This window comes from Crassostrea angulata, chromosome 8 (genome assembly GCF_025612915.1).
Source record: "Crassostrea angulata isolate pt1a10 chromosome 8, ASM2561291v2, whole genome shotgun sequence".
NCBI classification, from domain to species: domain Eukaryota; kingdom Metazoa; phylum Mollusca; class Bivalvia; order Ostreida; family Ostreidae; genus Magallana; species Magallana angulata.
Genome location: NC_069118.1, coordinates 22228629 through 22289576, shown reverse-complemented (window position 1 = coordinate 22289576; position 60948 = coordinate 22228629). Strand labels below are relative to the sequence as shown.

The 60948-nt window shown below is 32.8% G+C and overlaps 1 protein-coding gene, 1 long non-coding RNA gene and 1 pseudogene across 2 annotated transcripts; all 3 read left to right on the top strand.

Moving 5' to 3' along the window:
- Positions 1-1178: 1178 nt before the first annotated feature.
- Positions 1179-2354, top strand: LOC128161536 (uncharacterized). The gene is made up of 3 exons (XR_008240384.1): positions 1179-1271; positions 1904-1959; positions 2131-2354. It is a non-coding gene; the product is annotated as an uncharacterized LOC128161536 (long non-coding RNA).
- An 8096-nt stretch (positions 2355-10450) lies between these two features.
- LOC128161535 (uncharacterized) lies at positions 10451-12723 on the top strand (annotated as a pseudogene).
- Positions 12724-25903: 13180 nt separating this feature from the next.
- LOC128160789 (interferon-induced protein 44-like) lies at positions 25904-29458 on the top strand. Its single transcript, XM_052824117.1, has 5 exons — positions 25904-25909; positions 27360-27560; positions 28143-28292; positions 28501-28663; positions 29193-29458. Exons 1-5 carry the CDS (start codon positions 25904-25906, stop codon positions 29456-29458), a joined length of 786 nt encoding a protein of 261 aa, XP_052680077.1.
- The last annotated feature ends 31490 nt before the right edge of the window (positions 29459-60948 follow it).

Genomic DNA, 60948 nt, shown 5'->3' with positions numbered 1-60948 from the left:
ATATTCATGAAGTTAACGATGCTAAAGCGAGTCGGGTTAGGTATTCAACCAGAGCTATATTACATCCTTATAAATATTGCGCGTAGAAAAGTAGTTCAAAGTATATCGTAGTGTTTTTGTTATTTACATGTCTATATTTGTTTTCAGATATCTCAAACAGTTATTGCTATAAATATTGATAATCAGGTGTAAAATATCTTTGCATCTTACATTTCCTAATAAATGAAAATAATGCGTAAGAATATATCCTGACATTCGACATTTTCACAAAGAAGAAGACAGCCCAGAGGTCAGAAAACAACAACATAAACAAAGCCACGTGGAGAAAGAGAAGCGAATCAGAGGTGAATAATTTGTTTCCTTTTGAATATATATATAGGTATGTATTGTTTATTATCCTCGTCTGATAGTCATGTAGAGTAGGATTCAGACTACTGATGTTTTTTTTACTATCAATCAGCCATATTGGATTTTTTTCTCTGAATAGATTTCTTGTCTATTTTGATAAAGCCTAGTATATGTAAAGAGATCGACGTGTGGACAGACCAGCTATTATAAAAGATTCGATTTGTTTATTCATGATTTTATATTTTCGTTGTTGTTGATAGTCATTATAAGGCGTACAAGTTTACCCACGCTATCTGTCGACGATATTGGTATCGGGTTCGTTCGCCATAGTATAATCTGTAATTTGTTTTGGAAACTTCATTAACTTTTCATTTGATATTACGTGTATATCATTAATTTCAAATAAATAAATCATAAAAATTTATTGAAAAAAATTATTGGTGCTAAGATGTTTTGTAATTGATTATTAAAATTAAGACTATCTTGATTCTTGAGAAGAAAATCAGAACTTTTTGAACAATTGTTCAATATATATATATATCTCAGCTATGTTAAGGAAGGTCTAAGAATTCTACCACGTGTGATTTAGAAAACTTTGCATAAGCCCCGCCCCTTATTCATGAGATTTTACGAGATATGGGTATTTCGGTAATTAACAAACATCTACCAAAATGAATATGATTAATGATTGGGTTTGAATGGTTCAAGAAAGGTGTACTGAAATAAAATCATAAACTATTCTTTATATCTCGCGAAATCATGAAATTCCTAAGTCGTCTGATGACGTGTCGAGGTTGACTACTTCACATCGGCGCTTGCAGCTGTGATCGGAATAAACATGTGGACTTCAGTGATATATCTCGGAATTTAACTCGTTTACAACCAGCGTGGACAAAAATCGGCATAGGATTCAACTGAACAAGGTATGATTTATCTGTACTTCCCATAGATATTGTTTTATTTACCTAATATTGTTGGATGGAACGGAAACGAAGTGAAATTCCTCGGCTTCGATTTTGTTTACTTGTTTACATTTGTTTTTCATGTAATATTGTGTTCAAACATCAGTTTGGTGACTCAGTCAGGCAAAGTAATTGTTCTGCATTTCGCTAGTTTTGATCATAAAGAGCATTGAGGCTCATTGTAGCTTTTTACTGGTCTCATATCGCGATAATATTAGATCGCATTTCCTCCATGTTCAAAGTACACAATAAAAAGTCCATGGCCAAACACTGTATGTGCTAGCACTACAAAGATTACTGTGAGGATCTGGAATGATTATAGACAAGATTGTAATGTTGTTTAAGTAAATCGAAATGTGTTATTTTATTCAGTTTTCTTTTATGAAGATCTAATTAATTTTATTTAAGACAAAATTAAAGTGTGTTCAAACTGAATTTCCACACATTTTAGAGAATAAACATTTGATTATGCCTGTTGTAATATCACTGACATTGAAACCGCCATTAATATGCCCTATAATAGAGTATTGTTTCATTTTCATGTTATCTTTAACACAATAGCTAGCTATTTATGACACATTATTCATTTTCAGGGTTACTTAGGCAGTAGATGGTCCACTGAAAACACTTGTTGGGATGTTGATAAAAAGTAGGTACTATATAAATATTTCTTTTACTCACTAACTTCAACTTCATGTGTAGTTTGTTGTTTTTAAATATCATTTTGATAATGATACTAATGTAACCTATTATAATAATTTGCATTGATATCTAATCTATTGAAATGAAATTTGGAATTGATATATATTCATCATTTCAGGTATTGGTTTTCTGATCAACTGGACTACCTCCTAATATCAAAAAGACAGAAGAGAAGAACATGTAGTGTGCAAGAAGAATTGTCAATTTCCATAAATTCCACATTATGACTGAAAAATACTAAAAATCAGAAAACACTAGTCTTCTTGAACAGTTTGTCACAGAAAATCAATCTCTATAGTATTTGTAAAGTTGATTATTAAAATAAATTCTTGGTTATATTGATATATTGTTTCTTCTTGCTTTCTTTAATTAGTACTAAAATATCAATTATAATACAAGTAAACCTGATTATACATTAAAAGAATTTATTCACCAGCATAGTAACATAAATCATTATGAAACATAAATGTGTAAATTACAAACTCATCACTTACACCCCCACCCCCCCCCCCCCCCCCAAATAGAGGCAACTGATGAAATTATTTTCTTCCAATTTCAACAATTTTGTAATGATGATTGGTGTGAACAGAAACAACATTTTAACATTATTTTAGTGAAATTCACAGCGTTTAATTATTTTAAGAATGAAAATTAAAATCATGATCTTAGTCAGTATTGCGTTTGAATTTCACGCAAATGACGCTGAAAGTGAAATGGGTCAGATAAAATGCAGTAGTGCAAGGGCATACACTTGATCAAATATATTGAAAATTTCCATGTCTTACCATTGTATCCCCATTATATCAAAAAGTGCTGGGAGCTGTATGAAATCGCTACGCATTTGATATAAATAAGCGTTAATTGCGGGAAATCCCTGTAAATTGCTGTTCATACACTGTTTACATTGAATTTAATAATTGTTCTTACTTGAATATTTTAAGCTCCCAGCACTTTTCGAAATTTTGAAGGTTCATTTTACAAGTTAGAAACAGAAATAACTAAATTTGTTTATGTTATGCCCTTGCACTTTGCATTTTTTCGTATTATTCCTGGTTCATCTATTTTTAGCAGTATCACGTGACAGGGTATTCCCAAGAGACTCAAAAATTGCTCATGCGATAACAAATTATTTAATTTGTATAATCGATAAAATATCACTTTGTTTAACAATTTTTTGGAGTAGAATACCAAGATTGTTCAAAGGCTAACATTTCATGTGATAAATATCGCTATTTTTTTAAGGACAACATAGCTGAGATGTTGGTAAACTTGAGATTTTGAGAACAATATGAGAACTTATTGAGAAAATTGACATCAACTTATCAATTTGAAAACAAAATGAGAAACTTTCATTGAGACAAACTTGAGAATTTGAGAACAAAATGAGAAACTTCATAGAGAAAAATGAGATCATTTTGAGACTTCCTTTGAGCACAAACTGGCACTAAGTACAGAATGAGAAACTTGCTGACATTATCATAATTTGAGAACAATATGAGCAACTTACTTCAAGCAAAATGTGAATTGGAACGAATATGAATGAAGGTTTATGAGCATATAAAGAACTGAATACATATATTGATTGAAATTAGAACTTCAGAAGGTTATCATTTGAACAAAAACAAGATTTTTGTGTACAGACAGTACATATACAATAGCATTTGGATTTGATAAATTTGTGTGAGAGTTAGATTGAGAATCCAAGTAGAAGAGACACTACTTTATGTATTTCATGCATAACACATCTCTAGTGCGACAATTTGACAATCAAATTTATTAATACATGTATGCACTTTCATTGTATTGAACGTAAAATACTAACCGAAAGAAGCTGCTTTAATTGATACTCGTAGACTTCAAAAGTTTAGTTGATTTAGAATTTCAAAGTAGAAATACATATATTATGAGCTACAATGAGTGTCCAAAAAAATATGTTTAATTAATTATAGTTTCAAGCCAGAGTATTTAGATAACTTGATATTTCAGTTCTTAAAATATGACCGAACAACAAAATTTAAGTGTGGAAAGACAACAACTAACTGTACAAGCAGATCATTCTCAATGTGCGGAAATCTTCCCAATCAGTTCAAGGGGAAAACAATGAGTGACAAACAGTTTTATGTTTCTATTATTTTGTCATTTTTACGAAAACGCATCTTTCACAAAACATGATCTACATTCAGTTTTGGAGACTGGAGATGTTTTGTATCATTTAATCATTAAATCAAACTCATTTTTATTAGCTTCTGAACTACCAAATCACATTGAATTTAGAAATAAATATATTTCATCATTTGTCAGACAGACTTATTTTGGCAACATGGCACAAACTGATGCTTGTATTCTGATTTTTCATTCATCAGCAATAGCTTTGAAACAAAGAGGTGACAGATTTTTTGTGTTTGATGCTCATAATAGAGGAAATGATGGGCTTTGCAACCCTGATGGAAAGTGTACTATGACAATACACAACTGTTTTCAAGCTCTTTGCAATTTTCTACGACATCTGTGTATGTCTTTGTCTTGCATTAGTTTGGATAATGTGCAGTATGAAATCAATGCCTTCTGTTTTAAGACTCTTTCCAACAAACCAAGAAAACCTGTAACACGCATTTGCAGTGAAAGTGACTTGTCATTAGGAGAAAATAGAACACAGTCGAGGAAACGATGTTGGTCAGAACATAATGAGAATAGAAATCCTAAATGTCAAGATCATTCATTAAGAAAAAAAGGGAAAACTGAAAAAATGGATAATGATGTTTGGAATAAGAGAGGAACCCAAAATGTTGTTATTGAAAACTATGTTGATAGTTTAAATTTACCAGAAGTTGGGGAAATAAGTAGCAATTCAGATTGCCAGATTGAAAATGATGTTTCAAGTTGTTCTAATGTGACCCCTTTAAGGGAAGGACTTGAACAAACTGAGGAAATTGCAGTAATGAATTTTAAACAATTCGTAAAGGAAGGTCCATTATTTGTTTGCTCTTTCTGTACACAAACTTGGTTTAGGGATGGTGTTTCTAAGGCTCAGTTTCTGTATACATTAGATATAGCACACAAATGTTTGCAAGGTATCAAAAGTGCAAAAGATACAGAATGGATTTGTCATACTTGTAAGAAGTACTTAAAACTTGGTAAAATACCAGCTTTAGCAGTTGTGAATGGATTAGAATTTCCCCCGAAACCTCCCGAATTAAATATTACTGAAATGGAAGAGCGTCTCATTAGTCCAAGAATTCCATTTATGCAGTTGATGGAAAAACCAAGAGGAGGACAAAAGAGTTTACGTGGGAATGTTGTTAATGTTCCTTCAGATGTCAACACTACTGTCAAATCTTTACCACGGACGTTAGCTGAAACTAAAACAATTCAAGTGAAATTAAAAAGAAAGTTGAGTTATAAGCACCATGTTTTGTATGAGGCTATACGACCAAACAAATGTATGAATGCACTCAAGTGGCTTTTAGAAAACAGTGAATTGTTTCGAAATGAAGGGATATCAATAAGAGAAAACTGGGTCATTTTACAAGAACAGAGAGAGTTTTATGCTACTGAGCAAAAATCAGGTGAAAATGCTACGAGTTGTGAGAACACATCTTATACAAATGAATTGAAAAATGAGACCAGTTCTTTGCAAGATGAAGATGATGTTGATGAATGGACAGAAGATCCAAATTTTGAAAGTAGACTTACTGGAAATACAGACACGTTGCTGCATCCTGCAGATGTAAGATCATTAAATAAGACAATGTCATTTGCACCAGGTGAAAACCAAACACCTCTTGGGTTGTATCAAGATCCAGATGCAGAATATTTAGCATTTCCAACTATATACTGTGGTCAGAGAAGAATGTCTAACAAAAATCGTACGGTGCCAGTTACTTACAGTTCAATTTGCAAATGGGAGTTAAGATCCCAAGATCGCCGAGCAGCATGTTCAATGCCAAACCTTTTTTTCAAGTTAAAAAAATTACAGATAAAGCAAATTCAGGACAAAGTGACACTTGCAATTCGAAAGTGCAAAAGCGAAGGCAAAAAAATAACAGCTGGTCATGTTTTGAATCCTACTTCGTTTGATAACATTGTTAAATTAAATGAAGGGTATAGAGTCTTGAGAACATTAAGAGGATCACCAGCATATTGGGAAAGTGCAAAAAGAGATGTTTTTGCAATGATAAGACAGCTTGGTATTCCAACATGGTTTTGTTCTTTCTCAGCTGCAGAAACAAAATGGAAAAATTTGATTCAGATATTGAGCAAAAGTTTGAACAATGCAGAACTAACTGAGTCAGATGTTGATGAATTGACTTGGATCGAGAAATGTGAACTCATTAAAAGAGATCCAGTAACTTGTTCGAGATATTTTAGCCATAGGTTTCAGATATTTATGTCCAAAATTTTGAAAGGTGACTGCAGTCCTTTAGGAAAAATTGTTGACCATTTCTTTCGTGTTGAGTTTCAGCAAAGGGGATCTCCACACATCCATTTGCTTCTTTGGATAGAAAATGCACCTGTGTATGGAAAGTCAACTAATGAAGAGATTCAAAACTTTATTGATGAGCATTCCACTTGTTTCAAAAATGAAAATATTGCGGAACTTGTCAATTATCAAACACATAGGCATGCTAGAACATGCAAGAAAGCAGGAAAGAATATTTGTCGTTTTAATTTTCCTTTGCCTCCAATGCCAGAAACCATCATTTTAGAACCATTGGAGGAGGACAAATTTGAACAGAATGCAGATGTACAGCAAAATTACAGGAAAGTATGTGAACTGCTCAATGATTCTAAATTGTGCAATGCAATTAGTTTTGATGAATTTTTGGCAATGATAAATTTGACAAAGGAAGATTACATTTTGGCAATACGGTCTTCTTTAATGTCTCCGAAGGTATTTTTGCGTCGCAGCATTGCAGAAATAAGAATAAACCCATACAATCAGATATTGTTGAGGTCATGGGAAGCTAACATAGATGTGCAGTTCATTCTTGATGCATATGCTTGTGCAGCATATATTGTGTCGTATATTTCGAAGTCCCAGAGAGGAATGTCTAATTTACTTCATGATGCTTGTGAAGAGGCAAGGAAGGGAAATTTATCTTTAAAGCAGCAAATAAGACAAATTGGAAACAAATTCCTCACACATGTAGAAATATGTGCTCAAGAGGCAGCATATTTGCTTTTGCAAATGCCATTACGATCAAGTAGTAGAAATGTTGTATTTATAAATACATGTGATCCAGAAAATCGCACATTTTTATTGAAGTCTCTTGAAGTTCTTCAAGATATGCCAGAAAATTCAACAAATATTGAGTCAGACAACTGGATAAAACGTTATAAAAGAAGGCCAGGTGTTCTGCAGAACTATTGCTTAGCTGATTTTGTGTCGAAATTTGATGTTGTGCCACCTCCTAAAGACAAAAAACAGAACAATATTGAAGAGTTGTTACCAGAGGATGAATATGAGGAAATGAATGAAGACAATAGTGATGTGTCAATTAGTGATGAAGACAATTCAAATAGTCAAAAAGAATACCATATGAAAGATGGTTCTATTTTGAAACTAAGGAAAACTCAAAAAGTTATCAGATATGTTCGATACAACAAGGAACAAGATTCAGAAAACTATTTCCGAGAACAACTCATGTTGTTTTATCAATGGAGAAATGAAGAAAATGATCTAATTGGAAATCATACCTCTTTTGAATCACATTTTAATCAGCAACAGGAAAAAATAAAGAAAAACAAATTGCCTTATGAAGCAGACAGGGGTATAGTTGACGTTGTTGAAAACAATATGAATGATTTATTGAGTGATGTTGATCATATTGTTGCTGCAGAAGTACAACATAATGAAGAAATTGACTTTCAAGAAGATGAAAACTTGTGCTTAGATCATGGTTGTTTTAACCCAAAATTTGCACAGATGGAGTATGACTTAGGTTTTGATTTAGGCATAGCCAGAAAACAAGTGGAGACTGATGATATATCAGTAAACATGCTGAGTGATAAGGAATATAAACTCCTTGCAAGAAGTTTAAATCAAAATCAGAAAATATTTTTTTACCACATACTTCATAAGATTAAAACAAATGATCTACCAATTCATTGCTTCTTAACAGGTGGTGCTGGTGTGGGAAAAAGTTTGTTAACAACCTGCCTATTTCAGGCAATTGTTCGTTATTATGCCAAACGTGTAGCAGAGAAATGTGATGAGGTTAAGGCGGTGTTATGTGCACCAACAGGTAAAGCTGCATACAACATAGGAGGGCAAACTATACATTCTCTTTTCTGCATTCCAGCAAACCAAAATTTGAAGTACAAACCTCTTGATGTACAGCAACTTGACAATATGAGAGTTAAGTTTCGCAGCTTGAAAATTGTCTTTATTGATGAAGTTTCGATGGTAGGAAATAAAATGTTCAATTACATTAATTTAAGGCTGCAAGAGATTTTTGCAAAAGGTGTTCCATTTGGAGGTATTAGCATCATAGCTATTGGTGATTTATTCCAGCTTAAACCTGTATTTGATGGCTGGATATTTGAAAATCTCACTGAAGGTTATGGACCATTAGCAACAAATTTATGGACTGATTTGTTTCGAGTCTTTGAATTAACAGAAATTATGAGGCAAAAAGAAGATAAAAACTTTGCTGAATTACTAAATAGACTAAGAGAAGGAAAGCACAATGACAATGATATAAACGTGCTGAGAACGAGAATCTGCACAGAACAAATCCAAAATTTAAATTCAATTCCACACTTGTTTACAACCAATGTCAAGGTAAATTTTCATAATAGTCAAGCATATGAAAAAGCAGATTCAAATGACAAATGTATTGTGACGGCACTTGATGCTGTTACTGGAGATGTGTCCTCTGAAATAAAAAATGCAATACTCCTTCAAGTATCTGATGATCCATCTAAAACCATGGGACTATTTAAAAAATTGCAATTGGTGACCGATTTACCTGCTGAGGTTTGCATCAATATCAATGTCCAAGATGGGTTAACAAATGGAAGTCCATGCATAGTGAAGAAATTAGATTACAGAGTAATAGGTTCAAACAGGTGCAGTATTGTATGGGTATTATTTGATGACCCAGTAATAGGATTTTCTGCACGACAAAAATACTGTAATCTGTATTCTGAAGATATCTCTAAAGATTGGACACCCATTCTTGAAGTGACTAAAAAGTTCACAGTCGGGAGACACAAATCCTGTCATGTCACAAGAAGACAGTTTCCACTGCGACTAGCATGTGCAAAAACAATACACAAAGCACAGGGTTCTACATTAAATAATGTTGTGCTAGATTTAGGAAAAAGGAAATTAGATCACATTCATTATGTCGGTCTAAGTAGAGTCCGAAAACTGCAAGATTTGCAAATTTTGTCTCTAAATGAAGAAAAAATAGGAGTTTCAGGAAATGTTGTTTGTGAAATGGAACGTATGAGAAATCATGCAGCATTGTGGACCTGCCTGCCTATTCTTGAAAACATAACCTCAGATTTGAAAATTATATATCACAACAGCAGGTCGTTGCATTTGCACATAAGTGACTTATTGTCGGAAAAAAACATTCTGTCAAGCGATATTGTAGCTGTTACAGAAAGCAGATTAAAAGCAAGTGACAACAGTGAAAATTATTTGTTACCAGGTTTTCATATTTATCGTTTTGATGAAGAAGAATCCTCTCATACAATGCGGCCATTTTATGGTTCAGTTATTTACTCCAAATATCCACTGATCAATGTGTCAAAAGCAGTTTTAAATGGCATTCAAACAGTAAAGGCAACACTTATGAAAAACAGTGACCTTGTTCAAATTGTTTTCATATATTGTCCCCCAAAGTTTGCCACCATCACCAATATTTGTTGTTTTCTGGTTTCAGTCTTGAACTTATTAGATACTAGTCAACCTTTTCTTATTATGGGTGATACAAACATAGATTATTTTACCCAAAGAGATCTCTCTTCAAATTTGAAACATTTAAATATCAGACAAATAATGCATAGTTCTACAACTGACTATGGAAGTTGTTTAGATCATGTATATACCAACTTAAATAGTTCTGCTGAAATTTCATGTGCTACTCTGGAATCATATTATTCAGACCATAAACCCATTGTTGTGTATTTGCCATTTTAAAAACTTATTATATTACGCGTTACTGCATTTCAGCTAAAAAAAACCACATAATAATTAAACCAATCTCACCTCTTACAAATATGCATAATGAGTTCAAAATATAAAACAATAATAATCAATTGTCTGCAATATTAAGATACTCAACATTGTAAATCTATTACCATCGTACAAGACCATTATATTAAGTATCTATAGACATTCTTCAAGACTCTTAATTTATTTCTGTATTTCAGATGCTGCACAAAACTTTGGCAGAGTTGCAAAAAATGAAGTCAGGAGATTCCCGTCCATATCCCAATGCTTTGGTTAAAGCAACAGCCATCAAACCTGGCCACCTTTACCAATGCAAATGGAGAAAAGGGTTCTATCTTGAACTTTAGTGTTGCTGATGGAACTGAGGCCATGCTTGTCACTCTTAGTGATGAAGCAAAAATGCCAACTATCAAAGACGGAAGGACCCTACAAATAAGAAATTTCATTGTGTAAGGAAGTCGACTTGTACTGTCCAAACAATCAAAAATTATGGCAGGACCAGCTGTACAAGTGCCAGAATCTTTAAAGCAGTTACCATAATCATGCCACCATCACCTACAAAAACCTTGAAGGATGCAATGTCATCGCCTGTTAGAGAAAACCTGACTGTTCAAGGGCAAATTATTCGTGTACGTAACTCAACTTGATATTAAAGTTAAAAATCATCTAAAATTATAATTCATAATCAAATGAAATTAAACACAATTGTACTTGTATTGAATTATACCCCTATAGTTTACTTTTCAATTGATTTTCTTTGCAGGATGAAGCAATCAAAACAGTGAAAGTTGCCCAGAAGGACACTAAGATTAGAGCATTGACCTTAGAAGAGAATGGACAGACAATGGAACTAACTCTTTGGAGAGAGCTGAGTGAAGATAGGGCAATACATTGAAGTTACTCATTGTCTTGTATCTGAATGGCTCAGAAAGAAGAGTCTCAACTCCACAAGAAACACCACCATCAAGGTAACAACAGCTTGATACATTCAACTGCATTTACATGTATTCAAAATCCAAGCATAGTACTAGTTTATTGTAAATTTACACAAGATTGGAAAAAAAATAATGTACTTTAATCATGCCAACAAATATCAGCTATGCATATAATGTATAATAACGAATGAATACTTCATTGTTTCAGGCTGTACAACCTAAAGATATGGTTGTAACCGGAAATGTCGAAGCTCTGTCAATGACGGACACCCACTGTGAAATGTGTGTCAAGGAAGATGACATATATAAAGACTTTATTGTGGATCTGGACATGGTTCGTGCCCAAGTTCAAAGATATGTGGAAGAAGCCGGAACATTCAACTTACAACAGCTAGAAAATATGATTGTTGACAAACTTCTCTTCCCTGTGAAGCTTGTCATCAACGGCACAACAGTCATTTCCTTTGAATTGTTATAAACACTTGCCAACATTCCTACATTCGAACCATATCAAAATAAATACTTTTTGTAAGAACTGTTAAATTACTATAAAAAAAGTCAGTATGATTATTGATTAGCTATCATGACATCTCTTCAAATTGACATTTGCAAACAGGTTTATTAAATTTGTAATATTTCACTTACCTTATTTTTACCTTTTCTGAAATGCCATAACTGTATATAGATCTAGTTTAATTTCTGGTTGTAAATATTTAATGAGCAAATGCAAACAGCAACTGTTTACAGAAATACCGGTACATGCTTTTCTAACTTTGCATGCACACAGTGGTTATACAAGTTAATTAATTTTGTTAACTTTGATAGTTAGTCTACTTTTATTGTTTTTGTTTCAAAAAACCATATGACCCTTTCATCCAATCTTCATTTGGGATATACAGATTGATTTCTGTTAATTATGTTGGTTTTTACTTTACTTTTCCCATTTTAGTAATACTCTTACTTGATGCATATTGTTAGTTTTAGTTGTATTTTTGTTGTTTTCATCTTCATAACCATATAACTCAATTGTTCAGTCTATAAGAGACATTCACATATGGTTATTTCTTTGACATAGATATATAGTGTGTTTATATATAGAACATGTTTGTTTATACTTTACTTTTTTTGTTTCTGATACTACCCTTACTTGATGCATATTCTAGTAGTTTAGTTATAGTTTACATACACAGCACAAAATCTAAGCAATAATTATCTTGCTGAAAGATAAGTGAAATGTATTGCAACTTGATCACGAAATACGCTACAGACTATAATCTCTGCATGCCATTTTACAATTCATCCATTTCTTTCTTTGAAATGTGTACATGTTCTAAATATGAAAAGAACATACTGCCAAATAATTTGTGCCAAATTTTCATTGCCATTGTCAATATACCAGTTGACATTCAGTTCATCTTAGAAAAACTAATTCTCCCAATCCACTCTAATAACATAACCAAAATAAAAAACCTTTGTGTAAATCATTATATTGTTAATTATTCTTTATATATATCTCATAATACATAAACTTCCATTATTTTGTTTATCTCTATTTTCCAAACTGATATACTCTCAAATATACAAGATTCTGTATTGTGATTTAAAAGTTCTTCATCTTTTATCAAACCTAGCTATGTGTTCAATAAACATTTGCCTCTTGATTTCATTTTGTTGTTTTACCATACCTAAAGAAATCAGACAACAGTAGCATCTTGATAAAGCAACCCAACTTTTCACGCCAACGTCTTTCAGTACTTTCAGTACTTTGATTTTTACTGCATTATCTTAAGGAAGGAAGTGACGTTATTTTTTTTTCTTCAAAACCGTAATGCATATCTATAGAACAGTCCCTGTCATATCTTAAGATATGATGTGTCTATCCATTAAATCATAAGAGGAGTTCTAGGATCTGTAATTTTTTTTGAGTGATAAACGTCAATTTTCTGCTACTATTTGACCCCCTGGATGAAATTTAATTGTTTAAAACCTAATGCATGTTACCACCAATACTGCAATTAGTCATATCTATGCTGTGATGTCATCAGTTTTTGAGCTCAATATTTTTGTGTCTAGAGATTTTAAAACTTATATTGTGAGGTGGGCTCATGTCTAAGATCACTTTGTACTGAATGTACTTTTCACTGGAGGAAACTACTTAATGGGTGAGTGTTATAAGGGGTATACTGTTGGAATGTTTTCCAATGCATATGTACAATATACAGTAGAATTTTATTACGGTACATTTGGTAATTTTTATACTTTAAAAGTAGGGATAAATTTACTATTTATGCATATGCATGGATATTTCAAGGTCATTATTAATAATACATTGATAAAGCTGTATGGAGGTACTTATATGTAATTATGAGGCATGTGTGCAACTTTGCTGGCAACTTCGCTGGATTATGTTAGGTTTATAATTGATTTATTACGGGAGGTAACTCCATTTGCTACATGCATAATATCATTGAGTTGTCAAGAGTTATGCCTCTTTGTTTACATTTTTCTGTCGCCAAACTTTGCTAGGACACTTCAGTTTTATATATCTACATGCATATCTTATTATGATTAATTGAATTAGATTGTACTGATATATCTGATAGTCATACATTTCATCATTGTTAACATATATTTGCTAGAATGAATTACTATGTGTGTGTTTTTTAATTAGTTTATTTAAAATACTTTTTCTCTATTTTTTGTAGTAAATCGTCTTACATGTACGTCTATCGTCTTACATGTTTTGTAAATAAAGACGCATTTACAAAAGTATCCAAAAGTTTCCTTATTTCACTGGCCAGTATACCGCACATCTATAAAACATTCCCTATCATATCCCAAGATATGAAATGTCTATCCATTAAATCATACGAGGAGTTCTTGGATCTATTTTTTTTTAGTGATAAACGTCAATTTTCTGCTACTATTTGACTCCCTGGATGAAGTTTTTTTAAAGTCATTTTTCAGCCATTAAATGACCCCCAGAACAAAATTGAAATTTACGAAACCTTATTGCGCATCTATAAGATGCCCTAAAACATATTCCAAGAGATGATTTGTCTACTGTTGAAAATGTAGGAGAAGTTCGAGGAAAATGTTTTTTGAAAAAACGTCATTTTTTTTACCAATTATTTGACCCCCAGGACTAACAGAGAATTTTTGAAACCTTTTTACAAAACAACATGATACCCCAAATCAAACTTCAAGAGTTCAGTTTGCTGGTTTATAAGATGTAAGAGCGGTTTGAGAAAGTAAAACGTGACAGACGGACGGACGGCCAGACGGACAGACGGACGGATGGACGGAACAGGGTAACAACAATATACCCGAACTTTCTTTAGAAAGTGCGGGTATAATAAGCAATGTTGATTTCCATCTTGGTAGTTTACACTAAAGGCAAGATTTCAGAAAGGAAAAAAAATGAAAGTTTTAATTGTTGAATGCTAGTACATTGTGTAACATTAAAACAATTGCACATATAATTTAATATTTGTAAGATTGCGAACCATGCATGTATCAGTGCTATAAAGTTGTATACATGCAATACGTGATCTGTTACATGCAACATTATATATCATTATAGAACTCTGTATAGACAAATAGTCAATGATTGTCCTATGATATTAATCGGTCATTATTTTGACTGAGATTTCGCATAAACAATGATAAATACCCATGTTTATAATTGCAGATAAGCAACATGTATTCATGCTGATTGCATGAGATAGTTAAAGTGGAACTTTATTTTTCCTACAACCTTATACGCCCTGAGCTTACGAAACTAACTCAACAAGTCTTATACATGTATATGTCGAAAACATTCTATATTCTCTTTGTTGTTTTAAGGTTTATTTTTTAAAAAAAATACTGATAAACATTTTAAGAAATATTATGAAGACTTAGTGTAAATTTTTAATTAGAGAAGATATCAAACTATGCATTTTCCCGAAAATCGATATCAAAATATTCAAATATTCAATAAGAGAAATTATTTTCAATTTGCATTTTGATCTTTATAATGACCATTAAAATAGGTGTACACGCGGGTATGCTAAAGATAATGTACTATGAATTATTATGTTAAACGCGTGAAAGAAACAACACCAATATATACCTCTGGCATATAGCCTTTTATTTGTTTGCATTTAAAATTGATTCCATTTAGAAAATTTATTTTTATCTGTGATTGTTAAATGTCTTAAATATTGAAGAAAGTACTCAGTTGTTCCTGAAAATATTAGCTAATATATGTTTAAGTGGTTTTTGGAAGTTGTTTTTAATCAACTCTCTAACGCAGTTACTCTGGCAAACCGAAACTGAAACAGTGTTTGGACCTAAGCACAAAACACAACCGTTGACAAGACTTAGTTCTTGAAAATAATCGATAAATTCGATGTAATGTATTAGAATCAATGTTTTCTAATGAAACGTATTTATAAAAACCTTGAAAATAGATTTTAAATAGTACGTCAATTTAGATGTTTTTGGTAGTCGTATGTATTCCTACGCCAGAGTTCAATATAGTCTTGTTCAACCATCGCTGTCTCCGTAAATCTCCGATAAGCAGAGAGTCATTCTATATTTAGAGGTCGCGTCATCAAGCTATTACGTGACCTGGTATCTCTTGCTTGTCGAATATTAACTGAGACAGTCGAGCATCTGGTTGGACGAGACTAGAGTCCATAATTGCTTTGATCCATACAATTCTTGAAATATTTCGATACTGATACATAATTTGATGGAATCAATTCTATTTTTAAATATTAAACAACACGATTCATAGGGGGTTGTCGGAAAAGTCCGAAAATTCAAATTAAAAAAATGTGCGTAATTCAAATACCGATTATAAACTACTTGCCAAGCAAAATAAAATATAGTTAATTTTAAAATAAATAATAATCGATAAAATCAACTCCCGTCAGTACTTCAGTACTTTGATTATTATTTGGTGATAATCAACAAATGCAAAATACATAGTTACACAAGAACTTATGAAAGAACAGTTCTTCGATTATTTTCAAAAGACCGCAATTGATCTTATTCTTCAATGACTATGCTTCTCATTGCTAAAGAGTTTTAGCTATGAACATCTTGAATGAAATAAATGGACCCACTTTTTCTTTTGTCTTTATTTTTCGTTTGTGTTGCTCTATGTTTTGACACCTTTTGATGTTCAGAAAATATCAATAATTGAACAGATGTTTGTTTAAAACGGTTCTTTCACTGTAATTTATCAAAAGTTCGTTATTATTATATTTTAACAAGTTGTTTAAAACCCACAATTAGGGCTTGTATGATCGAATGCATTTAGTGAGATACATGTACCTAGGTCTGCTTTAAAAGCGGGCATGTGGTTGAATTTAGAGTAGAATGCATTGAAAGCAGGAGAGGGAAAACATTTTTATATATCAAGGAAAATAATTAAACTGATTTTTAGTTCACGATAAACAAACGATAATTATAAATCTGGAAGAAAACATGAAAAAAATACCAGAAACTACACAGTTCTTTGAATATTGTGGAATAATAATTATGATCGTGAAAATTTTTGAGAAAGTTTAGAGAAATAAGAAAAAATCATTTTATTATAATTACAAGTAGAGACCTAGTTTAAGATATTACCAGACAATCATATTTTAAAGCAGTTTTTTGTGACAACGCAATGCAAGAAAAAAATGTAACTTTAATTTGAACACGCTTTTTCACCATACACATTTTGATCGATCTGGGCTTAAGGTACTGAATGTTTAAATGTTCAGTATTAAAAGAAGTAACAGATTTTGAATCAACAATTATGATTAAATTATTATTTTCTCATATCATATTTAATTTTGGCTAATACAAACGTAATGCATACATTTTTACATCAAAGTATAAAAACATCTTTTATTTTTCAAAAGTAAGAGTCTTACCAATTGTTCTTGTGGAAAAATATATAACTATGTTCACAGTCATCTGCAGAACTAATTGAGAGATTGCTATCATTTTTTTTATAGTTTCCATTTTACAAAATAATACGTTGTTTAATAAAACCATGACTGATAAATTGACATTTTAGCAATCTCTGGAAATAAAGAACATGTTTTTAGTAATTTTATAATAATGTTACTTGTTAGTTTTAAACAGAATTTGCTAACGTTTGGTACAGCTCCGCAGTAATCGCTGCATATATTGAAGAAAAAAATAAAATCAGATTGTCGCCAAGAACAATGATTAGCTGAAATATACGTATATCTATTTTTCATCGTTAAATTTTAAGAAGTCTTTGTTATAAAAATTACATCTAACTAGATCTCGTTACGAGTAACCAGTAGGTCTTCCTTCCGATTTGTTTTATATGATACAATGAAATATCAATACTCTCTGCCAAATCTGAGATCCTAGTGAAACTAGGTTTTTTGTCTCGAGGCCGGAAACGGACGAACGAAAGTAATTAATGAAAATAAAAGCTGTTTTTTTTTATACATTTGCCTAGTTTACATCACTGTTTATCATGCCAGATGAAACACCAAAGACAATCGGTTAAAACTTGTTAAAAACATGAATTTTTTTAACTCTTCTGGTGAGTGCCGAAAGTGACGGTTGACAAAATAAAACCCGTTAAACACATCTTCAATCAATTGTCATTCATTCATGAAAATTCGTGTCTCAAACACTTACAGTGACTAAAATCTCGCGGGTATCAAGTTTGTAAAAAAGATAGGTACCTAAGATATTTGATATAACTCACCGGAAGTAGAATATGTTTGCTTATTTAACATATATAAGATCGCGTAATGATATACCGGTATTCATTCCATGTAAAAAAAATAAGGAAAAAAAATTAAGTGCTTCCGGTGACGACCGGAAGTGACGACGATTCAAACAAAATAATGTAAACACGGATACATACTTAGGGCTCTCATCCCACAGAGTTTGGTTGTTCAAGTCATCACCGTTTTTGAGATCTCGTGGAGTCATTGTCTTTGTCTCTTGACAGAAAACGGACAAACATAATGCTCAGTAAAAATAAAAAGTTGATATTTCTTGAACATTAGACACTTGTACTTTATTGTTTATCAATTTTACAAAAATTATCAAAGAAAAACAGTTAAACTTTCAAACAGCTTGATTTATTTGAACCCTTCCGGTGAGGACCGAAAATGACGGTTGACAAAATGAAAGCGATTAAACGCATTTTTTTTTTTATCGAATGTCTATTATCTATATAAGTTTCGTGTATTGATCACTTGACTTTCTGAGATCTCGTGGGTAAGACATTAATTTAAAAAAAGCTTTCTGCGATATTTTAGATATCTCACCGGATGTAAATGTTTTTGTTTTTATTTAACATCGGATACATGACATATATAAGGATTATTACTTATATTTCATTTCTATATGAAACGAATTAAATGCGAAAGAAAAAAAAAGTGCTTCCGGTGACGACCAGATAATGACAGCAAAACAAAATATTTTAAAGACATCTACAAGTAGTGGCAAATTGCGATACCAAAATCAAAAGCAAAAACTTTTTAATAAACGTTAGATAACACTGGTCGCATTACAGATCTGTCTTGCAGGAAATGCCACAGTGACTTATTTTTCATTTTAGCTTTAGTATTCGAACAATATTCCGCCTTTCTGCTCCAATACTACATGCAAAGATTGGCGTAAACACCTCCAATATTTTGACATTACTAGACGTTAAAATACTATACAAGATGATGTGTCTTCTAACCAAAAGCTCGACAGTCTCTTCTATGGAAGGTTAACGGCATATCATTGAAATGAATGAAGTCTAGCTCACCTCAAATCAGTTGTAAATTATGTCGTGTCTATAACATGGACGCCTACACAGATGTCACAACAGTATTTCACCGTAGGTTGACGTCAAAAAGGTTATGCAAAATAATACCCGAATTCTCCTTCACATTTGGAATGTTTTCTCCCAAGCCAGGGGGTTATTTCTATAAGACAAAAACACTTTTTAAATGGCAGACTGCGTGTCGTGTCAAAAGAGGTGGATGTAAAGTCGTGGCTTGTAGTCTTGTGCTTGGTCTTGTGCTTTTTAAGCACATGTGTTACTTCGAAATTAAGAAACTTTCATGCTGTGTTGAATGCACTTGATCGTGTTTATGCGACTAAATTGTAAATAATTTGTTGTTTAAAAAAAGTAAATTTTCCCATGTGTTCGTGTGGAATTTTAATTTGAGTCTAAAAATGCGCATTTTTGGTAGGATTGGTTTGAAAAATTTATACTTAAGTGCCACCTGCAATACATACGCTGGAAAACCCGATAAAACTACAATTGGATGGTAGTAGTGTTTATGCTAGCGATTCAGAAGTCGAACCCAGGAAAACTCATAGCCATATAATAGGGTACGAGTTGTTTTAGAGAACTCTTGTTATTCATCAAGCAATATTATATATATATATATAAATTTCACGAATCTGTGGCTATATTTGATGAATAGCAATGCTATTAAATCTTACTCATCTTTTTCAATATTTACTGTTATTTAGTGTTTTATTACTTTATATTTACATCTACCAAGCATAATTTCCTCTATTTATTACGGAAACTTATAGTTAATTCATAGCTCTATAGAAACAGACTGAAATCTACACGCCCTATATAATTTATCGATTGGTCGAAATCTACAGCGAATGAAATCGACAGGACTGAAATTGACACGCCCTGTTTATCGATTGGTCTGACCTACAGCGACCTTAGTAAAATCCCGGACCGCACGAAATAATCATGACGATTCCAGACTCAAAGTCTCACAGGAGACGATTTGGCTGTTTCTTTTAGCTAACGTACTTTTGGACATTAACAGTAATTTAGTGAGTTTTACTAACTTTTCATAATCAGTTTATTAAATAGTTAAAGAAAGATGTTAATATAAACAATAAAATGCTTTCTTTGATGATTCATGCGGGTTATGTATTTTTCCTGCAATGTCGCTACCTTCATATCCCGAATGAATCATCAAAGAAAGCATTTTATTGTTTAAATAATTTGCTCATACTGCACAAGATTTAAATCAATAATACAATTATGTTTGCACACGATTTAGCGTCGTCCCAGCAAATTCATACGAGGTATCACTTTATATCGATTAATACATATATTTCAACTAACTTGACAGTTAAATATTTTTAAAAATTATATTCAAACCATTGGTTTTGGATCATTATCTATTGTATTAAAAAAGAAAAGAAAAATTAAAAGCCAAACAACACCTTTTGTAAACTGAAACGACATTTTTATGAAAATCTTAGCAATTAGAAACCATTAATCCAAAATTTAATTAAAACCCATATCAATTTTGAAACACTTTTTTTTTAATCAAACTAATGATTTGTTTTTAAGATTTAAACCGAGTGATGTTGTTATATTGCGTAGTATAATATTCAGACATTTTGAATTTGAGTTCCTCCTTAAATTATTGATAACTGTTGGAAACACTTGATATTTGTGAAAATCTATACCGTTGTCAAAGCACTAATCGTAGGAAATACGCAGAAGGCTCGTAGATATAATACACTTATCTAAATCCAGTATCCTTTCGTTGGAATATTGCAGTAGTTAGAATGATGAAAGTATTGGAATGATTCAAAGAAGTAACTGGTCTGAACTGGAATAAACGTATTTTGCTTTTCAGTTTTCATCAAAAGTTCGGAAGAAACATCGTAACAGTAAGTGATTCATTTTTTTTTTAATTTCAGTTTGTAAATTGTTTTTTTTGCAAAGAAATAACGCATGTTTAGGAATGGTCCAAAATGTGTGTGTTGAAAAATTAAAAAAAAATTGAGATAGTATTTAGTGTGACTAATCCAAATATTACATAATCATATTTGTCATTCTGTTACATGTATTCGATGAGTATTCGATGAGGATAACCTTTGGTATAATAAAATGAATTAATTTAACTGTTAAAAATATTTACATGAATGTAATGTTTATCAGCGTAAGTATTATATTAGGCCGTGATCCGGTTTGAGGTCGCAAGGCTTTGAAAAATGCTAAAGAAAGATGCGTAAATATAATTTAGTTCAAATCAATGCAATTTAATCTGCATTTATTAAATTATTACACCAAGGAACGGAAGAAAAGTGAATGTAAATATTACCTGTACCAACTTAAACTAATCGTTGAATGTGCTAAAGTAAGATCTCTTACGCCACAGTAAACGTTTTCTTAGCCATAATTGAATTCCTAATATCTTATTAATCATAAAAGGTAGTCCAAACTAACCAGTTAATGGCAATGTTAATGTACATCGAAGTGATCAGTTAAATAAAAGGAATAGCTTAGTCGTCTTATTTGGAAAGAGACAGACATCATAATGATCATTTCGTGCAGTCCGTGATTTGTTTTAGGTTCCTGAAGAATTTGACAGTTTGACAAACTTGTTTAAACTGGATCATGCCGGAATCATATCCTCAGGGTTGGGCGAAATACATTACAAAATAATGCATTACATTATCATTACTTTATTAATTTTGGCTTTAAATCTCTATAACCATTCATGCGCTACTTTGAACTCTTGATCCAGGCTGTTGCTGTGTGGGAATAACAGCAGATTGTGCAAACAGTGTTATATAAGAGACACTTAAACATTTTAAAGTGTAAATATAGTCCAATACCTGAAAGGATGAGTGCAAACAAATTAACTCATTAAATCAATTACTCAAATCGTTACTCAATTTGTATGCACACACTCATAGGACTTTTAGATTCATATGACTATTTTTTTTTTAATTAAAAATAATAATTCAATGTTAAAAGTAAATAGTTACCTTTACAACTGTACGTAACTACAAACAAAATATCAAGATGACGATACACGTATCCTTAGATTTAATTGTTTTGTCTTTCTGGTATATATAATGCTGCACCGTGGAAATATCCTTATTACAAAAATACAAAGACTAAACTTGTAATTTCTATTTCATATCGCAACGACCGTTGTAAAATAGTATTTTGGAGTGTATATGTTTATGTGGAAAGTTTGTCGACATTAATATGTCTTTAAACACAAAAATAGCTTAAATTGATTTATAATGACATTATATTTGGAAATATTTCAGGGTTTCTTAATAAAACTAGTTTCATCTCGAATACAAAAACTAAGCGGTGGAAAAACATGGGAAATACTGGCGGAAAAGGTAAAATTAAATCGCACAAAACTTTCCAAATTTGCTTTTTTCATGATAAGCAAGTTACTTTGTTAAATGAAAGCGATGAGATTTTATGATGAAATATACATGTATTGAAATGAAAGTTACTGGTTACACATCTGTTGTTGACATAAGATGTGAGGGGATTGGACACGATTGAAATGAAAATTTCCTTTGAAATGATAATTTTTAAAATGTTTTACTTGTGTATTTTGAATAATTTAAGAAAATTTAAATAATAGAAATTCAAGTTACAAGTGAAATACAGACGAAAGAAGTCTTTTTAATGTAAACTAAGCCCTAGTCGTACATTTGTTTACAAATACATGTAATGCAAAATGAAGAAAATATCATTTTGACCAACAACCTCCCCCCACCCCCCCCCCCAAAAAAAAAAATCAACAATAAAACAAACAGAAACAAACAAACCAACAACCCCCCCCCAAAAAAAAAAATAAAAATAAAAATAAAAGAAAAAAAACCCCAACGAATTTTAACCTATGATGCTTGCGTGTAACTTGATATTTGTTTAATAAATTTTGACAAAGCATTAATAACGTTCATATTGACCATTCTAGACAATAAACATGAAAAAAAATTTGAATTCAAAACGTGTCTAAGTCACATGAAGTTGTATTATTTTAAATTGGCATCGAATTTAACACGTCTTACTTAAGTAATTGAATTTTTTTTTAAATAAATAAAAAGATAAAAATTAAAACATATACCATCATCCCCCCACCCCCCAAAAATCCCAATGTTTAATGTTAATTATTTTAAACGTAATAATATATAGATGCTTTTAGATTTGCTAATGATAAAAATTTTACACTTTTTTGAAAAAAAAAATTTGATAACGAGAAAACAGTTGAATGTTGGTAAAAGAGTTGTATTTTCATTCATTAAGAGGACATCATGTCTTAATGTAACTTGCTTCTTTATTAAAAGTTTTCGTTGGGTTCTCAGTTAATGTACTCATTTGTATGCTAAAAAAGGCTGTGCATTACCTGCGCGTGAACACTTACACACCTCCCCATTTTAGAATGATTAAATTACCCGCTATTGAAATCAGTAAGTAGACTTAAACAAATACGTATAATCATGTAGTATTGATATTCTATACTTTTTTCAGATCCAATTGCAAGCCCACATGATATAGTGAAAGAAATACAAGGTTATATTCTATTCCAGCGATAAAATTCATATTTTATAATAATGTTCTTTATTTAAAGCTTATATGTATATGTAGTTTCAAATTGTACGTATGTAAAATAATCAAATTGAAATTCTGTTTTTAGAACAAATGAATGAACTGAGGAAGAATAAAGGTAATTGTGTTTAAAATTTTTTTTGATAATTTTATTTAACAGTGTCAACAATTATTCGCAAATTGCGATGGTTTTAATTTCATGATGAGCTTAAGTAAAATCGCCTGAGTTAAAGTTTTTCGCCTTGCATTTGGATAAATGAGAATTCAAAGAAGAATCCGCAGGTCGTTATGATCACTTAAGTACCAACATTAGTCCATAGATGGACTAGTGTTTGCATTTCAAGCTTCGTTGTTGAGTCGAAATCCTTAAGCTTGTTAACATCCATTCTTAAAAAAAAGTGTAGGACATAAACTAAAATTCGAGCGCGAGAAACATAAACTTTTCAGTCAAACGTAAGTTACCCATATGTTGACCTTTCATTAAAAATAAATAAATAAAAGGATTAGTATGTTTAATTAAATGCATGGTAATGATGTCTATTAAGCCCTTTTGAAATTTTGGTACCCTTAGGCAGGTGTTCAGGCCCTACGGTGGGGCCAAGAAGGCCACATAGTAAAAATATATTGATTATATATTTTTTTCTGTACTATCACAATTCTGAGAAATAAAGCCATGCATTTGTAAAAACAGTTATTATGTACACAATGTCCAGATGTTAAATTGTGAAATTCATTGCCCAGGCCATGGAACAAAGTTTGAAGCTTTTCATTGGGTATCGTGAGGGGTGGGTGAGTTGGGGTTTTGGGTGTTTGATGAATATGACCATATATTAAACATGTATTTTTACTTAGGGTTAATGCTCTTTGTCATCCGTAACAATTTTTGCTCCATCTTTAAAACGCAATGGCAAATCACTCGACAATATTAGATTTAATATGTATTCTGTTTTAAACTCTATTTTGATATCTTGTGCATTGTACTGCACTTGTAGAAAAAATACGTATGCATTTTGTGTGAATTATAAATGAAACTATGGATATAATTCAAGATTGACTTTAAGGTCTTTCGTGTTTCTTTCATTTCAGTGCCGTTGTCTATACCATGGAGAAACGTTGAAGCCGATTTGTTTTCTCAAAATGTATGTACGATCAAATGAAAACATAATTTTGTTTTATTATCTTAATTTTAGTGAAGAAAAAGTATTAAAAATAGACAGATAGATATAATCAAACATAAATTGAACCGGTGTTGTACAACAGTTTTCCGCATAGTAGCTTCCCCCCGGAAAACCTACTATATAGTAGCCTTCCCCGAGGGGGGAAATATGGTTTCTCTTTAGCTTTCGCTTTCTCCTAGCGGATCTCTTTATAATCGGTTTTAGACCGTATATTATTAACTATTTGATTAATCTTGCTCAGATCAAACAAAAGGTCAGACGACACGTTCCTCGAGAATCTTTTTTGTATCTCCTCGTAATAAAGAGTTCCAATAGAAAATATTTATTTTATAATTATTTTAAAAATGATTAAAATTTAATTCAATGTGGTCATGTGTCTACATGGCCGAGTGGCTAGAACCGTGGCCGCTAATAAAAGAAAAAAAAAAAGAACCGTGGCCGCTCATTGCCAGAAGCGTATGGGTTTTAGAGGTCGTGAGTTCGAAACCCCGCCCCTGCCCAGATAGAGTTCTAATATAGTGAATTTTGCTGTGCTGTATATGTATTTATTTTTATATCAGCAATTCAAGTGTATTTTCAAGAAGATTGTATAGGAAATTGCATACTCTAGTACTTTGCAGAAATGCCTGGTAGGGTACCCTAATTTTTTGCAAAAAAGCCTGTCAAAAAAGAAGTAAACAATCAACAAATTCCTGGAAAAAGTTATATAAAATTTAGGAACGTGTCGTCTGACCTTAAGGGATAATGAGATTGAAATAGAGGGTCAATGCCATACATGTCCAAGACCAACTTTGTTGTTGATATTGACGGTATCGACAACAAAAAGACGATATCGACATGCATCGTTATCGAATTTTTAAAAAATGCTAGACCAATAATGATGTCGATATCGACGATATCGCACACAACTTGACGATATCGACACACGCTGATGGAGTTGCAAAATCAATTATATTGTCGATATCGTACACAAAATGACGATATCGACATTGATACCGACATAATGAATTTCAAGACAGACTATCTATGTATAGGCGATATTGTAAACAAAATGACGATATCTTAATAAATTGAGATCTCTATAATTGCATTAAATCAATTTAACAATATAAAAAAAATGACAATATCAACCTCGATATTGACGCATATGAATCCCTTTGAATCCATCGGTAAAAAATGTAATCATTATCAATAATAATGAGAAGAACGTCCAAATGATGGTATCAAAGGATTGTAAAATGATATAACTGCGATCGTCCAAATCGTCAAAACTTGAGATAAGCAAGATACAGTTTTCAAAAGTACTCGATAACATTCTGCACAAATGCAAGTCGATATCGATACGATATCGACAATAAATTTGGACAGCTTTTGTTGTGTACATATACCAATCGATATCGATACGATATTGTCAATATCGACATTAAGATATGGTGAATTGATGAATTCAAACATGGCGAATTGCGGTCGTGACGACGTTGACATGAAACAAAGGAAAACGATGTCGTCGTTATTGACGTTAAATGTGGACAGATTTATTTTTGTACATATCAACATCGTTATCGACACGATATCGTCGTTAAATATGGACAGCTGTAGTTGTGCACAATTATAATATTTATATTATTAACTTCTAAGACAGTCCCTTTTATGTCCCAAATTGATTTTTTTCAAAGATTAAAAATGATGATGCATAGTTGTGTTATGCGGTAATTGTGACCTTGCGCATTACAATTTAGTATGTCATTTTGGAGATAAATCTAACTGTATTAATGTAAAATTTCACTGAAATAAACCCTGAAATTTTTTTCTCGCTCTAAATATGTTTTCTTAGAGCACAATCACTCGAGTAAATGGATATACCGATCAAAAGACTTGAATATTAAATCAATTAAGTTGACAAACACTAAGTTGCAAATGCTTGTTAATTTGAATTGACTCGAACGAACAACAGTTGCTGATGGTTTATAAAACAAACATTAGCCAAATTATTCGAAATTGTTAATATTGAATAAGGGTGCTTACTGGTGGTCGAATAAAAGTCTTAAGGACCATTATTTCGGTAAGTTCTTGTATATAAACACAACCAAAACGTTCTTTTAATCGCCTCCACATGATGAACTCCTTGATAGGTAGCGTGATTTGCAGTTTTATAAAACACACCACAGTGGCGTCGGAAGCAAAGTGAACAAGTGGGGGGGGGGGGGGGGGGGGCTAAACTTATTAAAAATCTTCATAAGCAAAAGTCTTTGGTTACGGTAATTTATAACTTTGCAAACTTTGCAAAAAAAAGCGCTTATGCTATACAAAAAACTTTTGGTAGTAGATATAGTTATGTGGAAAGTACTAGCAAATGTTCAAAAATAGGTCACTGAGGCGTTGAAGCGGGGGGCTGTGTCAAAAATAGTTCGGACCGGAAGTATTTGATAACATTGTTTGATAAAGCAAACTTTAAGGTTTATTATACGGGTAATATATATATATATATATATATATATATATATATATATATATATATATATATATATATATATATATATATAGTTTTCAGTCGTCCTTATAGTATTTGCGTCTTGTAAAATTATATTTGTATTACAAATGAATTATTATTATTAATATCATTGTGGTATTAGTTACATTAATGAACTTGTAATCATTGTTTATATTAAGACAAAAGATCGACTTTTGCCAAAGTTTCGTGCTCTAAATCCATCTGATCCTTGTGTGGCAATAAATCTCATCGTGATTGGGATCCAGGGATCAGGAAAGTCGTCACTTGTAAACACATTATTAACAGTTTTGAGAGACAGTGGTCAGCTATCTACCATAGCAGCAACATATGATATTAATTCTATATCTATAAACAACAGGGTGAGTTAAGGTTTTTACCTTCTTTTTATGACTCTATTTTATATTTTATATATTTTTTTTTTTTTTTTTTTTTTTTTTTTTTTTTTACACATTTCATATAGATAAATGTGACTCTTTTTAAACAATGTCTAAACAGAACTAATTAACATTCTTTATTCTTATTTTCTAAAATAAGAATATGTACGAAAATGTGCCAAGAAATATACTGTAGAATTATTGTTAATTGAATTGTTATAATTGTTCGTGGGAGACCAATGTTCGCGGTTTTCGTTTATAACCCTTGCTCACGAACTTTCATCCCCACGAACTTATATACAATAATTTGTTTAACAGTTATTAAAGATACCCCAATTACACAACCAACGAATTAACGTCCACACGAACCAGGAAACAATTGGCTACCCACACAAAATAAATAATTATGATTTCACAGAATCAAAAACTAAAACATAACGATTAAGTAAACATCATAAGAAATATGAAATACTAGTATTAGTACTACTACAACAACAACAACTACTACTATTACTACCACTACTACAATATCTAGCACTTACAAAAGATATTAATTTGTTTGTCCAGCTCCACGAAGTAACGCTGATGACCTTTCAGGGCGATAAAAAATTACGGATCTATGATTGCCGAGGGTTTGATTTAAATGAAGAAAATCAACAGCATTATGAAAACGATATAATAAATACAATAGATGGCCACATAAAGAAGGATTATGAGGTAGAAATGCTTTATTCATTTGTATTATACATTGACCGGCACATTTTATGAAATAAAGTTTTATCAAATTTTAAAAGAAATAAATTTGTTTTAAAGTGCTTTGAAAACCTTGTGGTCTGGATCTTTGTATACACCTGAAGAATGGTAATTATCGAACGAAAAGGTTACTTATTATAACGTTTATAATAAATGGAAAAAATATTTTCAGTTTCAACAAAATGCTGATATTCAGATAGATAGCCCGCATTATAGGCAAGATCCCACCATATCTGACAGAATACATTGTGTCTTATTCGTCATGAAGGCAGACCTGATCCGAGAGGAAAACAACAATTTTTTAAAGAGGGTTCGAAGCCATATTGCTGATAAGAGTAAGTGTAATGATTATAAATTTATTCAATTTTATTCCTACATGTTATACGGATTGTTATGCTTTTAATCGGTGTTTTTAAACCCTATTTAATTTTAATGACACCTTAAATGAACCCTAATAATACGATAATGATACCAAAACCAACCACTTTAAAACTAACTCATGAATCCTATTTTTGCCCTAATTAAACTAAATGACACAAAAGTAACTCATTAACATTAAAATCCAATGCCCCAACGTTTTGGCAAACTATTTGATAAAGAAATAATCATTTTGTCATCGTAACCGCTTTTTAAAGTCAACCATTTATTTATTTTTATTTGAATAAATTAGGCATTGTAATCATATGTAACAGGAAAACACTTTGTACTAGAATCTGATTGTTTGGCAAATTTAACCAAAAATAACGAAATGTATGATGATCAAATCCACAAATGCAATACAATTTGAAAGTAAAGCAATTTGGGTCTGAATGACATTTGATATTGTATAAAAAAGTCTTAGTCTACATGTGTTTACCCTTGTAGAGATTCCTCTTCGATTGGTTTTAACAAGCGTTGACAAATTGGATTTGTGTGGATCCGGCGATTTAAGCGGCATTTTTCTGAGTAGACATGTGAATATCAAAGTAGACCTAGCGAAACAGACATTCGGATTAAACGATTGTCAAATCCTGCCAGTCGTTAATTACGTCAAAGGAAACACACAAAATATCACTCAAGACGTACTGGCACTCACGGCAATAGATAGCATCCTCGAGGAAGCTTTGTCCTATATCAGCGAACAGGTTTAAGCTTATAAGTATGTCATGATAAATCCTTTTACACGCATACTTCTAAACCATCTTTGAATGCAAAGACGGAGGTGCATATGATTATACAATATACGTATGGTATTTTTTAAACTAATAATAAAACACATGTTTACTAATGAGTCAGAGGGCAATATTTAACGTTTATATACTGTAATTCAACTTTTATTCTCGACTTTATTTCGCGATACATCTGAGATGAACTGGTTCGCAACAACAAGTTTTCGCGACAACGCCTTATCAACACTAGTTTTGTTATCAAAGCAATTGGACAGGGACTGGTTTGCGACGAGAAATATTCTACAAAAATATCTCGCACGCGAATAAAAGTTGGTTTACAGTATATTCAATTATTTACCTTTTCTGAGCAAATGTGAAAATAAGCAACATCAATTAACGGTTTGTTTAATGATTTTTCATAGAGCAGACAGTATTTTAAAAATGCAAGTGTTAGGATTTGTACACTGTCCAGTTTTACGTCCCATAGAAGTAGATTACTTGTTTATTTACGCGGTGTATCAAAGACAAAAGTATGTTACAGATGTTACAGGTGTTATAAAAAATAAAGAAGGAAACACTTCTAGACGCTTGAGTTGTATATGGTATTGAAAAACGGCCACGGCTGCTTACAATAATAGTGTTAAATCAAGTTGAACTTTGTGATAACATGCTTTACTGAAAAAAAACCCCTCAGAGAATACCCATTTAGACTCGAATAAAGTAAAAGTCCAGGTAAGCACTATTGGTAAGCTGATATATTAGAATGTGAAGGAAATGCATTTGTCATTAGTAGAGGTAACCAATTAACACCAAAAGACACCGAGGAAGCTCACCAAAACGTGATACATGTACCAAGTTTATCTATTTAAAACAGAATTAATGTAGATCTAGCATAACACACGCTATATTAGTTTTTTACGAAGGCTTCAGAGCAAGAAAGAGTGTTTTGTAAACACCACATAATTTGGATATTTGCCTTGACCTGAACATCGATAACAACGAAAAGAGTTACTTATTTTAAAGTACATTATAAAAGAATTTTTTTTTTCACTTTCCAGAAAATGTTGGTATTCAGATAGAGAGATTTATAGGCAAATTCTCATCATATCTGATAGAATGCATTGCGTCTTATTCGTTGTGATGGCAGACCAGATCCGAAAGCGAATTGAATTATTGTGATAATATTTATTCTTCCGTTAAAAAATAAAGCCAGATTAGGAAGCAAAGAATAACCCTACACAGAAATACAGTTTTGTCGATTATTTTATTTATTTGAATAACATAGTATAAATCGATAGGATTTGTATAACAAACTGATCACATGAATAAAAAATACAGGATTAAACATGTACATATGGGTCCGGTATATGGGTCCGCAATATCCCTTGCACTGACTAGCGAATTACATGCATTTAAAAAAATAACAAGAGATGTTTGTGAAACACTTATGCCCCCCTCCCTTGGAAACATCCACAAAGAAAATGAATGTAAACTGCAAATAACTGGAATTTTTCTCCGTCCAAGGGCCATAACTCGGTTGAAAATTGCTCGATCGTACCCAATATCGAAGTTGACCTAGATATTATCATGATAAACCTGTATATCAAATTTCATTTCAAAGTGTTCATCCTCTGCGAAGAAAATGAGCGGAAACTGCAAATAACTGGAATTTTACTATGTCCAAGGGTCATAACTCCGTCGAAAATTTCTCAATCGTACCCAATATCGAACTTGACCTAGATGCTATCATGATTTACCTGTATACCAAATTTCATTCCAATATGTTCATCCTTTGCGAAGAAATGAGCAAAAACTGCAAATAACTGGAATTTTTCTACGTCCAAGGGCCATAACTCTGTAGGAAATTGTTCGATCGTACCCAATATCAAACTTGACCTATATATTATCATGATAAACCTGTATACCAAATTTCATTTCAATATGTTCATCCTCTGGGAAGAAAATGAGCGGAAACTGCAAATAACTGGAATTTTTCTACGTCCAAGGGCCATAACTCTGTAGGAAATTGTTCGATCGTACCCAATATCGAACGTGACCTAGATATTATCATGATAAACCTGTATACTAAATTTCATTCCAATATGTTCATCCTCTGCGAAGGAAATGAACGGAAACTGTTGGTGGACCGACCGACCGACACGGGATGAAACTCTGCCATTCAGTCAACTGAATGATTAATGAATGGTCTGTAAAAGTGACTGAATGGCACACATATGCCATTCAGTCACATTTCAGTTACCTTTCAGTCACCTTTCAATTGACTGAATGGCAGAGATTCATCCTGTGCGACCGACAGACAGCAGCAAAGCAAAGGGGGCATAAATATAAATTATACATGCAACAAATGTAATTAATTTTTGAGGGACTGACTTCCAACAAAAACACCCCCAATTTTCACCAAATATATACATTTTATACAAGCTCATTTTTCAAACTACAACTTTGACAGTCACTATGTTTGTGTGGTTACATGCATATGATATGTGATACAATAAAAAATATCAAACTTACATTTATCCGAATGAACCTTTTTAATTGTCACATATAAATATTTAAATGTGGTTAGCCAGCAAAGTAAAGGCATATATGGTATGGTATTAGAGTTTTTAAATTTTTACACAGGGAACATTATTTATGGGCATGCAGCCAAATGCTAAAAATGGCCTTGTGTTTTTCAAAGTTGAATGTGATCAAAGACTGTAACGTTATAATCTAAAACAGGAGTCAGGAGTAAGTGGTCAGAATGTACTAGTACTAGCTTGAGTACTAGCTAAAACAATACAAAAACCCCATAAAACCGTGTAAAAATTTGGATTAATTGGTGATAAAAATGTTTCTGCAGCCAACAGCTAATAATTAAAAGCAGTACAGAAAAACGGGGTACACAAGATGGGAGTCTGAATAATTGAAATCAAAAAGGATTTCGGGATAGGATGTTTGTTAGCCACAAAGAAAGTAGCCAAATTCTAAACTTGAATGTGGATGTAAACAGGTTTATATCAAATGAAGAGATGTGAATGAATGTATCTTCTAACTGCATTTGAGCACAATTCTCCCTGTTTCTGAATGCTTTTTTAGAGAGTTTCAAAGACCAAAGCCCATAAATAAGACAACTTTGCATATATAGCTGCTGGCAAATAAAACGATGTGTGATTGGTCTCAACTTTATAACTTGGTTGTCCTGAAGTATGAGCAATGAAAGCAGTGTAGTCATAATGTTAACAAAGCGGAATTCTATTTGAAGGTTCAAAATTACCTGTTTTTGCTCAATGTTATCCTTGAAATATTTTATAACAATAGTATGAATAATGTTTTCTTATTGCTTAATCATGGTGGCCATTCGTCAATAGCGAATACAATAAAAACTAGACACGATCTCGTTGCGAGCAACGAGGAGGTCTTCCGTCCGATTTTTAGAATAAGGTACGATCTTGCTCTTGATCTTCGTCAACAAAACATATCTGGAAATGGAGATGGGATCTACGAGTAATGAGTGAAAGACTATCTACCACTTTGGTGTTCATTATTGGAGGGATCGGCTCCTTTTTCTTCATATTAGTTAAAAGGTAGTTTTGTGTACCGCTAATAAGTTTTTTTTTTAAATTGGTTACTGTTCTTGAGATATCTAGGGGATATCGTTTTGATATCCACTCATTTTAGGGTCCTTATAACAAACAATATATGGTTGTACATTGTTAACTACATTATTTTGAGCATCTTCTGTTTAATATTGCTTTTTAGAATTTTCCTCCATTTCGAGATGTTGAGCATCAAAGTTTTGGGCTTCTGGCCCCTTAAAACCTCTAATTATGGCCCCTTAAAACCTCTAATTACATAATATAGAAGTAAATGATTGCCATGTATAGGTAAATAACCTTAGAATGAACTTAATTGCCTCTATAACGTATCACAAAATATTTGACAAAATATTTGACAGTAAAAAGTTATCATTACAAGACTTTAGAACCCCCTCAGCCCCTTATTTGAAGGGCCAGTCCCTTTTTCTTGATGAAATAAAAATGTTCTTGTCAATTCAAACACATTATGTTCAACAAGTGTTCTGTACCGTTTTCGAGATATCTTAAGAGGGTCGTTTTAGGGGCCGATCCTGTAACTCCTTTTAGGGACCGCATAACAAAAAAATTATAGTTGCAGATTGTTAAGCTCAATATTTTGAGCTTTTTTTGTTCAATATTGCTTTTCAAAATTATCCTCCATTTTGAGATGTTGAGCATCAAAGTTTTGGACTTCTGGTCCCTTAAAACCCCTAATTACGTAACATAGGAGTAAATATTTGCCATGTTTAGGTAAATAACCTTATAATGAACATAGTTGCTTCTATAACGTATCACAAAATATTTCACGGTAAAAAGTTATCATTGAAAGACTTTAGAGCCTCCTCAGTCCCTTATTTGAAGGGCCAGCCCCTTTTTCTTATTTTCAAATGAAAGCTCTAATCAATTCAAACACATTTTGTTTAACAAGTGTATACAAATTTTGTACCGTTCTCGAGATATCTTGAAAGGGTTGTTTTAGGGGCCGACCCTGTAACTCCTTTTAGGGCCGTATAACAAAGAAATTATGGTTGCAGATTGTTAAGCTCAATATTTTGAGCATCTTTTGTTCAATATTGCTTTTCAAAATTATCCTCCATTTTGAGATGTTGAGCATCAAAGTTTTGGACTTCTGGCCCCATAAAGTCCCTTATTTCGTAACATATGAGTAAATGATTGCCATGTATAGGTAAATAACGTTAGAATGAACATAATTGCTTCTATAACGTATCACAAAATATTTCACGGTAAAAAGTTATCATTAAAAGACTTTAGAGCCCCTCAGCCCCTTATTTGAAGGGCCAGCCCCTACTTCTTGATTTCAAATGAAAGCTTCAATCAATTCATACACATTTTGTTCAACAAGTGTTTACAAATTTTGTACCGTTCTCGAGATATCTTGAAAGGGTCGTTTTAGGGGCTGACCCTGTAACTCCTTTTAGGGGCCGCATAACAAAGAAATTATGGTTGCAGATTGTTAAGCTCAATATTTTGAGCATTTTCTGTTCAATATTGCTTATCACTATTTCCCTCCATTTTGAGATATTGAGCATCAAAGTTTTGGACTTCTGGCCCCTTAAAATCCCTAATTACGTAACATAGGAGTAAATGATTGCCATATGTAGGTAGATAACGTTAGAATGAACATAATTGCTTCTATAATGTATCACAAAATATTTTACAGTAAAAAGTTATCATTAAAAGACTTTAGAGCCCCCTCAGCCCCTTATTTGAAGGGTCAGCCCCTTTTTCTTGATGTGATATGAAAGCTGTTGACTTTATAAAGATTTTTTGTTCTACATTTTATAACAAAATACAATCGAGGAAAGAGATATTAAAAGAAAACCATGAAAAATCACGACGCTTTTTTAACTGTAATTTTCGTGCTCGGGCGAGCTTCGGCGCTTTTGGTCACAGGAAAATATATATACCACATGTCAGATCTACAACCTTTTGTCTACAATCCCTGAAATTTTGAACTTAATATCTGAAATCGTTTCGGAGTTTACCCCTGGACAAGCCGACCCTCTGAAAATCGTTAAATTGTAAATAACTCAAAACCGGAAGTGACGTCATCATTAAAAAACATTTCCAATAAGGTTCAGATCATTATCCATCAGACCTGAAAGTTTCATGTAAATCGGTCGAGTAGTTTTAGAGAAATCGCGTACACAAAATTGGTTGGAAAAAAAAGAAAAAAAACTAGACACGATCTCGTTGCAAGCAACGAGGAGGTCTTCCGTCCGATTTTTAGGATATGGAATGACCTTACTCTTGATCTTCGTCAATGAAACGTATCAGGAAAAGGAGGTGGGATCTAAGAGTAATCGGTGAAAGACTATCTATACCTTTGGTGTACCGTATTTGAAGGATCAGCTCCTTTTCATTCATTTTAGTTAAAAGGTATTTTTGTGTACCGCTAATAAGTGTTTAGAAATTGGTAACCGTTTTTGAGATATCTGGGAAAATCGTTTTGATATCCGGTCCTAAAACTCATTTTAAGGTCCAGATAACAAACAATATATGGTTGTACATTTTTAAGCACATTATTTTGAGCATCTTTTGATGAATACTGCTTTCCAGAACTTTCCTCTATTTTGAGATATTGAGGATCAAAGTGATGGACTTCTGGCCCTTTAAAATCCCAAATTACATAACATAGGAGTAAATGATTGCCATGTATAGGTAAAAAACCTTATAATGAACATAATTGATTCTATAACGTATCACAAAATATTTCACAGTAAAAAGTTATCATTAAAAGACTTTAGAGCCCCCTCAGCCCCTTATTTGAAGGGTCAGCCCCTTTTTCATGATTTCAAATGAAAGCTCTTGTCAATTCAAACACATTTTGTTCAACAAGTAATTACAAATTGTGTGCCGTTCTCGAGATATCTTCAAAGGGTCGTTTTAGGGACCGACCCTGTAACTCCCTTTAAGGACCGCATAACAAAGAATAAATGGTTGTACATTGTTAAACTTAATATTTTGAGCATCTTTTGCTCAATATTGCTTATCAAAATTTTCCTCCATTTTGAGATATTGAGCATCAAAGTTTTGGACTTCTGGCCCTTTAAATCCCCTAATTATGTAACATAGGAGTAAATGATTGCCATGTATAGGTGAATAACATTAGAATGAACATAATTGCTTCTATAACGTATCACAAAATATTTCACAGTAAAAAGTTATCATTAAAAGACTTTAGAGCCCCCTCAGCCCCTTATTTGAAGGGTCAGCCCCTTTTTCATGATTTCAAATGAAAGCTCTTGTCAATTCAAACACATTTTGTTCAACAAGTAATTACAAATTGGGTGCCGTTCTCGAGATATTTTCAAAGGGTCGTTTTAGGGACCGACCCTGTAACTCCCTTTAAGGACCGCATAACGAAGAATAAATGGCTGTACATTGTTAAGCTCAATATTTTGAGCATCTTCTGTTCAATATTGCTTACATGTATCAAAATTTTCCTCCATTTTGAGATATTGAGCATCAAAGTTTTGGACTTCTGGCCCTTTAAATCCCCTAATTATGTAACATAGGAGTAAATGATTGCCATGTATAGGTGAATAACGTTAGAATGAACATAATTGCTTCTATAACGTATCACAAAATATTTCGCAGTAAAAAGTTATCATTAAAAGACTTTAGAGCCCCCTCAGCCCCTTATTTGAAGGGCCAGCCCCTTTTTGATAATTTCAAATGAAAGCTCTAATCAATTTAAACACATTTTGTTCAACAAGTGTTTACAAATTTTGTACGGTTCTCGAGATATCTTGAGAGGGTCGTTTTAGAAGCCGACCCTGTAATTCCTTTTACGGGCCGTATAACAAAGAAATTATGGTTGCAGATTGTTAAGCTCAATATTTTGAGCATCTTCTGTTCAATATTGCTTATCAAAATTATCCTCCATTTTGAGATGTTGAGCATCAAAGTTTTGGACTTCTGGCCCCTTAAAATCCCTAATTACGTAACATATGAGTAAATGATTGCCATGTGTAGGTAGATAACGTTAGAATGAACATAATTGCTTCTATAACGTATCACAAAATATTTCGCAGTAAAAAGTTATCATTAAAAGACGTTAGAGCCCTCTCAGCCCCTTATTTGAAGGGCCAGCCCCTAGTTCTTGATTTTAAATGAAAGCTCTAATCAATTCAAACACATTTTGTTCAACAAGTGTTAACAAATTTTGTACCGTTCTCGAGATATCTTGAAAGGGTCGTTTTAGGGGCCGACCTTGTAACTCCTTTCAGGGGCCGCATAACAAAGAAATTATGTTTGCAGACTGTTAAGCTCAATATTTTGAGCATTTTCTGTTCAATATTGCTTATCAAAATTTCCCTCCATTTTGAGATATTGAGCATCAAAGTTTTGGACTTCTGGCCCCTTAAAATCCCTAATTACGTAACATATGAGTAAATGATTGCCATGTGTAGGTAGATAACGTTAGAATGAACATAATTGCTTTTATAACGTATCACAAAATATTTCACAGTAAAAAGTTATCATTAAAAGACTTTAGAGCCCCCTCAGCCCCTTTTTTGAAGGGTCAGCCCCTTTTTCTTGATGTCATATGAAAGTTCTTGACTTTATTAAGATTTTTTGCTCTACATATTATAACAAACTACAATCGAGGAAAGATATATTAAAAGAAAACCATGAAAAATCACGACGCTTTTTTAACTGTAATTTTCGAGCTCGGGCGAGCTTCGGCGCTTTTGGTCACAGGAAAATATATCTACCACATGTCAGATCTACAACCTTTTGTCTACAATCCCTGAAATTTTGAACTCAATATCTTAAATCGTTTAGGAGTTTACCCCTGGACAAGCCGACCCTCTGAAAATCGTTAAATTGTAAATAACTCAAAACCGGAAGTGACATCATCATTAAAAAAAATTTCCAATAAGGTTCAGATCATTATCCATCAGACCTGAAAGTTTCATGTAAATCGGTTGAGTAGTTTAAGAGAAATCGCGTACACAAAATTGGTTGGAAAAAAAAAGAAAAAAAATAATAATAATAGGGAAAAAGAAACCGAACGAAAACAATAAGGTCGTCCGTTGGAAACGGAAGACCTTAATAATAATAATAGGGAAAAAGAAACCGAACGAAAACAATAAGGTCTTCCGTTGGAAACGGAAGACCTTAAATAGTTCTTAAAAAGCTATTTGGTGTAGTCCTCAAATTCTTTTGGCCATATTCTTGTCCTCTGATATGACCAGAAATTGTGAAAGATAGACTTGCTATTAAATTATCAATGAAAATGTTCCACATACTGGTAGCTGCTTGAGTTTCGTTGTTGGCTGAAATGGTTAAAGGGAATAAAGGCTTTTGAAATTTTACATATAAGGTTAATCAAGCATATAGAAAAGCTTGACCCTGTGTTCTATGGCAGCCCCCCCCCCCCCCCCCCCGTATTTTCTCCCTGACTACATAGTAGTCTTGTCCCAGGGAGAGGGAGTACTGTTTTGTGTACTTTCCTTCTTAGAAGGATTTATCACCTACGTTTTTGGTTAAAATTTGTTTTTGGAAATATATTTATGAAAAGCAAATTGCAATTCGGTTTAAACTTTAAATTAGTCTTTATTCAATCTCAATGTTGCATAAACCTCCATACGTATGTACACGAATTTGCCAACTAATTATTTAATAAATACATTATTTAATTTGGTTCATTTGGAATACAGGGAATTTAACTAATCATTTGATAAATGGATAAAGTATGGCTGTTATGCATTAGCATAAGTTTCCAAATTTCTATATAGAAAGGCCAGTAGAATTATACATAAAATCTTTAATATTTTGATTATCAAAAAATCCCTTCGACGTTTGTGCGTCCATCTGTTCTGAAAATCATAGGAAGTACATATATCTACTTTATACGAAAATCAATCATAACTTCAGTTATTTTCTTTCATATGTTAACGTTAGGGCACAAACAATTGTTGTATTTATTACCAATTTTATAAAATGGGGAGTTGTCATGGACGCCTATGTAATACATTCGAGGTGTTTTCCGAGCCTGTCGGAAAGGCCCGAGAAGTTGCGATTGCTTTTAACCGGCAGCATTTGATTTCCCTAGTTTTTAAACTCGGAACACCTCTGACGTAATCCGAGTCGCGATGTAGACACGATGTCGACTCGATGTTGGTCAACATTGCGATATCGACAATGTCGACGATGTTAACAGGAAAGAAGGAACCAGTGTAGCTCACGATGTCGACTTGATGTTGTTCAACATTGCGATATCGACAATGTCAACGATGTAAACAGGAAAGAAGGAACACGATGTAGACACGATGTCGACTCAATGTTGGTCAACATTGCGATATCGACAATGTCGACGATGTAAACAGGATAATAGGTACGGTTTAGGCACAATGTCTACACGATGTCGATCAACATTACGATGTCGACGATGAAAAAGAAGGAAAGAAGGAACACGATGTAGACACGATGTCGACTCGATGTTGGTAAACATTGCAATTTCAAAAATGTACAAAGGATATAAATGGTACGCTGCAAATGCAATTTTAATAATAATGCTTATATGATATTAACACAATGTCTATTCGATATCGGCCTACATTGCGATGTCGACAATATTGATAAAACATCGTGCATTTGACATACCTCAAAATTATTGAAGGGAAATATGTAGATCTGGCCTTGTTGAAATATTCAAACATTTAAGATACAGCTAGTGAAAGAATTCTGGTTGTTGGAAATGGTGGTCAAATGGTCAGTAAATCAAGGTCTGCAGTAAAAATTACCTCCATTGAAGAATGAACGGCTGAATTCTTGATCTGTTAGTGTATTTACATCTGTTCATGTAAGCAAATTTCAAGACATGCTGAAATATATGCATGATGTTAAGGACAGGGGCTGATAAGTCAGCAGGTTGGAAGTTGTATAATGAACAGTTTCGGTTAAAAATTGCAATGGATCCTGCCAAGTCTTGGGCTTCAGTCGACTCAGAGTTATGGGTTATGTACATGGTAGGTGGGCAACACAATTCCTACGCATCAGGGGCATACACTCTTAATTTCCAGGGATTCTGCTTTAAAAAGCAATGTGTGTATGATCACACCAGGCTGAAGCTAGCAGCCACTAACAGCAGCCACTAAGCCCGTAGAAGCTAGCAGCCAATAAGGAAATTCATCAAAGTACTGAGAGTTCTTGAACAGAAAATTATATTTTACTTTATTATCGGCACATTTTGATTAATATCAAGAAGATTTATGCATGAATAATTTCATAATAATGAGCAAGGACAACTTCGGAGGCAGTAAAGCTCGCCTGGATAAAATTATCAATGCGTTTGTGTCTAATGAAGTCAATTGAATATTAATATTTGTCTATTCGTTATGCTTAAAAATTGACCCCCAAGTCTGTTTACTTTTCTCCAAAAAATAACATGCAAATCATAAAAATCCTCGTATTATTACAAAAATGGGACGGTTAGACTAGTTACATTGTGATTTTATTCTCATAAAAGAATTACCCTCAATTGAAAACCAAAACGATAGAAATCCAAAGATGAATTTGGGGTTATTTTGTTTCAGCCATGCTTTGCCGTGAACCTTCGAGAAAAAATACTAGAGACTATTTCGCTCACCCGTTGTGTTTCCAAAATCTTGTGATCAAACTCAAGTCGGATATAAACCCCTGAATTGAGCCAGAACCCCTGGGAGCCACTTGATGGTACCCCTACAGCCCAAATTAGAGACCGGGAAATAGTAGCCCCATACTTCCCTACACTGCCCTGATATTCGTTTAAAAATTTGATGCATACTTCGAAGATAAGGATATAATGGACCACTTTTTACCCCTATATCATTGTGAAATGCTAAGAAATGCAAAGTTAGGGTGAGCTTACTAAACCCTTGCAGGGGCCATAGATGCCTTCTCACGCTTATTATGAATACCTCCTAAGCCCCTCTACCTAATCCTAGTGTTTACAAGTACTTGTAATCAAACTCAAATCAGATATAAACCCCTGAAATGAGCCAGAACCCCTAGGAGCCATTTGGATGTACCCCTACAGCCCAATTTTGAAACCGGGAAATAGTAGCCCCATATGCCCCCTACACTTCCCTTGCATTCGTTTGATTCCCACTTCAATGATAAGGAAGATAATGGACCACTTTTCACTCCTATATCATTGTGAAATGCTAAAAAATGCAAAGTTGGGATGAGCTTACTAGACCCTTTCAAGGGTTAAAGGTGCCCTCTCACGCTTATTATGAATACCTCCTAATTCCTACTAAATAATCCTAGTGTTTCCAAGATCTTGTGATCAAACTCAAGTTAGATATAAACCCCTGAAATGAGCCAAAACCCCTGGGAGCCATTTGGCGGTACCCCTACAGCCCAATTTTGAAACCGGGAAATAGAAGCCCCATATGCCCCCTACACTTCCCTGGCATTCGTTTGATTCCCACTTCAATGATAAGGAAGATAATGGACCACTTTTCACTCCTATATCATTGTGAAATGCTAAAAAATGCAAAGTTGGGATGAGCTTACTAGACCCTTTCAGGGGTTAAAGGTGCCCTCTCACGCTTATTATGAATACCTCCTAATTCCTACTAAATAATCCTAGTGTTTCCAAGATCTTGTGATCAAACTCAAGTTAGATATAAACCCCTGAAATGAGCCAAAACCCCTGGGAGCCACTTGGTGGTACCCCTATAGTCCAATTTTGAAACCGGGAAATAGAAGCCCCATAGGTCCTATACACTGCCCTGTTATTCGTTTGATGCACACTTCAAAGATAAGGAAGATGACGGACCACTTTTCACCCATATATCATTGTGAAATGACAAGTTCGGGTAAGCTAAAGAGTCTCTTGTAATTTTCGTCAGGTCCACGTCAAAACATGGCTGACACAAAATAATTCTTAATTCATCTTTAGGTTTCTAATGTTTTGGTTATCGATTGAGGGTAATTTTTTTATGAGAATAAAATCACATTTAAAGAAGTCTGCCCGTCCCTTTTTTGTAATAAAACGAGGATTTTTATGATTTTGGATGCATGTTATTTTTGGAGAAAAGAAAACAGACTTGGGGATCAATTTTTAAGCATACAAATAGACAAAATCCAATATTCAATTGATTTCATAAGACACAAACGCATTGATAATTTTATCCAGGCAAGCTTTACTGCCTCCGAAGTTGTCCATACTCAGAGAAATTATTCATGCATAAATCTTTTTGATATCAATTAAAATATGCCGATAATATAGTAAAATATAATTTCCTGTTCGAGTACTCTCAGTACTCCTTATTGGCTGCTAGCTTCTTCGGCCTTAGTGGCTGCTAGCTTCAGCCTGGTTATGACCACAGTTGTATTAAATGTGGGCAAGGCCATTAAATGATTAACTGTCCCAAGTCCATACATGTGTCAAATAGGCAGTCCTTTTTCAGCCTAAGACAAGCATCAAGGCCAGGACATCAACAAGGCTTTAGACACCAGGGAGCCAATTTCACAAGACCCTCTAGATTTTCAATCCCCAGGTTTATGGAACCTAGGTCGCACCCCAACTAATGTCTCGCGTATGTCTGCATATCTAGACAAGTATCCCATCAGACAGGTTGCAAATGAAATTTTTCGAGGTTTTACATATGGTTTCATGCTTAATTGGTGTTGTTTCAAATAATCTATTATCAGTTGACCAACTTCATGCCCAGTTAGAAAACAAAATATGAGAGAAGGAAGAGTAATGGGTCCTTTTTCACATCCCCCAATGCCAAATATTCATATTTCCCCTATAGGCTTAGTACCCAAATCCAGTGATGGCTGGAGAATGATAACTCATTTGTCATACCCTCAATCACAGGGAATCAATTTTTATATTAATCCGAGTACATGCTCTATCAAATATACTGCTTTTGATACAGTTGTTGATATGATAGCCATATAAGGACCCTCAGCTGAGCTAGGTAAGGTATATACCAAAATTGCTTTTCGTTTGTTACCAATACATCCAGGGGACATTGATTTGATATGATTTAAGTTTAAGAATCAATTTTACTTTGACAAGTGTTTACCAATGGGCTGCTCAATATCATGTGCTATATTTGAAAAGTTTTCAACTTTTTTGCAGTGGGTTGTTAACGAAAAGGCATGTTTATCCACATTTGAACATTACGTAGATGATTTCATATTTGCTGAAAGAAAACAAACTGGAGAATGTAGGACTTTGATGGAAATCTTTAAGCAAACATGTGATGAATTTGATATTCCATTGGCAGATGATAGCACACAGGGTCCAGTGACTTCTCTTATTTTTCCTGGTTTAAAATTGATACTGTCCAAAGGTGTATTAGAATTTCTACATGAAAAATTCTAGAATTGAAAGGTTTATTAAAAATTTTGATTAATAAAAAGAAGGTCAAAAGAAAGGAGCTAGAATCATTAGTTGGTAAATTAAACTTCTTCAGCAATGCTTTAAGATAAGGATATTTAAGGCAGTTAGGGAGGACACGCTCATGTTGCTTGTTTTTTTTGGATAGGTTGAATGGGGTCACTTTCTTTCCACAGCAGGAATGGGTCAATTCGAGAGTGTTACAGCTGTATACTGACAGTGCAGGATCTGTTAGTCTTGGCTGTGTTTTTTTTTTTCAAAATAGTTGGATGTATTTTGAATGGCCACTTGATAGGGAGAATGAAGCAGTGATGAGAGATATTACTTTCCTTGAGTTGTATCCCATTGTATTATTAGTAATGACATGGGCTAGGCGCTTCAGTTATAAGAAAATTCAGCATTGCTATAGTAAGCATTATTAATACACAGTCTTCAAGGTCCAAGAGAATCATGTCCCGGCTCATGGAGTTGATCTTGATGTTAATGCAATTTAATATTACATTTAAAGCTAAACATATTCCTGGCATAGATAATTCTGTATCAGATGTTATTTCTCGCAAACAGTGGAAAAGGTCTCATCGATTGGCACCATTAGCAAAGAAGGATCCGGAGACGATCCCGTTAGAGTTTCGGAGGCTAATCTTGCAGATGAAGCATCTAGATTGTTAAGGGCAGTCATTTCACCTGATACAACTTCTGCATATAGCACAGGGTTGAATGGATTTGAACATTTTAGAATCAAAGCTAATATTTCCAATATTTGGCCACCTCTCAAGACCATATTGTGAATATCATAGCCCATCTGTCATTAAATGGCTATGCTGAATCCACAGCAAGAAATTACACTGCAGCCATTAGGTATCAATGCAAAAACAATGGTTATCTTAACACAGTTTCATAGTTTCAAAGTTACTAGATGGGCTTAGGAGATTGAAGGGAAGAGCAGAATGTAGACTTACAATTACAGAGCAAATTCTTGGTAGAATTGTTGGGGCATTGTGCAATATTGGTTCTAATACTTATGAATCTAAATCATTCACTGCAGCATATACTCTGGCTTTCTTTGCATTCCTTAGAGTAGGGGAAATAGTGTTGAGTAAGGGCAATGATTCCCATTCAATACTTGGTATTAATGATGTAAGATTGGAGAACAACCAGCTTACCATTACAATAAAGTCTCCCAAGACAGATCAATTAGGAAAGGGGACAACAATAGTGTTCAACTCCTATGACTCCTGCATTTGCCCAGTGAAGTGTATGTTAAGTTTTTTGCAGATTCTACCAAATTTGCCAGGTCCTTTGTTCTGTCATTATGGGGGAAAACCTTTGACAAGATATCAGTTTGCTGCAGTTTTAGATAAGGCAATCGCTGCTATTGGTTTAGATAAAAACTTTTACAAATCTCTCTAGAATAGGTGCAGCTACTACTGCTTTTCAGCTAGGGTTGTCTGATGAAGAAATCAAATTTGCAGGAAGGTGCAAATAAAGACAGTGCTTTTCAATCGTTTTTTTTTTGTGGATAAAGAAGCTCATGTCTATTTCAATGATATAACACACTTTTGTACCAGCTTTGGAATGAAAATGTGAGACTTTGGCCTAAATTTTCACTTTCGATTTTATAATGGAAAGGGGGGGGGGTCAGAACATGAAATACCACTCAAAGGGAACGTGATCGATTTCAAATCAATTGTTGTATATATGCATGGGTAAACAGTAACCTTCAGATCCTATCTTAGCTTATTGGAGATTATAATGGGACCTACGATCAGCCCTGGCTATTCTAATAAATGTTTTATGTAAGTTGTACATGTTTTATTCGGAAATATATGAAATGAAATTTTCCTGAACGTTTCTCCCCTACATGTAAATCAATTTAAACAAATTAAAAAAAAATATCAAGCGAAGATCTTGGTTTGAAGCCATAGTCGAACTAACTGAGAAACGCGATATTTTATTGGACGATCTATTTTTTGTCCAATGTAGAGAAAATCGATGTTATATTGACCTCCTAGGTCACCTGAATACAACGTTCTTTTTTTCTCGATAGTTGGATATTAGTCAATCAGAAAGCTAGAAAATTAATCAATCATATAATAATCTACATGTATGTTGGAGCTTGTCCGTGGAGTGTTTTGTATCCTTAAACAAGAGTCTTACACTGGTAGCGATCGGTAGTAAGTGTAAATTGATTAAGACAGGAGTTATATGGTCAAATTGGACTTCGATATTATTATCATTGAGACATGCAGTTAGACGGATGGATGGAGATGCTATTCCAATTGAACCGGGGCTCAATATGTAGATTTGTGTGTCGTCTGCTTAGCAATGATAGTTCATGTCGTTTACGTAAGAAATTGTCCCGATTTGTTTTGCAGTAGATCCTTGGACAGAGCACCGAACAAACTTTGGCATGCCAATCTTGAGAGATTTGGAATCAGTAATGTTCAACCAATCATTTATTGTATTAGTCGAACGACACTGATGAATTAAGCATCAGTAGCACAGCTCATCCTTTGTCCAGAAATACTGCAATGTCACGCTGAACTCTAAGAACGTTTTTTTTCTGTGGAATTCCTATTTACTTGATATTTTAATATGAAGATTGTTACATGATACCAGTTGAAATAAACTAGTTGGATCCGATGTTGAAATCGACATCAAATCAATATTTTATCCATCTGCTTGCAAATGTTATCAAAGGTATCTATCTTAATTGCATTCTATCATATCGATGATTCTCAAAACGTTATATGAAATAATAATAACACTTTAATTTTTTAACCTGATAAATATTACTCCATTCGAAATATTAGAATTTATGCGAAATTGAAAATTTTCGAATCAATAATTCTATTTCCATTTTTTCTTTTCTTCTTAAATCAATAAAATGCAAGAAGGTATATACATTGCACAATGGTTTAAAATGCGTTAATACAACCTGAGAAAAAATGTAAATAAGTTTATTTCGAACATACAATACAAAATAAGGCAACAAAGCATTATACTATTTTTATAAAAGAAAAGACATTACTGTTTCCTCAAAATGACATTTCTACTGCAATGTACCGAAGTCCTAAAGGCCGATAGAATATTGAGCAATTTCACATAGTTCAACCTTATTTGACCTTGATTTCGTATAAAATTATTCATGTTAACATGATTAAAAACATCTTTTCTTCAATTATCAAAACATGTTTTCCTAATTGTATACTACCATTATTTAAAAAAAGTTAAGGTCTCTAAGAAAAAAAGGAGGCCTACCGAGAGATTATATTGATTTACTGTTAATGGTTATGCACCAGTTAACAAAAAACGTAGAAACACTTAGAAACTCTGCTGTATTGATTTTTAGACGAAGCGCTCGATATAAAGTTTAGTTAAAACAATCTATTATATTTGAGATTTCATCACGTGGTGCTTCGCTTAAGAAATCCAGTTTCTAAGGAGCATAGTGAGGCAATTTACTGCACGAAACTTGAAACAAGGTGAGTAAACTTATTAGATATTCCAAAATTGATATGTGATCATAGTTCTTATGGTATTACTTATTATACACATTTGTTATATTTCTAAGCTACCTAAGAATACACTAATCAATGTCAAAAAACCTGGTTTTTAACTCTGTAACATTGATATACACATAGTTTATACTTTGTCCTGTTTAATGATGCTTAGTCTGATTTTATATCAAATTTTGTGCACGTTTTTAAATGATGGTTATGCTAAGTATATGTATAAAAATAGACACTGCAGTAGTTTCCTAAGTCAATTAAGCCAAATTTCAATGAAAAACATTATGTACAAAATTTGTACGACATAAAAGGGTATCACGTTATTTCGTCTCACGTTAAAATTCACCCCTGATTTCGAGACGGGTATGTTTGAATTACGACTTGACAACGCTATAAATAAAGGTCGCAATGTTCAGAGCAAATTACAAATAAACTTTTGTACGCTTTGTGTGCTAATATTTCTGAAGTTTGCGCTGTTTACAATCGATGCACAGCATGCGGATTGATGATTGATTACCCCAATCATTCGGGGGATAAAACCAAGCGGTTCTCTTGGTTTCATCAACATTCCCATGATGCATTTTGGTTTGTTTTTTTTGTTTGCCCGAAGAGATATTATTTTTTTTACTTTTAATATTTCGAACTTTGAAAGGAGACCGATTCTTCTGGTTTAAATATGAGAATGTCCACAACTTTCTAAGATAAATGGTTTGTATTGAAACTTATTTGATACTGTTATGAGAAAAAAATCGGACCAAACATGTTGAAATTAAAATTAACGGCATTTATAAAACCGTTTTATTTTTTGTGTGCAGAATTGTGCATTTTGTATACTTAACTTCGATCTTCTTCCTTAAAGGCAAATTTGCTCTTTGAATGGGAAAAGTATATTCATTTACTAAACTACATGTAAAAGCAATCAACCAGGAGCCTGTTTCACTAAAAGGCATACGCCCGGCGTAACTTTACGCCTGTCGTAAGTCCGGACTTAAGTCAAATATTTGGACTAAGGTCCTTTTCACTAAAAGGCGAAACTTTGCGCCCATCTTAAGTTAAGACAAAAGTCTACGCCTAGCCAAGGGTAGTCGTAGCTTATGGCGTAAACAGGGATTGACCGCTAATTCTGTTGCTGAGAATATCGGTGCTGACCGTAATGTTAAATTGTACAATTTGTCATGTAAATTTTATTAATTTCATATGAAATTAAGAAAATAGAGAGTTTTGATAGGTGGTAACAATTCTCAAAAAGAATCTTACTTACCATGTTTAATACACACTCTTTATATTTGCACTTGCCGTTTACATATTAAAATGACATATTTAGACAATCGATATATAGTTTTCATTCGATTATTTTTATTCAATAATTGATTTACGTTTCATATATTTTTGTATAAATTTGGCACTGAATAACGCATAAAATATACATTCATGATGCACTTGTTGTACAAAGGTATATTTGTATAAGAAATGTCTAGCATTTCAACTCCCCCCCCCCCCCCCCCCCAACTTCCACACAAAATATGTGTGAGCGGGATATTTTAAAATTTAAAACTTACTAAGTGAATTATTGATTTTTATATATTCCTATTTTTAAATTTCATTTTTGTTGAGTAAAAGGTGTTAGCTTAGATAGTTAAACAAAGGTAAATCACAAAAGTATTTTCAGTATTGTTAAAATGTAAATACCAAAATATGAAGAAAGCTCCAACTATCATTTGGAGTCGTCAAAAGTCCCTAGTTTTTTAAAAATATTATTTATCATACAACCGATGCAAAACACTGACTCCAGATTAAATAGATTTTATTTTGTAGGTTACATACACCTACTCTTTATTAACTTTAAATTGATATGAAGCCTCGTTCAATATACTAAATACACATATAAGTGTACTTTGGTAGTTTATGTTGAGTCCGACACATACATCTTTACCTTGGATCTGATAACTTTGGTGAAACATTTACAAATAAAAGTGTATACACTTATGGTTTGTATGTACCCTTTCACTGAAATAATTCGAAAAAAACTAATTTCGGAAACAAATTGTGTAAAAAAAAAAATGGACTTGGAATTCATTAATTATTTCCTAGGTCATTTTTGCTCCACATTTTACATTGACAAAAATCTTAATATGAAAGTGATAAATACTAGTATATTAATCCGAGCCTCTTCTCTTATTTTCGTTTTTTTTTTTGCATGAAATATTATAATTTCGTTATTTTTAGCATCTGTTGTATGGTTGTTCGATGCATGCTTAATATTGTGCAATCCATGGACAAAAAGCTCATTACTGCATTTCATTCGCTATATTTTCTATTTTTAAACAAATTCACTGATTTTTTTCAATGATATAGCAAGAGGAAACCAGAAAATTTGATAACAAAAATATTTATACTCGAGCCATAATTGACGCATGATCAAAAGAGAATTCCCAAGGGTGTTCGAAGCATGGTTAAATCACCGTAGATATCGATAACAAAATAGTTTTGTTGAGTTAATAATTTTGGATGAACACATCCTGTATGCTTCATCAAATATACTTATCAAATAAAACATTTCATCAAGTTTTGCTGTGTGATTTTGTCACTTAACAGGATTAATATGCCTGAATACTTTACGGTTCTCCCTCCCTCTCTCTCTCTCTCTCTCACGCAAAAGCAATTGACACGTTTCTATCTTTTTATCTATCTAAAGAATACCTTAACTTAGTCCGATACTAGCATTTACGGCCAGGCGTACGCATCTTAGTGAAACGCAGTTTCCGCCGGACTAAATTTTGGCGTACGTCCTAAGGCCTAATTTAAGTTTCGTCGTATCTTACGCCTTTTAGTGAAACGGGCCCCAGAACTATACCTTGCTGTAAGCACGCTTTGTTTGAGATCAAAAATCATTCACTCTGTGTTACTCGAGACGGGTGCCACATGAAATAAATCAAAGTACTGAAGTACTGACAAGAGTTGATTTTATCGATTATTATTTATCTTAAAATCATCGATATTTAATTTGTTTGGCAAGTAGTAATAATCAGGCACGTAGCATCGTTTTTGAAAGTGGGGGGGGGGGGGGGGGGTAGACTCATACAAAAAATCTTGACAAACCAAAAAAAAAGAAAAAAAAGAAAAAAGGAAAATGTTATATTTCCCAAAATCTTCAAAATCCTAATCCGGGTTGGGGGGGGGGGGGTAGGGGGTGGGGGGGGGTGGGGCTGGCTACCATATAACTTCAATTTCACTACTCATTCCCTTATTTTCATACCAATTTTTTACATACTCCCAAAAAAGTGGGGGGGGGGGGAGGGCTAACTCAATGATTATTCCATTTTTTATAATTTTCAAAAATTTGTTGCTGCGAGAAAAAGTGGGGGGGGGGGGGGCAGGCCCCCCCCCCCTGGCCCCCCTGATGCTACGTGCCTGATAATACTATGTATTTGAATTACGCACAATTTTATAATATGAATTCTCGGACTTTTCCGACAAGAATTTCGAGAAAACCTCTATTGAATCATGTTTTATTTAAGAATAGAATTGATTTCATCAAATTATGTATCGGTATTAGAAATTTTTCAAAAATTGTATGGATCCAACCAATAATGAACGTTAGTCTCGTTCAATCAGATGCTCGGCTATCTCCGTTGATCTCCGACAAGTAAGAGATGCCAGGTCACGTGATAGCTTGATGATGCGACCTCTAAATACTCTAGAGAGTGACTCTCTGCTTGTCGGAGACGTACGGAGACAGTCGATGGTTGAACGAGACTATATTGAACTCTGGCGTAGGAATACATACGACTGCTACGACTGCAAAAAACTTCTAAATTGTTCGTACAATTTAAAATCTGACTATTTCCAAGATCTTTATAAATAAGTTTCCTTTTAAAAATGTTTCAGCGTACATTACATCGAATTTATCGATTATTTTCAAGAACTAAGTATTGTCAGCGGTGATGATTTGTGCTTAGGTCCAAACACTCTTTCAGTTTCGGTTTGCCAGAGTAACTGCATGGGAGAGTTGATTAAAATCAACTCCCAAAAATCATGCCGAGCAAAAACGTTTTAGTTAAACCGGTAGCAAGCGAAGGTGTTGGGTGATAAATCGGGCGCGTGGGAGCACTAAAAAAAAGTTTCAGCCTAGTTATAATAAGCAAAAATCCAGGCCAATTGACTGTGTTCAATAAATCCAATATGGCAACGATTGATTCTTTTTTGATTTTTAAGTAGGGGTTATTATTTTCATTATGAGAAAAATTTTGTACCAATCAATTATGATTCTATTTCTTAAGGATAAAGGATATTGTGTTAATGTTTTCAATAGAATAGAAGATGATTGATGCAAAAAAACGACCTTTTAAATCGCGTCACGCGAGACTTGATTGAGAACAGCTAAGGAAAACAAATACCCGATTTTAACGTCATTGTTGACACAACCTATGTGAGAATTTTACCAATCAATTATGATTCTATTTTTAAAGGATATTGTTTTCAATAGAATAGATGATTGATGCATAAAACGACCTTTTAAATCGCGTCACGCGAGACTTGCGATAGTTGCTTATATGTCCCTGGTTGTAAATAAACACTTTTAAAGTACATGTATAGTATCATAGAAAGTAAAATGAAAATTTAATGTAAAGATAATAAAGTAAAAAAAGCGTCCATAACTCATACTGCTCTTTTAACGACTATGAAACTTTTTACAATCACTATACATTACGAGAACTAGAACGAAGGGTTAACTGTGTATGGCCTAAAATCAAAAAATAGAACGGAAATCGATATGCTTTTTATAAAGAAAGAAACTCATACTAGCCCTATAGGTCAATTATTTTGTTATATACAATTCATCCTTTAAGATAATAAAAAAAAAACCGTAACATTATGATACTTAATTCTATATGATTATTGTATATAAATAAATCTATATCTGCCTATTAATTTTTAATATTGAACTTAAAAAAAAATAACGGTCATTCAAATAAGTCTATTAAATTGCTTATGTTAAACGTAGTTCTTACTTTCAGTTAGGGATGGCAAATATTTCTGATCGGTTAACGGTATATAATGTACCATTCCGACTATTTAACTCCTGAATTGTATCAGAAATTACTTTATGGTGCCATATTGATTGATTTCATTTAAGCTTTCTATATACGAACAATAAGACGTCATATATTGATATGTTCAAATTTAATGAGAACCGTTCATTAAAAAAAAATGAAAAATAATAACAACGAATAAATAACGTCGGGCGGACGGGTGGCTGCCAGTAGGGTACCCCTATTATAAGGATAACTCCTCATACAGTTTTCAAGATAGGAAGTCGTTGTATTGCATATCTATTGGACATATATTTGAAATATACATAACACTTGTTTTATGATTTTTGATTCTTTTTGAAACACAACCAGCTGTTGAACTTAGTTATATTTTGTCAAAATATTGCATATAAGGTACCCCTATTGTATGGATAACTCCTCCTACATTTCTCAAGATATTGTTGTTTTGCATATCAGAAGCACATATATCAGACATTTTAATATTTCTTGGATTTTTTTTTTTATAATTCATGACAAAATCACTTGTTGAACTTGTATTTTGGCAAAATATGATATATAAGATGTCTTTTTGTGTTTTTAAGACAGGAATTTTTTGTTTTGCAGATCAATTGTAATAAGATGTGCATATTATTTGGATTTTTATGTTTGATAATTGTACAAAAAATACCACCAATTGATCAAAGTTATCTTAAATTTGGCAAAATATTGAATAAAGAGTACCCAATTTCTCTGGATAGGTAGTGTTTATCAATGCAGGGTTGACAAAAGTATTATGGATACTGTTCACACAAAAAAACCCAGCTTGCTGTGACAATGACAACTTTTCTCTTATTAGTCCCCTACCGGTTTCACCGGAGGGGACTATAGCTTTCCTCTGCGTCCGTCAGTCCGTCCGTCCGTCCGTCCGTCTGTCTGTCCCACTTCAATTTTCCACACTTTTTTTCTTTATGCATTTGAGGAATAATATGAAACTTGCTGAACAGCTTCAAAATGTCAAACTACAGATCAAGTTTACACTTTTGTAGCGTTTGATTGACATATTTTCGAGAACATTGATTTTTTATATTCCAATTTTTCAATGTTCGGGTTCGTTATCGGGTTCGGTGTGTACTGAATAAACGAGGCCAGTGTGTAGTCAGTAATAATATCGTGCGTTACTTGTACCATTCCTTTTATCATTTCTAACAAACAAATAATTTCTGTAAAATAGTGTCAAACATTGTGTTGTAAATTTAATCGGCAGGGTTTTTTTTGGTATTATTACAATCGGGTTCATTGTTGGGTTGGGCTGTTTAACTGTTTGGTTTGATTCGGGGTACAGAAGACGGTAAGAAATGATATTGTGCATAACATTGCATTGTTTTCACAAATTTTTACCAGCGAATACAGAATAGACTTGGCGTAATTACAGGAGATGAAATAAAGAGTATTATTTTACCTATATTGTATATAATTTCTATATCAGCTATATAGTTTTAATTTCCTCTGTTCTTTTATCTCTGATTAAAGCATGACATCTCGTTTACAATAGCTCTGAAATAGTTGTGTGCTTGGAAGCTTTCATAGAATAATACAAACCGGTAGGGGACGTGTATTGCTTATGCAATACTCTCAGAATGCTTGTTTAAATTCCTTTTGGATAGGTCCAATATATTTTCGAAAGAAGATAAAGCACTTCTCTAATTGGTCAGACGTAAAGGTCGTGTGAATATCATCTATCTTACTTGTCAGACAGACCCTGACGGGTGTAAGGAGAAGGGGGACGTAGAATCAGTTGGTTGCTAGGCAACTCTGTTACCATTGATACACATACCGACATTCTTAGCACAAAATGGTCTTGATTTTTGCTGAAAAACCCACTTTTTCAGCTTACATATTTATTTCAATTAAATTAGTTTGTGATAAATCTTCATCAAACTCTCAAAGCATCACATCTTAACTATTGAATAATACATTAATCAAATCAAAGTATTTATTTTTCTTTATTGTACCAAGGGCTTAAAAGTACTTGGTTAACGACTTTGTAAAAAACCTAGAAATGAGGCATTTTTGGTGATGCCCTGTAAGTTCTTGCGGACAGGTTGATGCAAACCGACACCAATCCTGAATTGACTAGGTCTTCTGTTATCAGACACAATCAAAACATGATGGGGAAGTTACCTCAAAATTGATGCTACATGGAAACAAAAGTATATATTTTACAATTTTCGAACTTCATAAAACCCTTACTATGGTTCATAAATATGTATAAATTATGTCCTTTTGAGAAAAAAACATGTAAATATTTAAATGTGCAATAAATTGAGAGTGTTTGTAATATTGGTTTACAAATTATTGAATTTAGGTAAGATATATACACAATCGTAACCATGGAAACATGATAAGCAATTTCGTTCAATTCTATGTATAATAGACAGTTTATGTCTTTGTATCTCATTTCATTACGTAACAATTACCAAATTTTGATGAAAAAAAGGAGAACATATTTTATCAAACTTAAGTCTTTAGCTAAACTGAGCTGAAAGCATTTTGGAGGGCGTCCGTCTCTGTCTGTCCGTCCATCTGTGAACTTTCCACATTTCAGCTTTTTCTCCAGAACCACTAAGTCAATTCTAACAAACTTAGCACAAATCATCCAGAAGTTTAGGGGGTTCAAATTTGTTAGAATGAGGGTAACACCCTCATTTAGGGGGTAGTGATAAAGGACTAAACATCTGCTATGATCTTAACATTTGACCTTGAAATTGGTTCAAGGTCACTGCACACTTTTTACATAAAAGTTCTATTTATGAAAAGTATGAGCCAAACAGAGCTTAAAGGAGGCTGTATATGCTTAGAATTTTTAGAGTAATCTGATATGACATTCATTAGATGGACAGATGTTTGGATGGATGAATGTACAGACAAACAGATCACTATAGGCACATTCAGAGCACGACCCTTATTTATAATTATTAAAAATTTGTTGGCATTCTTAAAAAATCTTCTCAAAAATCATTTGGCCAAAAAAGCTTTAACTTAAGTGGAAGCATCCTTGGATAGCGTAGACTCAAGTTTGTTCAAATTATGATTCCTAGGAGTAGGGTGAGCCCACAATCAGAGTGGATGAATTTTTACATAGAAATAAAAAGAACAAATTCAAAATGTTCTTCTCAAAGAAAAAAAAATATTGATGCTTAAAATGAGAATATGCGCAGAAAATTTTAAAGATCTTTTTTAAACAAGAATTACTTTATTAAAATGTCAAGATCCATGTTCTAATTTCATCAGAATTTTGGCTACAGTTGATTAGGTGAGCCATGAGGCCCTCAGGCCTCTTGTTTGCATAACTGATTGCTTTGATAATATTTTATTATATGGTAAGAAAGATCATAATGCTACATGTACATGTATTCATTTAGTGCAAAAAACAGTTGACTTCTTCCTTGATGTTAAATTTTCATTCAAATAATCTAATGATTAAGGTATCGAAATATATCATCATGATAATTATTACTCATACCAGTAATAAATAGTATTCTAATATAAATTATCATGACATCCTTTGTCATCTTCTTTTTCAATCCCTCAAGTAATTGTTGCAGCACTAATAAAATCATACATCTCTATTTTATTTAATCATGGCTTTAATGAATTGAAAAAAATGCATAAGGATGAGAATGCTGAAATTAATTAATTTTCAAAATCAAGTGTATGATTAGATATAAAAATATAATCATACTAATGTACTTGTAAGTAATGATCCATGTGTTGATTAAGTATATACTATGTTTATGAATGCTTGCATTTTTCTTACCTGCAAAATAAAAATAAAAGTACATCTAATTATAAATTGTTGTAGTTTCCATTTCTCCATTGCTTAAAATGCCAATTTACTCACTCAAACAACTTGTTTTTTTAATTCATGAATGAACCCATATGCTTATAACCATGCTCAGATTAAAGAAAAGTTTAAAGAATTCTTAAAAAATTATCTGGAAACTGTTACTCAGCATACAAGGTTATTTTTCAGTTACCAGATATACACTATTAATACCAAATAAGTCCTTGTAATAGAACTGTATTTGAAACACTCTATTCCCCTTAGATCAAATTATTTGCATGGCTGCTACTTTCATTCCATATTTCCTGTTTAACTGAAATGAAGTATCAGGAATTTTCAAATTATCTTCTTTAAAACTTCACAATCTATATTATACAAGTACCCGAAATGATGTTATAACTATTAATTTACATGCATTATTTACAAAAATACAATTCCTGCAATTTACCAATGCAGAGAATTTTTTAACATGTTCATCCAAATAGCAAGTTTGTATTTAAAGTTATGTTTACATTCCTAATGCATAATATTTTATCCCTATTATTGTTTCATACCAATTAACAGTTTTGGCTGAATCAGAATGGCTCATTTACATAGAACTCAGCATAGGAGTTATGCATGAAATATAATTTCTCAACAGAAAAAAATATTACTTTTATCAAGTAAGCTATAAATTCATTACTTATCCCAAATGTCATAAAATTTGATGCTGATTTCAAAAGTTTATAATAATTTAAATCTTAAGGTATGTGAACTTTAATAGATAATAAAAGTAAATTAAGGTAACTCCTTTCATAATACAATGGACCCCACAATACATTTTAATAAACATTATTTTTAAGTGTTTTCCTGGGTAGGCCGGATTCATTGTCAATTTTTAGTTCTCTTTATGAAATTTGTAATTCTAAATACAACAGGGGAAATGACCCTGACTCCCGACACCCATATAGATCAGTGCGTGTAATGGCAAATTATTTATACTCAAATTTTTGAAGAAATAAAAAGTTAAAAGATCTGCGAATCTTATATTTACAGTCCTATTCCTATATCTATCCCAATGATAATTACTAGCATACAGACCAGTAAACACAAGCCAATTTATAACAATTTAATACCTATCAATACATTACCTACATGCATTTGTATTCATTGACGTAAGTATGCCTGGAAATATAATCCTTTCAAACAGTATAACAGTTAGTTTGGTAACACGTTTCAACTTTCTTAATAGCTAGCAGGAAACTTATAAAAATTTAGAAACTACCTCTAACTGTTGATTGTATCCCCTGCATATATGAATGCATTCTACATAAATGTACATGCAACAAACAGTTGTAATACATGTATTTTAAAAATGAATACATGTACATAAAAGCATATGTGAAAAGTGTTTGGTTTTAACAATCAATTTTCTAACTTTAAAAAGATACATATGTGATTTTTTGTGTATTTTCTAAGCTTTTGTGGTGAGGGAGGGGTTAATGTTCATATTAATAATAGAATACCAGAATATGTATGGTAATAGCTATATCTTTGCACACACGTTTTTTGCTTACAGATTTAATTAGTTTGGTTTTCTTGTGTGTATTGATTTTCGTGTTTGTTTTCATGCAGGGATTGAAGGTACTAAAAGGGGAAACAACTCATATATTTTAGATTGAAAGAAACATTAATACCACATGCATGTAAAATAAGTTCCAGTGGTATTGTAATTAATAAAACTGGTATTTGTTTTTGTAATTTATGATTTTTCTCAGTAATTCATATGCATAACATACCTGAAGTAACAAAGATCCATTAAATCCAACTGCACTACATTAACATGATAAGGCATTGGATGGAATTTCAGAAACACCCATAGAGGTTCATGTTAGATGTGCAGTGACAATATCTATTGGTCTTAACAAAAATAAGCATTAAATCTTCAAGATTTTGGGGGAAAAAACCCCTTTGTTGTCATGTTGTTTCGACACTTCTGTTTTTGAACTCTCAGCGCAAAAAAGTTCTATATTGCAGAGGAAGATAATTCATTTTCCAAAAATGTAATAATTTTTGAACTTATTATTTCACAACAATAAGGTATGCTTCCCCATGTTTTTACATATTTAGATAGATGAATAATTGATGATTTTAATTCTATGCTTGTTAAACATTGAGCTTGCCACATTTTTTATAACACTGGAGTAAAAATGGCTTATTTTGATAAAAAATGAAGTTTGGGTCGAGTTTCCATGGAAACTGGCCAGTATATAGACAATTTGGCATGTGCTTTTTAGATAGTTTAATAAGGTCTACATTCTGGAAAATTTTCGGCAAAATATGTTTCTATGCGTGCCGAAAAAGTTTAAATGCTTACAGAGAATGGCTCTTAATTGGAGTTTTACTATCATTCATGCATGATTGAAGAAACTCTAGAAAGTTAAAGCAGCGGCATTGTGTTTAACAGTTATTAACACCTTACAATATGCCAAACATCCTCTACTTAATACAAATCAATGCTATAAGTCATGTATGGAAATGTCAACATAAGCATAGCTAAGCGCTTTATTGTCGTTAGACTTCTACTTTCGGTGCATCAAATTACAGCCCCCTATGAGCCCTGTGCATTTGGTTGATAGTGTTGTTGAGGGACTACATAAACAATGCATGATTTACATGTGAACAGCGATACTTTCTATTCCTTTACAAGCTAAATTAGCTTAGCTTGTAATGAACTCTACAGTTTATTACCCTAAACAACATCAAATGTTAACTGGTACAAACTGTACAAATGCATTGGAGTGTTAATTAAAACCAATCACAGAAAAAGGCGAAGCAATAGTTTTTAGAATGCAGAAAAATCAGGATAACTTCAAGAATGTGAAAGTTACATAGATTTCCAACATAATATTCGAATAAAAGTACAGTATGAATTCATAAAGCGCCGAAAAAAAAACTACATTGTTTATAAAAATAATTTAACATGCATTTCAATTCAATCCTGCTAATAAAAATCAAAATGAAATCGAAATTATAAAACTCTTGTTTAAACATAATTTTTTTGTTTAGTGGTACACAAAAAAAGGAATCGGTGCACTTTCTCGAAACGCCCAAAAGATTATGTGGTTATTGGATTTATGTCTTGTATTTGAAGTCTCTTTTGGCAAATAGAGCATTTAAGACAAATTATCTACATAAATATCAATATCACTGTTTTATATTATTGTTTTAATTACCTTGTTTGAAATAACCAGTAATACCAGTTAGTGTGTTAACGTTTAGGATTTGAAGATGAATGATACACAACGTGGTTTGTTATGGATTGCTGGGTCAGCTGGGATAGCTGCGGCGGGTGTGGGTAAGTTGTTTATAGCATTGTTGGTGTAAAATATTTGAATTTGATTATTTATTTTTACTTAAAATAATGAATTTTTACAATATATTCAAAGTCTCAATTATATGATAGAAAGTATCATCCAAGCTCATAAATTGTCTACCTTGATAAGTCTGATGATCAGGGTTTATACGGGGTGATCCATAAATTCTGATTCCATTATCAAACTTTACGAAATACCGATAATATAAATCGTTAAATAAGGCATCATTCTAAATCGCTTTAATTCCATAACAGTTGAAGCTAAATTAACAAATTCGACTTGAAAAATAAATAATGACGTCATATAATTGATGTTGGATTTTTCATTCTTCCCTAAATTGCTACAAAACGTTCACTTTTAACTCTTATCCGTTTTATGATGAACTGGGTTTTGCAGACCTAAAACTTTTTATATTAGTTGGGAAGTAAAACTTTTAAGATCGGGGGGAAAATGAAGTGTACCATACATCCATATACAGTGCAAGAAAAACTAAGGAAAAATATGGAAAGCAAGCAAATAAGATTCTCAGTTTTGTTTAGATTTTCTGACTGAACATCTTAAAGAAACCCTTAATATGTTAACAAGAAGTGTATTAACGAGGCCGGGTCTAATTTGTTCTGCCCTAGATTTTTGAATGAGATTTTTGACACGAATTTCTACTTACATAATTATTATTTTAAGATAAAAAAATAAGACATTTACCACAGCGTTTGTTTAAGGGGTCATCTCAAAATTTGTTAATTTTTAAGATAGGACCCTATAGGATTTTGCCTGAAATGTATCAATTTTGCACATTTTTTTTAAACTTCTGCCCTAGGGATTTCTTTTTCTGTTCTATATATTAAAGTTATTGCTAAAAGGCATCAAATGGTCAAATAAAAAAAAAACCTTTTACCTCCTGCTTTGTTCCAGGGGTCTTATCAAATTTGTTTTTTGTATGCCCAATTTCCCAGATTTGTCAGATAATGGCTATTTTTTATTTGACAACGGCGGAAACGGTGATCTTTATAGTATTATTAAGACATTCAAACATATTTAAGTAATAGATAGATATATAACATCACATATTAAGGGTCATTAATATAAAATACATGGTTACTGTCTTGAAAAATATGAATTAAGCTATATTTAGGCGGGTTAAGAAAACGTGACAGAGGGCTAGGCTTGCTGAACACTCTTCACGTTTTCGACCCGAGCCCAAATATAGCTTATACTTCGAGACATTTATGCTTAATCCATAATATAGTATTAATATTACGGATCAAACGAGCTATTTTCAAGAAATTTCGCTGAATATCTGCAGTTGAAACTATCACGCCATGGCGTCAACAAAGCAAAAAGATGACGTCACAATGCAAATGAAACGCTGCGCGAAAGCGTGCGTACTCGTTCTGTACTCAGCCTCGGTAAATGATACCAAAAACATTATAATTCTGAATAAATGCAAATCAAGGCTTAAGAATTGTATAATAAACATATCAAAAATAGTTGGGTGGTTCGAAAAAAAATCATTAAGTCTCCCTAACGAAAGTAGGAGACATATTGCTTTTGTACGGTTCTTCTTCTTTCTTAACCCTGAACTTGTCAGTGACGTTTCTCAAAGATGGCCACATGGGATTATACAGAACTCTATATAAACTCTATATAAAAATATGACATACCTGGTTGGATTTTTTTTCATTTAAGGTTGGCCAACCACATTTTGTGGGGGTGGAGGGATGGGGATGGGAAAAAATCGTAGACTATTGTAAAAGGTTATAAGTTTAAAATGGACAGA

Coding starts and splice junctions, on each gene's coding strand:
- LOC128160789 (XM_052824117.1), top strand. Junction 27,561..28,142: donor CTATATCTATAAACAACAGG/GTGAGTTAAGGT, acceptor TTGTTTGTCCAG/CTCCACGAAGTAACGCTGAT. Junction 28,664..29,192: donor AAGCCATATTGCTGATAAGA/GTAAGTGTAATG, acceptor TTACCCTTGTAG/AGATTCCTCTTCGATTGGTT.